General features: G+C 41.9%; 1 protein-coding gene across 1 annotated transcript; it reads right to left on the bottom strand.

Moving 5' to 3' along the window:
* Nucleotides 1-14,297: 14,297 nt before the first annotated feature.
* On the bottom strand, nucleotides 14,298-71,840 carry Gfpt1 (glutamine--fructose-6-phosphate transaminase 1). The gene is made up of 19 exons (XM_041632266.1): nucleotides 71,675-71,840; nucleotides 61,936-62,043; nucleotides 58,783-58,890; nucleotides 57,924-58,049; nucleotides 56,031-56,089; nucleotides 54,448-54,582; nucleotides 51,908-51,969; nucleotides 50,668-50,747; nucleotides 45,333-45,438; nucleotides 43,728-43,891; nucleotides 42,748-42,843; nucleotides 33,856-33,953; nucleotides 30,688-30,808; nucleotides 29,993-30,150; nucleotides 23,686-23,800; nucleotides 20,894-21,021; nucleotides 19,587-19,754; nucleotides 18,766-18,927; nucleotides 14,298-18,117 (listed from the first exon to the last, which is right to left on the bottom strand). Exons 1-19 carry the CDS (start codon nucleotides 71,679-71,681, stop codon nucleotides 18,073-18,075), a joined length of 2,046 nt encoding a protein of 681 aa, XP_041488200.1. The 5' UTR covers nucleotides 71,682-71,840; the 3' UTR covers nucleotides 14,298-18,072.
* Nucleotides 71,841-72,089: the final 249 nt, after the last annotated feature.

Below are 72,089 nucleotides of genomic sequence, written 5' to 3'. Positions count from 1 at the left end.
TGGGCTGATGCGGGTTCTCCCTGATGCCGGAGGTGGAGGAGGGGGTGTATCCCTGTGCACGTGGTGTGCTATGGCCTCCTGAGTTCCCTACCCTCTCTTGGTGCTTCCTCGGTCCCCAGGTCTCTCCCTTCACTGTTACTGCGAACCTGCTACTATTTCCATGTCCTAGATGTTTACATAAATTTAAATGTAGGTTCCTCGCATGAAAGCAAGCACGGGGCATTTGTCTTTCTGCAGCCTGGCTTATTTGTTTAGCTTCACATAATGGGCTCCAGTTGCACCCATCTTCCTGCCGAGTGTAATTTCATTTTTAAAAAGTTTTTCAGTTTTTATTCTATAAATAGTATTGTAAAAATATTTTATTTAATTAACAATTCTGTTAGAGAAAACTTTCTCCTACTTACATACAATAACACTGGTCATTCTTATTAATTGTTTTTATTAATAACTGCAGTATTTTACAGTTTCTTTATTTCTTTTTATTGAGAATAGATTATTTTCTCATACAGTAATTTCATATTTTACAGCTATCACCATGACCTCCCTGAGCCCCCAGCACTCTTCCAGGCTCGGGCGCCGCCTTGCGGCCAAGTGCTCCCTGCAGCTATCGGTCCCTGCCGAAATCAGCGACCTAAAGGGTGCCAGGCTGCGATCGCCCCTAATCCTCTTAAAAAATCACCTGAGACCCGGGTGCAGGTAAAGAGGCAACGGACGAGCCATCTGGATCTGCGGGGACAACTTTTGTCCTCCCGGGAGGAATGAGCTCTGGGGGAGGGCAGCGGGAGCAGGCTGTGTTCTTAGCCGGGTTTGCTGACCCAGGTACTGGCAGGGTTCCTTGGAGGTGGGTCTGCTACCCTGGGTGGTCCAGAAGCCCCACTTTTCGAGGACAGGCGCCCCAGCTGCTTCAGCAGAAGTACTCCCCACCGAGGTCAAGGAGTGCCGTCCCCCTTCGCGGTTTCCGGGACTGGTGGAGTGCTGTCCCCTGCCGGCCACGCTATGAAAGCCGCTCCAAGCTGTTCTTCCTGGGACCCTCTCCAGGGCTGTACTCCCCTGGCGGTGGATGCAAGAGGGCCCCCAGGAACACCAGGAAATATCATTTGCTGGGTCAGCCCCTCCTGGAGAACTGCGATTGCTTCTCAGTGTTGGGGTAGCCCCCTCTCTTCCCCGATCTCCCTCTTTCTTGAGCTCATGTCTGAGCAACACTGTCCCAGCAGCCTGGCCTCCGTCACCAGGGCCAGGCCAGATGCGCTTTCCTCATACCAGTGACAGAGACTAGATAAAGGGGTGCCAGTTACCCCCTTCCTATAAGTAGCTCCTTCGCTGGAGGCTCCTCAGACCCTCCGGCAATTGCTCCTGCACGTTTCTCAGATTGGCCTCTCAGACTGACCCACCTCTAAGATTTATAGTGATCTGTTTTGACATTTTAAAGCAACAGTCCTTCCAGTTATTACTGATGGAGAAAGTGTTGATTGAACATGTAAGAGGCAGTGAGTGACGATGACATGGTCTTCCGGGAAGGACTGCGACCCTAGAAGTGGACTCTGTGGAGAAGTCTGTGCCTGAGCTTGGAAACGGGCCATCACCACTCCCCACCAATCTAGAGGCCACAGAAGGCAGAGACAGGGACCCCGGGAGGGTAACGGGCTGTCGCCAGATTTTTCTGCTGAGAGATAAGGGCTATTCTGGATGAAATGCAAAGGAGTTTGCTCCAGCTGCTGAGGTGTTTGGCCGCTCTGGAAAGCCCCAGGCCAAGGATGCCCAACAGTTCCCTCAGAACTCAGATTTCCAAAGCTTGTAAGCTGAGTGTATAGCTTCCTGGCAAGGCATTCACTTACCCAGATATGAGGCCCGGATCCTCAGAATTGAAACAAGAAAACTGCCCTTCTGGACTGGAGCTGGGAGATGCTGGGCTCTCTGGGTTTATGGACGCTGCTTCCTGGACCTTCCTCTGCCGCTCCAGCAATGTGGTTCAAAAACAAGCCCTCTTCAGTTACAAGGGCCCTCTGCCCCAGCCCAGTAGCAGGGCATTGCCACAAGAAAGTCCTCTCGCCACTGGCATTAAAGATTTCACAGATAACTTGACAGGGCTCAAAACAGGGAGGGGGTGTACCTCTAGACAACCCGTCATGAAGGCTGCAGAGCCCTGGAGGGAAAGAGGGACGGTTTTGAACAGTACCTGAGTAGAACCAAAGGAGAAATCTCTGTTTCTGCATGTTCAGTTGGGGGCCAGCCCCCACCGACTCCAGCTCCGGGAAAAGCCTGCTTTGTGTTTTCATGTTACTTGACCAATGCCCACGGCCGCCTCCCCCCCCCCCCCCCCCAGCATCTCTTGCTCTGCCCTTCTAGGTATCGGTACTTAATCTCTATTTCCAAGTGTCTGGGGTGTCGGGAAGCAACTCAATAATAAAATTCTTCCCCAGTTAAAATGGCATGAAGAGGCCCCTGTGGACTGAGGTTTATTAAATATGAAGTATGCTTGTCAGGGAAAAAAACTTTGTTTTTATAAACAGTAGAAGCTTTGCCATGGTAACTCTGCTTGGTTTGTTCTGCAGCCCATAGAAGCCTCAAAGCCAAATTATGGCCGCCTTGCTCTCTGCTTGCCTACATTTCTAGAAACATCTAAGCCAAAATTCCATAATTTGCCTGCCTGCTTTCCAAGCCCAGAAAATATCATTTTAAAAGTCTTAGGGACACAGTGGGAAGCACTGCCAAAGTTTCTAAATGAAAGTCATTTCTCACATATACACAAAGGCACATTCTGTCTGCCAAACTACAGTATGCCCCCCCCCCTTTAATTTTTATTTTATGTAACCCAAGTTTCCTTGGGCCTTACAAGCTCTCAGGACTAACGAAATAGCATTAGCATGTGACCCATAGTGACTCCTATTCCCCTCTCTGAGTTTTTCTCCCATCTGCTCATGAAGGCTATGAGCCTCCCTCCTACACATATGCCCCTGAGAACTTGGTGTGTGTTGGGGAGAAGAGGTATTAGATGTAGCACAGGCAAAAATCTACTTCCAGGAGCAGTGTGGCCTGCCAGCTGTGCCCAGCTTCTCCCATCAACGCTGAGATCTACCCAGACGAGACGCTAAGCACTTGATTTTGTGTGAAACAGCCCTGAAAAGCATCTCCCAGCTCCGTGGGTCACTCTGCCTGCTGTCTGGCTGGCTTGTTCAGTGGTAGGCTTAGACTGTATTCATACAGCCCGGCTAGGCAGAGAATCCAGCACCCATCCAGTGGCCAGGGAATGTAGCCACACTGGAAGCATGTCTGTACCCTTAGCCCCAAGCAGGGATTCCCTTGTCCATGTGATAAGGACCCACTAAAGGCTGCGAGAGTGACAGCCACCCTGCGGCCATCTGATGGAGTGGAGCAGAGCTGGCACCCAGCAGTGGAGGAAAGGGTTGCTCCACTCCAGGAGAAAAGCAAATTGACAGCAGATTATTTTCCTACGGTGCGTCCCACTTCAGTATTTGCCACATTGCGCTCCACGGTCCAACTCTACGACCGGGAGCATTAGTAACAAAATCAACAGGACGGAGAACTTTATTGCCTTCGAGCACATAAACTGTAAGATTTATGGCCTAGCATGGGAGATGGCTTCGACCTGAAATAGTCTCAGAGATACCAGGAGATGTCCTGGTATGGGGCTAGGCTTGCAGGCTCTGATGCTGCAATAAATCAAGTTACAGTTGTTTATCAAGTTCGAGCAGATTTTGGATTTCTCTCTGTTTCTTATTTGGGTCACAATAGTTTTGCTTTCTTTCTTTTTTTTTTTTATGTCTCTAAAGTTCTTAATAGAGAGGCAGGCGTCCCTCTCAAGTACCCACTCCCTATCCACATTTAGAATGAGTGTCACCTCCTATGTGTTACAGACAGTATGCACTGAAAGGCTCCCCCACCCCAGACATTCAAAAGCTTCATTGTCTGTTTTCAGTATCTGCTCAGGCTTCAAATCACACATCTCTAATTCCAGCAAGGGTAGCTTGGAATCAAGATGGCACAGGGGAGAGTACATTCTAGAGGTTCAGTCCAGCAGAGAAGGAAAGGGCAGCTCTGCTCTGGCACCACCCGAAGAGGAGAGAGACTAGACCTTTTGGAATCCGTTAGGATTTTCTCGTCGCCATTTTCCTCAAAGTATTGTAAACATTTGAGCATTAAGGCAAGGAACTTATGAGCTCATTTCCTTGAGGTTGAGGTCTGCAGGAGCGTGTGCAGGCTCCCTCCACACAGAGGTTTAGAGTCAGGGAGATGTAGATAGATTACCCATGTATGTGAGGAGGTGACCAGCACCGACTGGGACCCCTGCAGTAAGACCCGGAGCTGTGACTCCCGTACACTCTGGAGGCAGGTTGATGGTGGACTCAGTCAAGTTTGAGAGCGAAAGATGATGTTTCTGAAAGTGTGTGCCTCTGTCCTCTGCATCTGCTCGTCACTGGAGATTGCTAAAAATGTACTTGGGAGGCAGAGGCAGGTGGATCTCTTGAGTTCGAGGCCAGCCTGCTCTACAGCGTGAGTTCCAGGACAGCCAGGGCTGTTACACAGAAAAACGGTTTTGAAAAAAACAAATCAAAGAATGCAAATTCCTACAATCGCCAGCAAAGCTCATCTGCTGGCCGGGAGTCTGCTCCTTTTCACTAGTCCCTCAGACATAACACCACGCAAGAGTTAGCTCTCTTCATGAGGCTAGTTCTGCTGGGAATCGGGAGTGACCAGGACACTAACAGTCTTTGTGGAACCAGAACTGTGCAATCTGAGACACAAATTCACATCAACAAATTTACAGCCAAAAGCCATGAGTGCAAAAAGCAGACTTGGGCTTGAGAGTCTGGCACATCACAGAACCAAAGCAAATGCTCTCAAAGAATTCCCAGAAGTGCTTTCCCAAGAATAACAAAGCACACAAGAAATCAAACACTAGGACCCCATATCAGACAGTCCAAATATCAGAAATACCTGTTACCAACCTAAAACAACATACACATCATACTTAAAGAAGTAAAAATGGACAATGAGGACTACTGAGAACTCAAGAACAATGGCAATGGGTTTCTGATCCTTCTGCACGTACTGGCTTTGTGAGAGCCTAGGCAGTTTGGATGCTCAACTTACTAGACATGGATGGAGGTGGGGGGTTCCTTGGACTTCCCACAGGACAGGGAACCCTGATTGCTTTTCGGGCTGAGGGGGGGGACTTAATTGGGGGAGGGGGAGGGAAATGGGAGGCAGTGGCTGGGAAGAGACAGAAATCTTTAATAAATAAATAAATTTAAAAAAAAAGAAGTAAAAATGATGACGCTTAGAAATAGCCTCAAGGGACAAAATGATAATAGTAATAATAATAATAATAATAATAAACTACTACAACAACAACTGATATGCACTTAACCAAAGTGAACCTGGCTAAGAGTACAAGAAAGTAAGTTGTAAGAGGCTATGACAGAAAAATTGTAAGTTTGAGACTAGCCTAGACCCTATCTCAACAGATGCAAATATATTTCCGTGATAACTGACACTTGAAAGCCCGTGCATGGATTGTAGTGCAGCACCACGAAACACTCAAAGTTCACAGTTCACGAAGACTTTCTTCGTAGACCTGTTTTAAGGCTGGAGAGAAGGTTCAGTGGGTAAGCACACCGTATTGCTTTTTCTGAGGACCTGAGTTCATATCCCAGCACCCACACCAGACAATTCAGAACCAGATGTAACTCCAGCTCCAGGGGATACAACACCTCTGACCTCTGGGAGCACCGGCGCCAAGGACATCCCACACAGGAAGCATAAGAGTCGGGGGAGACGAAAGGCAGTGTGGGGAAATCTAAATGAACCCTGACAATACGGTAACTTTGTGAAGTAGAAGTATAATTCATACTTTAACAATGACACTTGGATAAGGAAGAGATAAAGAGGACACTTTCCAAAGCCATCCTCTCTGGGATGCATCACCAAAACGGTGAAGGTCAGATTCGGATGCGTTGAACTCGGGTATTGTCATTTCTACTAACCCTAAGAACACAGAAACAGGGTGAGAGAAAGAGATGATGGAAAGAAAAAGGACTCGGGCCTGGGGCCAAACAGAAAACACAAATAAGATCACAGGTGTAAACTATTTTTCGTGTAAAGATGTAAAGATGTTACATGTGAAAGGCAATTTCAAGCTCATTTCTGTCCAGTAACATATTGTTTATAAGAATTCATATCTAAGATAAAGATTCAAAAGGCTGAAAATAAAGATTAAAAGTAAGTAAGAATTCCCCTCAGGCCTGGAAAGCCCCCTTACATCATGGGGCAGCCAATCCTAAGCCTGGAAGTCTGGAATTCCCGTCACCCCACTAAGGGGCAGCCAACCACACGTCCCTATATAAACTCTCTCTATCCACCACTCAGGGTCTCTCCTGCACTGTTCCTGTTGCTGCCGCTGCCACTTCGGACAGATGGAGGGACCTAGTTAACTCACAAAAAAAGACTCTTCATTTTTGCATCAAAGTTGGTCTTGTGGTGGTGATTTGGGTTCTGGAATTTGGGCATAACAAAGGGCTGTAAACTCCAGGCCGGGCAGAGCCATATAATGTGAGCCCGTCTCAAAAATACAAATAACAAATAATAAAAATATATATCTGTGTACAAATACCAACCAGAAAGAAGTTGATGAATTACATTCCTAGCCAACGAGCTGCTTTTTAAATTGAAAATTATAACTAATGGATCAAATTAATCTTTTTCAAAGGAAAATAATTCATAACAACTTTAAATGTACATTCACAGAAAAACAGTATCAAAATTAAGCAAAAGGAAGACATAAAACAGTAATGAAAAGAAATGAGACAAGCCCTTATGGAAGTGTTGAAGCAACTGCCTCAGCATCTGACAGAACAAACAAAATAAAGGAATCCAATGAGAACATGACTTGAAGAGCACACCAAGGACAGGTGACAGAGAGGACAAGAGTAGAATTCCCATATGAAATCTGGACACAAAGAAATACTTGAAAATACTACCCATCCACCACACTGACAGCGAGTTCCAAGAGTAGAAAGATAACAACACCCTAGAGCATGTGCCCTGGCTATGCCAGAGTTCAGGGACAAAGAGATAAACAAAACCACATGTCTGGAAATTAAGACACACTTCCAAGTAAGTATGACTCAAACAAAACTTTATAATGCCAATTTGAACATATCTTGGACTGAATGGTTCAAATATCATACATTACAACATACAGCAACTCATAAAGGGAAATTTGCAGTCCCAAAACAACATCCCAGAAGACAGTTTCATTCAACTCACAGATAAGAGCTAGGCTAGGCCAATGTGGTAGTTTGAATTTAACTGGGCCCCATAGTCTAATAAGGAGTGGAACTAGTAAGAAGGGTGGCTTTGTTGGAGTAGGCTAACCTTGTAACATGGAGGAAATGTGTCACTGTGGGGGTGGGCTTTGAGATTTCCTATGCTCAGCATACCATCCAGGGTCTCTGTGGAGTTCCTGCTGCCTGCAAGATGTAGGACTCTCAGCTACTATTCCAGCACCATGACTGCCATGCTTCTCATTATAATGATAATGAACTGAACCTCTGAAATTGCAAGCCACCACCTCAATTAAATATTTTCCTTTATAAGAGTTGCCGTGATCATGGTGTCTCTTCACAGCAATAAAACCCTGAGACAACCAAACACCTCTAATCCCACATTGTTTAACAGTTACCTCTGAGACTGAAACATTCCCTCCTGAGGAGATGCTCTTTCTTTCTTTCTTTCTTTTTTTTTTTCTTCTTTTTTTTTTTTTTTTTGAATTTTTCGAGACAGGGTTTCTCCGTAGCTTTTGGTTCCTGTCCTGGAACTAGCTCTTGTAGACCAGGCTGGCCTCGAACTCACAGAGATCCGCCTGCCTCTGTCTCCCGAGTGCTGGGATTAAAGGCGTGCACCACCACCGCCCGGCTGAGGAGATGCTCTTTCAAAAGAAAAGTAAACAACTCAAAATAGCTTCAGGAAGTCCCTGAAACTGAGCAGATTCACTACACCCATCCCTGCAGATTAAGTGAAACTGATCTGAACAGAATACCTTTAATCCAGTTGAGCTGCCAAGAAGACTCCAGAAATTTAGCTGCAAAGCCAAGTCAAGCTGCAAAGATGACTCTCAGAGCAGAGCAGGTACCTGGAAGAGGTTTAGCCCAGAGTCACTAGGAAAGGAGACTCTCCAACTGTTGAGCTGCCTGCAGGCTGTGCAGTGTTCTGCAGGTTTCCCAGCTTTGGTGAGGTTTGGTGCCCAGGCTGGGGTGGGCCTTGGGGATGTAGCTCTTGAATCATCTCACCCACAGTCCTACAAGCAACTCCATAAAACTTGCTGGCTCACCAAGTTGGACTTTGGTATCCATATTTTGGTCTGCCATAGGATTCCTATCTGGGGTAAGTAGGTGTGGGTTGTGTCTCTCTGAGGAAAGTTTTGTCACACAACAACCCAGCACTGGGGTTGGGGCAGAGACAGGATCCACAAACGTTGCCAAAACAAAGCAAACCACAGAGCTCCAGGTTCAGTGAAAGAACCTGTCTCAGAAGAGTAAGGTGGAGAAGACGCCCAACACCTAGTCTAGCTCTGCATTCGCAGGCCGGGCTATGAGGGCTCACACACACATACATGATGGCAGAAGGGCTAGGGATGCCCCTTCATTAGTAGAATGCTTACCTAGCCTTCATAGAGCACTGCATGAACTGGACGTAGCTGTGAACCCCTGTAATCCCAGCATAAAGCAGGAAGATTAGAAATTCAAGTCATCCTCAACCACATAGAGAGTTCAAGGCCAACCTGGAACTCAGAAATCCTATCTTTCAAACAAACAAAGAAAAGGAAGCAGAGGAGGAGAGAGAAGGAGAAACAACAGAAAGAAAAGAAATCAAAACATAGAAACAAAAATCTTACAAAAATCAAGACTAGTGCCGGGCGATGGCGGCGCACGCCTTTAATCCCAGCACTCGGGAGGCAGAGGCAGGCGGATCTCTGTGAGTTCGAGACCAGCCTGATCTACAGAGCTAGTTCCAGGACAGGCTCCAAAACCACAGAGAAACCCTGTCTCGAAAAACAAAAAACAAAAAACAAAAAAAAACAAAAAAAAAACAAAAAAAAAAAGAAAGAAAGAAAGAAAGAAAGAAAGAAAATTAAGACTAGTAAAGAATTAAACAGAAAACAAGTCCCTGGAACTGAAAGTGTGGCTCGGTGACCCGTGCTGGGGGCTTGGGCAGGAGGGGGCTTCTGGAACCTGAAAGAGTATCATGTTAAATATATGAACCCTGTGCTACGTGTGACATCAGCGGTCTTCAGCACAGACTCTCTTCCGCTGGTCCCTTATGCATTCTTATTGCAGTCCTGAACCTCCTATCAGTGTCTCTCAAGTCTCCTTTTTTACTCCTCTGCCATGTTTAAAGGAGACCCCCAAACAGTGGGGGCTTCCTTCCAGTTCCCAGATTAGGCACAAACTACACCCAAACACCTGTTTTCCTTTATTAAGCAGGAAAGGAAAGTTAACATGGCTGCTTTCTGACTCAGACAACAGCAGCAAATGGCGTTGCAGGAATCATTTTGAAGAGAAGGGGAGGTCTGTTAGAATGGGCTAGGATGTGGTGGTAGAGGAGCTAGGGGACAGGGGAGAAGGGGAGGGGGACAAAGTAAAGTGGGAAGGGGTATCTGTCCCAGAAGGACAAAGAACTGCCTATGGATATAGGGGAGACAGACATGGCACATAGCAAATGGTGGTTTATAAAGGTAAAGGGGCAACCCCTGTGTAAGGATGAGGTGTTTAATTTTGATTGGGGATGTTATAATTAGGTGAACCAATGGGGGCTTTTGATGGTTGCACTTCGGTAGTCAGCCCCAGGAGGAGGAAAAGACCAAACAAGAAGCTAGTCCTTGGTGACTAGCTTTAGGGATGTAGTCTAGCCGACTGTGAGCCATAGCGGGAGTGGAAAAGCAGGGCCAGAGTCACGCTGGCCGCACTCAGGCTGTCCAGAGTCCCTTCAGCGTTAGCCTCCTTCTGGCACATTTTGGAGGCTCTGCAAATTTGATTCTATCACTTGCCAATTTATTTTCTGGATTCTGAGCTTGTGGGAACTGCTGTGAAGCTTGTGTTTCAAATACGTTATTCTAGAAAGGGGTTTGGGTTTGCTTTTGGTCAGGGCTCAGGGCACCACTGAGAGTAAATAAGCCCAGAGGGAGGCTTCTCAGGACGCAGCTTGGGAAGGGGACATCTGAGGCAGGAGGTGATGGGAAGAGTTCTCCCACCCTAGCGCCGAGGCCTGCATTCTCCGTCATGCCTGCATCTCTGGCGAGCTTCGTTTGTAGCATGGCCTTATTAGGATGCTATGTTCTACTCTGCTCGGACTTCCTGTCTTTAACCAGCTTTCATGTGTCTCCTGACTGGGTGTACAGCCACTAAAATAGACACCCAACAGATGCCCCTCCTGGTACAGCCAGTGGCTTCTGTACTTGTTACTCCCTGTTCCTTTCGCTTTTTAGGATCCTTTTATTTCTTGACAGATTACCTATTTAATTTAAACTTGGGGGTTCAAAGTTGGTTTTGTTTTTATTTTTATCCAGCCTAAGTTTTCTGAGAAAATTTGTTGGGCTACCTGCCCATCAGACAGTCCTTAGACTCTCTCTCTCTCTCTGACACACACACACACACACACACACACACACACACACACACACTCAGTACCACATTGCTAGGAGGAGGAAATTCACATCCTGTCCTGATGAGTCACAACGTGATGTAAGACACAAAGATAACAGAAGATACACATATAATACTCTCGGACACTTGTCTATGCTAACACTTGAAAAATTAGGACCTTACTGGAAATACATAGCTTATATAGCTTTCTTCTCTTACTTGAGGCTAGCCCTCAAAAGTGCTAGAGGGTGCTATAGACTGCTGGGGAGAGCTGTCATCAATATTACTTAGCAAGCAACACTGAGCAGTCTGGCCTGATTGTACTTGCTGCAAGTGGCAAGTCTGTTGGTTGAGGGTAATAAAAATACTTTTTATTGGATCTGAGGCCATGCAACCGGATTCATGTCAACTTATGATGGAGGAAGGGCATTGGTTAAATAAAAAGAAACTGCTTGGCTCTCATTGGTTAGAGATAGGTGGGAGGAGTAAACAGAACAGAACGCTGGGAGGAAGAGGAAGTGAGCTCAGACGCCTGAGAGAGATGCCATGCCCCGCTCCCGGGCAGACACACGCCATGACAGACACACGCCATGAAGCTCCGACCCAGGATGAACTAGGCTAGAATCTTCCCGGTAAGACCGGTTCTCACAAATTATTAGAGATGGGTTGGTCAGGATATCAGAATTAGCCAGTAAGGGCTAGAGCTAAAGGGCCAAGCAGTATTTAAATGAATACAGTTTGTGTGTTGTTATTTCGGGCATAAGCTAGCCAGGCAGCCGGGGTGCTGGGGACGCAGCTCCGCCGCCCCTAATTATTACAAACTTATTCAGAAGCCTGGGGCTGGGGAAGCCATAGGCCCTCGTGCTACAGTTTTCTAAGAAAGTATGCCTGTCTGTAGATTAGAGCTGCTGTCAGCTTTACTCAGAGAAACTTCTTGCAGTGGCCATAATAAATGCGGAAAGTCACACCTGGTTAGCGATAAGAATGATGGCTCACCTACAGCACCCCCTTGAAGGCTCAGGCAGCATGGAAGGGCAAAGAACCTGAAAGCTGAGGGGAGGGGGAGAGGGAGTGGTTGGCGCAGACATCTGGACCCCATCGCTCTTACACTGTTTATCTCACAGCCCTTGCCATTGCTGGCGCAAGACTGGGCCTGCCAGCATCCTGTCATAGAGAGAGAAGTACTCTGGTATGTAGTGTATGGTTGCTGCAAGAGAGAGACATTTTCTTGAATGGTGTAGTAGCCATTGTTAAGCTGCCCATGTTTGTGTGAACAAACCCTTGCTCATGTCCCTGTAAACGACCCTAATAAAACTGAGTCACAAAAAAAGAAATGAAAGTAGAAGCTAAGAGGCTGGTAAACAGGAAGAGCAAGAGATAGGAGTGTGTGTGTGGGGGGGGGCATTATGATCAAAATACATAACATACACAACGAAAATGTCACAATGGGACCCACTATTATGTATAATTTATAATACAGACCACCTTAAAAATATCGTGGGGACTGGAGAGATGGCTCACCAGTTAAGAGAATTTGCTGTTCTTCTAAAGGACCTGTGTTCAATTATTAGCACTGCTGTCCAGCCACTCACAACGACTAATTCCAGTTTGAGGGAATCCAAGCGCCTCTCCTCTGGTCTCTGCTGGTGCCTGCACACACGGCATACAATCACCAGACACACATCCACACAAAACCAAAGTATTTCTAAGTTCCATAATGTAACTTACTTGTGATTTTGTTTTTTAAGTGCTAGATACTTTTTCTTTTTGATTTATTTTTAACTATATAAACATATGTGTGTGTGTGTGCACTGAGTGCAGTGTATGGAGGGCAAAAGAGGGTAGAGGACCCCACAAAGCTAGAGTCACAAGTTGTTGTGAGCTGCCCAACCTGAGTGCTGAGAACCACACTCAGGTCTTCTGGAAGAGCAGGAAAGATCTTAAGCACGGAGTCATCTTGCAGCCATTAGATGTGTCTAAAGCACTCAGCACACCACTGAAATCCACACAAATACACGTCCTACTTGTCTTCACTCTAATGGCATGATCTAAATTCACTCAAAACAGAGAGAGGTAGACTGGTAAATGAATGGGACTAATAACTTTATCCACAAAGTTTTCCAATTATTTAAAGGCTTTTTAAACCATATTTTCAATTACACATCCATACTTCATATTCAAAATCTCCTGAATAAGGAATGTGGTTCTAAGCACTCTCGTGTTGGAGAATATTATTTGAAGGTGTGTGACTTTTCTTTATGTTGCATTTGTTTAACTCTGTAAAGCTGTGGTTCTTTGCCTACCTAAAACACCTGATGATCCTAATAAAGAGATGAAGGGCCAATAGCAAAGTAGGAGCAAGGACAGGCAGGGCTAGCAGGCAGAGTATTGATGGAAGGCCAAATCTGAGAGGAGAAGAAAACAAGGAGAGGAGGTCATCAGGGGCCAGCCACCCAGCCAGTCGCGGAGTAAGAAGGAAAGTAAGACATACTTTCTCACATAAGAAGTGAGAAAGATAAAAGCCCAGAGGTAAAAGGTTGTTGGGACAATTTAAGATAAAAAAAGCTGGCAAGAAACCAGCCAAGGCTGGGCATTCACAGCTAATAAGCCTCCATATGTGTGATTTACTTGGAGCTGGGTGGCGCCCCCCCCCCCCAAAAAAAGCCAAAAGAATAAAACATCACACAACACTCTGACAGGGTGAGCCTTTGCATCCGAGTCAAAGGGTTAACATACCCAGTTCACAAGTGCGCCCTTCAGTCTTGGAAATAACGTGCTCAGTCACTGGAGAGGCCGTTCAGAGTCTGGTAACAGCCCTTCACTTGATGCGTGTATCATTAGTCACTGGAGAGACCTCTGCTGTGTCCCCTCATCAGGGCAGCTGAAGAACCATTCTGCTCTCAGCCCCATCCCCGGGGGAGAGCAGATTTTTAATTTTTAGGACTTCCTTGCTCTTGTTAACTGTTCAGTCAAATCAACATGCAACCGAGGCAAATTTAAAGAAACTTTTTATACCAAAACCATGGTGGGGAGGTGAGGAGGTCATGATCCTGTCACAGAAAGCAGAGGGAACAGAGGAAGATGAGGGGAAGAACAAGGGCAGAGGCTGAGCTGTATGAGAGGCCCAGCCCGGGCAGGCCAGCATGGACCTGCTGTTTCCAGTTCTATACTGGACACTTTACCTATGAAGTGCCCAGTGCAGGCCAGGCGTGACCGCCACTCACCCTCACTCTTCCTGCTCCTGTGGCTATCAATGCATCTTCAGCTTTTTCATCACTGCTGTCTAATAACCTGTTCATGAATTATTTTTCAAATGTGAAGTACTATGCATCAGAGTGTGATATCAGAGTGCTGTCTAATGATAAAACAGCTGGGAGCTGGCCTAGAGACATGTGGGTCTGGATAATTGTATGATCATTTCTTTTTTTAAAGTAACAGAAATAAAACATGAGACATGTTTACTAACAATGAAAGAAAACACTGGCTATATTAAGACAGTACCTTTTTTAAAATGCTATATGCCTATGAGTTTCAAACACTGGTAAACCCTTCAAAATGAAATACTATGGGTTGTGGCCTAGAGTGTGAGGCCCAGGTGCCATCCCAAGCCCTATCAAAAAGGAGCAAACACACAGCAAGGTTTTAGGTAATTTATTCACAGTTCCGGTGTAGTCATGGGATTGATTTAACAGGACATGAGGATGAAATAACCATCTGGCTCAGAAAACTAAACATTCATTGAAAAGAAAACAAAATCAAAACAGAGCAATGATTATTGTAACCCCCAGTCCACAGAAGTATAATTTCAACAGATATCAAAACTTTATTCATGGAAAAACACATTCACCCAGAGAATATTGAAAAGTTAACAAGACCATTACTACACTCACTCTGGAAACTGGTACAGAAAACAAGATAATGCGAGAATTTCCACGCCGTCCTCATCAGCCTTCTGTCCTGGTGTCTTTTACAGCACTCCACTCAAGCTAGTTACACAACACAGCTCCAGTTGCTTAACCACGGACATCACTATTCAAAGCCAATGCCAGCTTCATTATTTGTCACCATCCTGGGTCTGAGGACGTGTTTCGATTCATCAAGCTACAGAGACACTGAAACGCTTAACAATCTTTAAATACAGTGAGAAAGACCAACTTATATGTTAAAACTTCCGAACTTGAGACTAAACAGAATCATGTGAAATCCATCTCCAAGTTTAAAACACTGCTAGTATTCTTGAAGACACAACTCATTAAACATGTGGATGTCATGAACCAAAATGTCTTTACCATTCCCTTCCATTTCTTTGGCCTTCCTAAATTCAATGTGAATTATGAATTCTTTTTCAATAAACACTTTCCAATGAGATTGTGCTTTTTAATTTTTTTTTTAGAAAAATCATACCAGTTATAGTATTTAATAAACAGGTAACCTTAGTTTCTTTTATTGCTATAGAATCCTCATTGTAAAAAAAAGACAAAAGACTGCCCCCCCCCAAAAAAAAAAAAACCTGAAAGTGTGTTTGTTAAAGTTCAGCTGGTTTCCTTCTCTAAAGAGTGACAAAAATGACTTTCAGAGGAATACTACAAGGGACCAAGAACAGGCTCCTTTCCTCCCTCCTCAGAACTACTCAGGTAAGGGCCCTGGATTCAAAGGGAGACAACCGTGTTACCTCAGAAACCACCCAGGACACAGAATAACAGCCTCCTGCACAGTACCTGAAGCATCCCTCTGAGGAGCGGGGACACACAGTGGCTTATCTCAGCATATTATTAACTGCGGCTCTTTATCGTACCATAGACCCATGTATCGTGGACAGACCGGGACAGCTGCTTACGAAGATGCTCCAGAACGCGGAGCACTGTTTAAGTAAACAAACCCTTTCACAGCATTTAACACCTCAGTTCAGCTCCATCTCTCCACTCTTCCACCTGTGTCTTCACAAGAAACAGACCCACCAGGGACGTCAGAACCGCTCTGAAGGTATAGCTCTGCTGCCCAGCACACAGCTGCTCACAGCTGGGGTTCAGACACAGCTGCAGACAGCCACAAACTACGAGTGAGTACTGCACTTTCTGTAGCCTTTTCACTCCTATGGCATAGGTGATTATTTTTTTTAAAGTTGACTTCAAAGTAACCATTAACTGAGTCCTCCACAGTCCTCCCTGCCTAGCAAGGGCTCCCAGGAAAGGCTGTATGTGTGAACTTAAACTTTAAACACACTACAAGAAAGAACTTTTATAGAAAGCCTCCCTTTTGCAGGATATTCTGTTTTGAAAAATTAGATTTCCATGTCCTATATTATACTAATTTTAACTGGGCCAACTCATTCACTCACTCAGAGGCTTGCCTCACTAAAATATCAGGGTGTTAAGAACTAACTTAATAAAAGAATTTAAAATCACTACATTAACCAGGGTAGAAAGCAAAATGGGATAGGGAAGAGAATAATATTTGTTTAGAAAATACTTCATTTGGGCTTTTGACTGGTTTTTAGGATTTATCCTGGTTTGGAGTGTGTATGGAAGGGAGACTGGTGAATGGGTTCAGAGCCAGAGCCAGACAGAAGAATTAAGTTCCGATATTCCATTACGTAGAGGGTGATTAGTAAAACTGAGCTGTATAATTCAAAACAGCTCCAAGAGGACTCTGGATCAGTAACTGAGGTGATAGATGACCTAAGACTACTGTGGTGATCATTTCACAATGTCTTAGTGTACCAACATCACCCAGTACTCCAGAGCAACACATGAAAAAAGACAACGAAACACATACAACTATGAGTAGCCATGCTATTATGTCAAACACAAGAAATGACATGATACACATGCTAGACAAACATGAAATCTTGGAAATAATTAGAACAGATAAACATAACTAAAGCAGCTACATGGGGTAGAAACTGTGACCCTGTCTTACGTTTTTAAAAAATCAGGTTTCCAGTCTCTATCAATGGAAGTGAAACCTTCCAAAGTTACATAAACTCTGTCTTCAACCCACCTTCACAAGAAGCCTACACTTCTGGCATAGCATGAACTGCTTAACATCAAGTTCAAACACAAAGAGTGAGCTACCAACTCCACCACTGCACTTCCACAATAACGGTGAAAGCTTTTGAAAGAAATGGACCTAACTGAATATAACCACCTTCCTACAGCCACATGATCTGACCCAAATAATTCTATGAAGAAATTATTCCACACATTTATAGGGTGTCAAACTAATGTTCTACTTTAAATACTTTATCCCAATTGTCGACCTCCATTTCTGACACTATCAGCATGAAGGCATGTCAATATCACTTCTTCATACTGCATTCATTCCTAAACAGGACTCAAGACAATACAAAGGAAAAAACATCTAGAAAGCAACCCTAAATCATGTCACTCCACAGTGGAAAGTATGTGAAGTTCTAAGCCTCATCTACCACATACACTGAAGATCAAATGACCAGTGCAAATCTCACAAGTTATCAAGAAGAACCTCCAAACTGCCACAAGGGGATGCTTTCTGCAGCAAGGCAGGGAAGGGACTTGGGACAAAGCTGAAGAGAGAACTGAACATGCCAATACCAATCTGAGATGCTCGACACCAACTCTGCTGTGATGTCAAAGGAGACAGGGTGTCATTCAACAATATTATTTTTTTAAATTAAGCTCTACAGTTTCAAGGCAATGCAAACAACTCTGAGGAGGTAAAGAAACAAGGAGTAGGATGCCCAGGTCCTATATTCAAACATCTAGCCACATTGTTGGGGTCTAAAGTAGTTCAGATCAGAGAGCTACACAACTCCACATGGTGTTTTATTCGAGCATGGAGGACACAATGTACCGCACACTGCCCACATGCTCCCTCTACCTAGAGATGACAGCCATGTTTAGACCAATTTAACTGAACTTAGGTTTTTTTAGGTGAACAGTTTGATTTACAAACAAAATATAGACAAGCTTCAAAATAAACCACAGCATCTTCAACTTATAAATCATGTAGCAAAGCCTTCAGCAGGTACTAGCACACACTGGCTTTTGACTTTGAGTATTCCAATGAAATGCATTGGTCTTTTATCAATCTGACTGAATCAAGGCATGGGAAAACAACAATCATCTCAAAAACTCAACAAACCTCATGATTGAAGTGGAGGACCCAGAAATTCATTATCCAGTTCTTTATACAACACTACAGCTAAAATCTCTCTGACTTCAGGTTCAATTTAAATTCTATTAATCAAACGCCCCCATGTATTATTGAAAATGAGGCAATTGCACAAAATCATTAATTGAGAGGGATAATTATAACTGATATATAAATAAGAATTTACTAAAAAGGCTTTCAGGAGGCAACAGTTTAAATCAAAAATTTAAATACAAAAGGTGTCTCATGTTGCTTAACTTTCGTAAGTTTCAGATGCCTTTTATTCTACAGTTACAGATTTGGCAAGATTCCGTGGGAAATCAACCTGCAAAAAAGAGAATTATATTAAGAAATATAATCATATAATTAATTTATCTTATAAAATAACTGAAAAACAATAGAGGAAGGTGCTAATATATAGTGGGAGAGCTACCTCAGTCCCTCTACGGAGGCAGACCTCACAGGGAGCCCTGGAAACACGACAGAATATTTTGGTTCCCACAATAGCAAGAGGACTAAGAATGCTGCAAGTCCTGCAGCCCTCACTGTGGGAGAGATCCAAACAACACAGACTTGTCCCACCCCAAAATGCCAATCACAGCCTGGAGTAAACACCAAGGCTTCTTCAAATCCTATAGGGAAGAAGAAAGCAATGTAAACTACGGACTGGGCTGTGCGAAGACACAGGTGCAGCATCTTCAAGAGCTACTGTGAAAGCTGGGAAGGCTGGTGAAACACAACAAGCAAAGGTCTTGCTGCCAAACCTGAATTCACTCCTTAGGACCCACAGAGTGGAAGGAGAGAACCAGTTCTTACCAGTTGTCCCCTGACCCTCACCCATGAACTGTGACATGTATATACACTAAATAAATAAATATCTAAAAACAAAACAAAAAAAGTTGGGACTAACTATATCAAGATGTACCCTAGAGTTCAAAAGCCACCCCGGAGTTCTACAGAGGCGGTCACTCACATCGTAGCCTCTCAGCACAGCCAGATGGAAAGCCAGCAGCTGCAAGGGGATCACACTGAGAATGCCCTGCAAGCAGTCTACTGAGTGGGGCACCTTGATTGTCCTTTTTGTGTTCTTAATGGTCTCGGTATCCTCCTTATCACAGATCACGACTGGGCGCCCCTGGGAAGAAAACCACATGCAGACACAATCATGAGAAGTACATGCTAGGCAACAAGTGAGCATGTGCTCCATACTGCAAGATACACAGACTCGCTCTGACTGCTCATGTAGATGGGCACGAACAGCTTTTGTGGAACTCAGTAGATTTTTGTCAAAAATTTACACAAGAAAGAAACGCCAAGCTTAGTACTTTGAATATAGGTTCGCCTTCCTTTGAAGTTCAATTCCAGTACACTGTGTTGAGGGAGAAATATCTCTGGAATAAGCCAACTGATGGTGGGAGAATGTGAGGCACAGCATTCATGATGTTAATGTAAACTCTACACATTATAGTTTCTTTTGAAGGAAATACTTCATCATGTTAAAGTAAAATGAAAACATTGTGTTAACTGACAGAAGAAAGAATCCGGAGACTAGGGCCTAGTTCTGGTTTAGATCTTATATTATGAGAGCTGATAATGAGCGAGAGGATGGTCAGGAACCATCAAAAGCTAAGCCTCTGGCTCCCTATACATAAACAGCACAGCAAAGAAGTTGGCAAGCAAGCATGGTTTGCGGTCATCTCCCAGGCCTGGTCTGGTACAGTTAGCATAAATTCACCTATGCTTTGGTAACCCTGCTCACAGAGCTCCAGGCTATTATCACAGCGCTTGACCTACCTGCCGTGCAACCACTTGCTGTAGCGCATTCTGACACTTGGCATAAGTGTGGTCTCGCATGATGATCATGATGACAGGCATCAACTTGTCCACCAAGGCCAGAGGGCCATGCTTTAGCTCACCAGCAAGGATGCCTTCAGAGTGCATGTAAGTAATCTCCTTGATTTTCTAGAATTAAAGAACCAGGTAAGTCTTTAGTTCATTTTTCAAAATTCTACTTTTAAGGAAATATTACACAAAGCATCTGAGATGGTTAGGTCTACTAGAAAATATTAAAGACTACTACTGATCTGTCCCTAGAGCTAACAACAGATCATCACTTCCAAAACACCAACAACCACAGTGCTGAAGTTCTACAAAGAGTATTCTTAAGGATTCAGACTATCAACATCAGTCATGCTGTGCCTTATAACTCATTTCAACTTCTTATCTAATGAACCTTAAGTCAATTGTTCATATTTCAATTGCATGTATACCCAACTTAAGATGCTAACCCCTAGTACCCATGTAAACACTTCTCTTGGCTTTCACTTTTGAATTAAGTTTTACAGCATCTTCTTAAGGCAAACAAACCACAATATATAAACAGAGGCATTTTAAACATTTTGCCCATTTCAATTCATTTGTTTTACAAGTATGTGGGGAGTCAGCAAGATAAGGATGCTTGCCACCAAGCCTGACAACCTGAGTTTGATGTCCAGGATTCAAATGGTTGGAAGAAAACTGACTCCAGCTTGAGCTGTCCCGATTCCCACACATGTACTGAAGCATACCACCTCCCACCCATGCATGTGCTCACACACACGAGCGCACACACACACACACGAGCGCGCACACACACACACACGAGCGCGCACACACACACACGAGTGCGCACACACACGAGTGCGCACACACACACGAGTGCACACACACACACGAGCGCACACACACACACACGAGCGCGCACACACACACACAAGTGCACACACACACACGAGTGCACACACACACACAAAACTAAATGAATGACAAGGCACAGTGATATTTTGAATGCCTGGCTCTCTGTTTGTTAAATCCCTAGTACTGCAGAATAAATAAAAGTACACGTTCCCACCGGGTGGTGGTGGCACACACCTTTAATCCCAGCACTTGGGAGGCAGAGGCAGGTGGATCTCTGTGAGTTTAAGACCAGCCTGGTCTACAAAACGAGTTCCAGGACAGCTAGGACTGTTAGACAGAGAAACCTTGTTCCGAAAAACCAAAAAGTGTATGTGCCCTGTCCCTAAGTCTTTAGGAGTAAAATCAATTTAAGTGAGAAAACGCACCAGGGCTCCTTCGAGACACGTAGCGTAATGATAGCCTCGTCCCATTATCAGGACTGACTTCTGGTGGTATAGTTCTGTTGCCAGCTTCTGAATTTCATCATCCATGCTCAGCACTTCCTTAATCAAGTCTGTTAAGATAAAGATTAGCCCAGCCTATGAAAAAGGAGCAATACATAGATAAAGTAACAATGCAATACTGGAAGCAAACAGCAAAGACCAGTACTTCCTCTCTGTGGCATCAGCATGGAATTCTCTTAACATGGAGGCAAAAACAGAAAGACCTTCTAACTATGCAACTACAAACCACAGCACCAGGAGTAAGATGAGAACTTCATTCATTGTTCAGTCCCTTCCACATCAAACATATAGAAAATAAAATAAAGAGCCTTAGTTTAGACTTCCAGATAGGGTGGTGGGCCAAAAGCTGCCTCCTGTGATAGTCAGGGAGAAAAGTTAGAATTAAAAAAAAAAAAAAAAAAAAAGACTCAAAGGGTCAAAGATGTAGTTCAACTGGTAGAGTTAGAGTGTGCTTGCCTACAATGGACACAGGGTCAAGCCCCATAACTGCATACAACTGGGCATAGTGGATAATACCTGTAGAAGCAGGAGAATCAAGAGTTCAAGGTCATTCTCCCCTACATACTAAGTTAAACTCCACCTGGGATACAAGAGACCTGGTCTCAAAAAAAGATCAGAAAAGCCACCAGGCAAAAAGTAACCAAATGGAGCATAGCTCTAGACCTATGGCTCCCTTACTGGGAGAAGGGAAACAGAAGTTTCATCCAAAAGGTAAGCCACACAGCCTGAAAAAGAGATGAGAAGTCCCACCCACAGGACAAACTACAGCCCTCAAAGCCTCAAGTTAGGTACTGGTCTGCAGACAGTGCATCCTCCAGCAATGGGGTTCCTTCTGTCATTTTATGACTCTGTGGTCAGACACAAGCTTAGAAAGAAACCTACTTCTTAAAACTAAGCTAATCAGAGCTGGATAAATAGCTTATTGGCTAAGAACACCGACTGCTCTTCTAGAGGACCCAGGTTCAAATCCAAGCACCCACACTGCGGCTCACAACTATCTATAACTCCAGTTCCAGGGGATCCGATGTTCTCTTCTGGCCTCTACAGGAACCTGCATGCATGTGGTGCACAGATATACACTGCAGGCAAAATACCTATACACATAATAAAATAATTAAATTTAAAAACTGCACTACTCTAGGCCCAAGACAGTCTCAAGTCAGAAGCTAAAGCTCAACCTGCACACACCAGTGGGAGACAGCTGGAGAGGGAAGGAAGAGACAGACTCTGACATGCCAAAAAAGTCCAGGCAGCAGGAGGCTCAGTCCAGGCAGTGAAGTATGTGGGAAGGTAGCACTGCTCTAGGTACCTAGAAATAACTCTGGAGCAGACAGGCCTGAGCCAGCTCTCTGCTGGTCACTGCTGTGAGGGCAGGAACGCTGAAGCTCTACAACAGTGGTTCTCAACCTGGGGGTCAAAGGACCCTTTCACAGCAGAAAACACAGATATTTGTTTTGTGATTCGTAACAGCAGAAAAATTACAGTTAAGAAATAGAAACAAAAATAATCTTAGGGTTGGGGTCACCACAACACGAGGAACTGTATTACGGGGTCACAGTATTAGGAGGGTTGAGAACTACTGCTCAAGCAGAACATAAAAAGTACCAAAGAGCCGGGCGGTGGTGGCGCACGCCTTTAATCCCAGCACTCGGGAGGCAGAGGCAGGCGGATCTCTGTGAGTTCGAGGCCAGCCTGGGCTACAAGAGCCAGGACAGGAACCAAAAACTACAGAGAAACCCGGTCTCAAAAATTCAAAAAAAAAAAAAGTACCAAAGATTCCAACTATTCAGAGCCATCCTAAGCAGAAAGGGTAATGCAGGAGGCTTCCCAACACCCAACTGTACTCTGCTTAGTCCTAGGACACTGCGTAGATGAAGACTATAAGTGACCGACATAAACTCAATATGCAGACCAACAGAAGAGAGGACCAGGGACAGACCACAAGGGAGCAGCCACCGTTTCTGACAAAAATGTTGAGAAAAGTCACCTCTGAAGAAAAATTATGTCTTCAATATACAAACATGGGTACTGACATATAAAAAAAGTTAGATTCATTATTTTTCACCCTGAAGAAAAACCAAAACTTAAAATTCCTGGAGAAAAACATATTGTGAAAATACTTCAAGACACTAGCACAGGCAAAGACAAGGACTTCCACAACGGGACTCCCACCAAGACAGGAAATGATCACAAGAATTGTCAAGTAGGACTTCATGGAATTCAAGTTTCCGCAGTTTTGCGCAGTGCAGTATGGCAGCCAACCAAGTGTAACCTGAGTGCGATTATTGCTAACTAAGAAGCTTCTGCACAGCAAAGGGAATGATTAACAAGGTGAAGAGCCAGTCTCTAAGATGGAATCTTTGCCAATTGTGCTTCAACAGATTAATATTTATAGTCTATAAAGCAATCCAGGGCTGGGGATGTGGTTCTGGTGGTAGAGATGCTTGCCTAACATGTACCAAGCCCTGGGCTCATCCCCAGCATCACATGAACCAGGCAGGACACCACACCTGTCATTTCATCACTTGGAGAAGAAGTGGGAGGATTAGAAGCTCAAGGTCATCCTCAGCTAAATGGTTACTGTTTGAGGCCAATCTCAGCTATGTGAGACCCTGCCTCAAAAACAAAACACCAAAAAAGAAAGAAACCTATTATTTTCGATGCTAAGAAAAATTATATTTTAAAACACCTCTAAAATATGAGTGTCTTCATACCTGGCAGCCGCTTTAATCCAAGCATGATCTCTTTACGCCTCTCTTGCATGGAGATCCTGTCATCACACATCATGAGGGCAAACATCACAAGGGACACAAACTGGCTGGTGTAAGCCTAAAACACCAAAGAAAACAAAAATTAATTCCAGGTGCATTTTAAGAACCTGGAAATTTTAACAAAAAGATTTAAATTAAATCCCAATTCTTCATAGTATACACTGTTCATCTTTTTTTTTTTTTTAAAGCTGGACACGCCCGGGTTCCACGCTTTCTTCCTGCACCAACTTCGTCAGGCTAGTGCCTATGTCCTTCTTTTTCTTTTTTTAAGATTTATTTATTTATTATGTATACAGTATTCTTGGTATTCTGTCTGCAGGCCAGAAGAGGGCACCAGATCTCATTACAGATGGTTGTGAGCCACCATGTGGTTGCTGGGAATTGAACTCAGGACCTCTGCTTAACCACTGAGCCATCTCTCCAGTCCCCACACTGTTCATCTTTTAAAAGCAACACTGTTGCTGCTGGCCTGGCTTAGCATCTACCTCTATTTTTAATCACAAAGCACTTAGGTATCTCAGACCTACATAAAATACTAGTGCTTATGAACCTCCTCACACCCCTCAGAAGGAAGGGAAAAAGAGACTGATAATCTGAATGTGCCTAACCACAGTGAGGAGAAAGGACAGAGCTCCTGGCACTAAGAGATCTGTGGATAGCTATAAAATGCCCCACCCCCGCTCCTTAATTTTTGCCTACTGGCATTTCCTCGTTTTCACTTTTTTTTTTTCTTTTCCTTTTAAAGATAGGGTCATACTCCATACCCTGGGTTAGTTTCAAAGTAATTCTCCTGCCCCAGTCTCCCAAGTGCACAAAGTACAGGTGTGAGCTACCACACTTAGCTCATTCTCACTTTGCGCTTGAGTTACAGGAAGAGGGCACCCTGGGGTGAGATTTACCTACGTGTGTGCATGTGGAGGCCTAAGGCCAACCATAGGGATTCCTCAGGAGCTGCCCCCTGTGCATTTTTCACTGAGACAGTCTCTCACTGGGACCTAGGGCTCACTGATTATGCTGCACTGGTAATCAAGCCCTAGCAATCCACCCGTCTCCATTTCCCCTTGATAAACGCAAACTAGCAGGCACAGCTGCTTACTAGGTGCCGGAAACTTAACACTGTCCAGACAGAGGTATCCCACACAGGTCCTCATTCTTACTTTTTTAACAAACAAAAAACAACCAAAAGTTAAAGGAAAATCTAAATAAGTGAGTAAAAATTAAGCATCTGCAAACCTATGATAACATATTGGTATTTATAACTTACATTTACTTGTGAGTGTGTGTGTATAGGTCAGAGGACAACCTCTAGAAGTCAGTTCTCTCCTTCTATGGGGTCCACAGGGTAAAACTGAAGTTGTCAGGCTTGGCAGCAAGCAACTTCATTCACTTAGCTACCTTGCTGGCCCTAGTTTTTCTTTATTATGTATAAAAAATATATTTTCAATAAAAGAAAGTTATTAAGCACACATAGTGGCACACACCCATAATCCCAAAACTTGGAAGGCAGAACCCAAGGAATAAAAAAAAACCAAGACCCTCCTTAGCGACAGAACAAGCTTGAGGCCAGCCTGAGATACATGAACTCCTATCTCAAAAAACATTCAATTAAAAAATAAGCATAGGCCGGGCGGTGGTGGCGCACACCTTTATTCCCAGCACTCGGGAGGCAGAGGCAGGCGGATCTTTGTGAGTTCGAGGCCAACCTGGTCTACAAGAGCTAGTTCCAGGACAGGCTCCAAAGCCACAGAGAAACCCTGTCTCGAAAAACCAAAAAAAAAAAAAAAAAAAATTGTCAGAGAGTCAAAACTATCTTTTAGACAAATGACTACCATCTTAACCTTTTCCAAACGTTTATTTATTTGGAGCTGGTGGTTCATGTGCTTGTCCTGACAGGCATGTGAAAGCCAGAGGACAATCTATGGGAGTCAGTTCTTTCCTTTCACCACGTGGGAGTTTTCTCCCTTTGTTGCCAAGCTGATCTCAAACCTAAGGGCTCGAGTAATCCCCAACAGGTGCACACCACCACAAGAACCTGTCAGTCATAGCTTCAGTCCAAAGAAACTAAGATTACTTTTCATGTGTGTTAGCTAATAATATTCACTCTTTTGACAAATTTATTGTTCTTTGTCTGTTTTTCTTTTTCTCTTACTTTTGTGGTTGTTTTGAGACAGGATTCCTTTGTGTGGCCCCAGATGTCCCAGCACTCTGTGTAGACCAGGTAAGCCTTAAATTCAGAGATCCACCTGCCTCCACCTCCATGCTGATTAAAGGCATGTGCCATATGCCTGGAGGACTCAATATTATTTCAAAGAAAGCTTTTGTGCTTTAGGCCTTGGAAACTTTTTCTTAATTTTCATTGCTAAATTGTTAGGTATATTGTGCTGTGCACAGGTCTTTATTCAGGAAGTTATTACGGTTTTACACACCCAGTTTCTAGCATTCTTCCCTGAGTCAATTCCTAAGTGCTTATGCTCCTGTCATGCTGAGGAGACACCTCAGCCAAACTATTATGTGAGACCCTGCCACTTCTGCTGGACACCTTTGGCCTCCACAGCCACCTGTCCCCATTTCATCCTCCCAGCAGATTGGAACCACATACACGCTGAAGTATGAATGGAGCCTATGTTCTGAATTCTAAGTGTCAGCTTTCCCTTGTCACTATGGATATGTCTTTCAATGAAGAGAAAATCACTAACAGGATCTTGGTCCCCTAAGATATGAAGCTGCTCCAAATCCAACTTGATCTAGCAACAAGCACTCAGTCTAGCCGCTCCAGTCCACCACTAATGTCACGCTACCAATGAGTGTGTCCCAGCCACCATAGTTTTCATTTCATCTGTGCATACCAAGAAACTCAATATGATAAAAATAAGCTACACCTCACATTTTCAACCTACTAAGGTCTGAAAAAAAAATTACCCAGAAAATGTTGGCTGAACTTTCCAACTTGACTTTCTTCTTATTAAGTTCAAAACAAAATTACTTAGGCACATTAAAACAAAACAAAACAAAAAAAACCCAAAAAACAAAAAAACCCTAAGTTAGCAGTGTGGTAAAATTTTAAACACCTGCAATAACAAGAACTACAAATTCTGCACACTGGCACCATCAATTCCGAAAGAAACACCAAATTATCATTGGTCTGATACTATGTGAAAGTCAGTAACAGTCTTTTAAACCAACTATCTTCTCAGGTAGAGTTGGAAACTTGTACACAGGCTCATCACTGAGCAGTGATGGGGAGCAACTTCTGTGATTACTTAAAACATACAAACTCACTTCCCATTCAGAAACTGCTGTAATGAAATAACCCAGAACCTACCTTATAGAACACCAAGCCAAGAATATCTAAGACAGCTGAAAACAAAATTACTTTAGAATCCAGGAAGAATGAAGCTGTATTACATTAATAAATAATTAATAAATAAATAAGCTGCCATAATTATTAAAAGATTTTAATGAAGATATTTTTATTTATTAAAATATTTATTCAGAGGGGGAAAGGGGTGCATACCACAGGACACGTGTGGAGGTCAGAAAACAACTTAGAGGGAGTCAGTTCTCTCCCTCCCCTATACAGGTTCTAGGGATCAAACTCAAATCGTCAGGCTTGGCTCATGTTGGTGGTGGACACCTTTACCTGCTAAGCCATCTTGTCAATACTCACTATTACTAAAGCTGACACTTTTAAAAGACATTGCATACTTTAAAAGACACTTGCTTTCTTATCCAAGATGTAAGCACTAGGGAACGGAGTGAAGGGTACATGGGGCATCTCTACTGGGGCTACTACTAGGGTACCAGTACATGTGCTAAAGGCTTGGTCCTCAGGGTGGTCCTCCTGAAAGATTACAGACCTCCTCCTTTTGGTAGGAGCTGATGTCTAGTAATGGATCCTTTGGTTATCTAAGAAAAAGTCCTTGAAGAAGTTTGTGGGCCCTCTGACTCTCAGATTATCTCTGCTTCCTGGCTCACTCCCTACTCCATGACTGACTGCCTAACCAGAGCTACAAAACAACGATGCTGCCTAATTTCAGACTGGGACCTCCAGAGCTATGAACAAAAGAAACCTTTTTCTTTTCATGTTAGTTGCCTCAGCTATTGTTATGATAATGTGAGGCTGACTGATAACACAACTTTGTAACTCCTATAAATCTGAATATTTCAAATTTTAAGAAATTAAAAGGATTTGCTCTTAGAGAAAAACTGTTGATACTAACAACAACGTGAACAAGCTTCAAAGGCTTCATGCTAAGTGAAAGCCAATTATAGAAGACATGTTCTCATAAAATTCCTATTGATGAGAACTATCTGGAAAATGACACAATATTTAGTAAGAGAAAGCAGTAGATTTGAGCATGAAGCCAGAGGTTAGGAGTGGGCACGGACTGGCAAGAGCACAAAGGAATAACTGCTGTTCTGTGAACACAGTCTCCTAAAACTGTGTGGGGACAGCCGCACAACCAAGTAAGTTTACCACATGGCAGTGCAAGCTGCACCTTCCTAAAACTGCAGAAAAGACTCATGGTGGAATCCAGGCGGTGGGTAAATGGGTGTTAAGTCATTATAACTGCTACATGCATGAAAACCTTCATAATAAAACGATGGAGAAATTCAAGCTCTCATGAATAAAGGATCAAGAATACTTTGTAAAGTACATCCCCTACAACTCAATCATCTGTCTCTCCACACATGCTGAAGTGCGGTGGTTCACGTGCTGTGGACAGGACTGTGTGCCCATCCCTGATCAGAGCTGTCTGGACTCTGCTACAAACAGCTCGTTATTCACTCCCCCACAGGATGGCCCTAAGCACAAGCAACTCACATGTTTTAATCACCATATGGAGAAAATTCACATTTCAACTATGTGTAAATTATAGTAATGTCAAGACTCTCAAAACAAAAACAAAATATCCAGAGTTTTTAACTAAGAATCACAAATTTTCCACAAAAGTTTTCCATGAGATTTAAGGATTAAAGCCTAAACCACTGAAACATATCAATCAACAAAAAATATTAAACTTAAGCAGAAAAACAGGTAAGCTGAAATTTCAAAAATCCTAAGTAACATTTTGTATTTTATATACTTATACAACTTACAAAAAGTTGTATATCTCAACTACAGATAGTAGTTTTACACACCTTTAAAACCAAGGTATTTTGAAACTCCTACAGATGCAATATTTAAAAAGAAATGAATACTATCCTGTCATTTCTGCTTTTGAAGCTTTATGTATATATCTTATTGCTCTGTGTGGGGAAGGGAGATATTGCACTGTGAGTGTGCATCCATGTATCCATGCGCGAACATTGGGGAGCAGGCCGCAGGTACCCTGTTCTACCACTCTGACTTAATCAAACACAGCTGGTCACTGAACCTGGAGCTAAGCTGGCAGCTAACAACCTCCAGGATCCTCCTGTCTCCACACACCCAAAGGTCATAGGCAGACATAATCAGGCTTTTTACATGGGTGCTGAGGATTTGAACTCAGGCCTTAAGCTTGTACAAGACAGGATTTCTCTATATAGCTTTGGAACCTGTCCTGGCACTTACTCTGTAGACCAGGCTGTCCTTGAACCCACAGAGATCCGTCTGCCTGCGCCTCCAGAGTGATGGTTTTTGGGTTTTTTTTTTTGGTTTTTCGAGACAGGGTTTCTCTGTGGTTTTGGAGCCTGTCCTGGGACTAGCTCTTATAGACCAGGCTGGTCTCGAACTCACAAAGATCCGCCTGCCTCTGCCTCCCGAGTGCTGGGATTAAAGGCGTGCACCACCACCGCCCGGCTCACACCAACCATTCTTAAACGACGAACATCTACCCAGCACCCAATTAGCTTTACTTTTAATTGTCAGTTTTACAAAGTATATTCCTTGTTACGGTTTTTCAAAAGTAGTGTCATATTCTGACATACTTAAGGAAACCAGGAATACATAAATAAAACATAAAATAAAAACATCAATAATTGTTTGGATTAAACTGTCCATTTCTAATGTACTGCTTTTCTAATCCCAACTACACCAGTAACAGGGTGGTGTATGACTGCTTGGAGTTATTGTACTTGGAGAATAGAGACTGTGCATGACGAACAGGAAAAGCTGGCAGAGATCTTTTCAAAGCAGACCTGGTAAACTCTGTCCTCTGTAAACTCTAAGACTACACCAGGGAAAAGAACACATCAACTGGCCCACAGACCAGCACCCCTCAACAACAGGATGCTTAAGTAACTGCCGTAGAAGAAACCAAGGATTTACCTTTGTACTGGCCACGCCAACCTCAGGACCAGCATTGATATGAACCCCACAATCTGTCTCCCTTGATATAGAACTGCCGACTGTATTTGTGATTCCCACAGTTAGGGCTCCTCTCTCCTTACAGTACCGAAGAGCCATCAGGGTATCAGCTGTCTCACCTGTGTAAAATGGACAAAAGCAACACAGCAGTTTCAGAGTATGCCGCTTCTTACATGAAAAGCTGGCCACACTTTCAACTTATTTGTTTTAAATAAAGCATGAGGCAAGCTCTTATTAAACTTAGAAGATATAGCCAGGCACGGTGCCATGCACCTTTACTCCCAGCACTTGGCTTGAAGAGGCAGTCAAATCACTGAGTGGAGGCCATCCTGGCCTACCTAGTGAGTTCAGGTCAACAAAGGCTACATAGTGAGACCCTGTCTCAAATAACAACAAAAACCATACATTTACAAGACATAGGCTTTCTAGGATCTCTTTTGTTTCTCATCTGAAAATTAAGCTCTTTAAGCTGTATGTATAAATGGTGTTCGTTTTTACTGAATCATAAAGAATATTAGTATGACTGAAGTCAATCTGTACTTACCAGGTCATTGAAATACCAGTTTAAACATTAGTTCTTAAAAGATTTGATAGAATTATTAGGAAAATTGACTTATAGTGACTTTTTTTCCCCTTAAAGTCTAAAATGAACATACCTGATTGACTAATGAAAAAGCAAACATCATCTCGAAAGACTGGAGTGTTTCTATCCAAGAAGTCACTAGCAAGCTCCACCATCACCGGCAACTCTGTCAGCTCCTCTAGAACCTGACGGGTCTAGAGAGAAAAGAGAACACAATCTACCTTCAGACATCCTTATTCATTGAACTTCTTTGGTCTTAATGTACAGTTTCTACTTTTGTGTTTATAAAAATAGCATACAGACTAGAGGTATAGTTCAGTGATGAGAACTTGCCTAGCATGCATAAGGCCAACCAACCCCATCACTGCTTCCAACCCCAGCGCTGCCAAAAGAAGAACAAGGCATAAATCTGGAAAACATTAAGTAATACAAATTAAAGGTATTCAACATCCCACTATACAAGAGATAAGCACTGCTAACACTTTAATACAAGTGTTTTAAAACAATCCTATTTTTCAAGACTAGACTCGTCTGGAACTCACTATACAGTTGAAGCTGGCCTCAAATTTGCAGTAAGGTTCCTATCTCAGCCTTCTGAGTGCTGGGATTACAAGGTGTGAGTCATAATTCTAAGCTCCATGCAAACATTCTTATAAGCGGATATATCCACACAAAGGAACATTTTGAGGAAAAAAAGCACTGTTTTGAATGAACTTGTGTGTTATCTCTAACTCTCCAATTCCTGATATTTAAAATTAAAATGTCAATGATACACATATTCCTTCTACTCCAAATGTTAGAAAGTTAGAAACAACAGAACACAAACTTCTAAGCACCAAAATCTCTTAAGTCTTGTAGATGCACAGACACATGGCGGTGCTTTAACGCTGATAACAGACATTCTCGCCCACTAGCCCGTCACCTGTTTCTTCAGGCCAGCCCCGCTCTGCCTGTCTCTAGTCTCATCTCCATGTGTTCCTCCTTTATAGCAATAAAAGCCACAAAGGCTGGTGCAGGAGAGCTGCTTGCAGAGGACCTGAGTTTCTTCGCCAGCACCCAGGACTAGTGGCTCACAACCATTTACGCCTCCAGTTCCAAAGAGGCCTACACCCTCTTCTGGCATCAGCCAGACCTATAAATGTGTCACATATGCATGCTCGGAGGGAGGGAGGGAGGGAGGGAGGGAGGGAGGGAGGGGGAGGGGGAGGGAGAGAGAGAGAGAGAGAGAGAGAGAGAGAGAGAGAGAGAGAGAAACTAAAAGACCCCTGCAAAGTTGTCCATACTCCACAGTTCTGGAACTTTTGCTTGCCCACAAACTGAAAGAGAATTGTTTTGTTGTGCTTGGTTCCACAGTTAATTTAGTTTGGGAGTTTTTTACAACATTGCAGCAACATGATAATAAAAATATTAGAGAAATATGAATGCCAAATATGTGAAAATTAAGTGTTCCTACTTTTAATTACTTTTATGCTGGTGTGCTTTATAATTATTCATAAATCAGATACTGACACTAATAAGCTAAATGTTTTCCTTCAAATAAATGTAAATAAAAAAATTTCCCCTTAGATTACAAATGTATTAGATTGGAATTTTATCTTCAAACAAACAAACCTAACAATCTACCAGATATTAAAAATAAACATAACTCATCAGGCAGTGGTGGCCCACACCTTTATTCCCAGCACTCAGGAGGCAGAGTTTGAGGCCAGCCTGGTCTAAAGACCAGGACAGTCAAGCCTATATAAAGAAACCCTGTCTCAAGAAAAACAAAAATTAGCTCCCACAGAGTAAGAGGTAAATATTTATGTTGCAGCAAATAAAAAATTATTATCATGACCTTTGGAAACCAATCTTAAAGCAAAAACTGAGTGCAAGAGACTTGTGTATGCCAGTGTGTAATCTACACTTATGAAGAAACTACAGTTGAATCTAACTTAAGTGGCCATCATGTCCCAGTTTCTTTACTGACAACCAATGTAAGTCCCCAACACAGGACTTTCCATTTCTAAACACTAATTTAGCAAAGTCTGGGCTGGTGAGATAGGTTAGTAGTTAAGAACATCAGCTGCTCTTGCAGAGGATTCTGGTCCAGTTCCCAGCAGCCACACAGTGATTCACAGACATCAGTAATTCCAGGAGATTCAATGCCCTCTTCTGATCTGCAAGGGCACCAGGCACATCAGTGGTGCACAGACATTCTTGCAAGCAAAACACTCACACACATAAAATAAAACAAATAAATCTAAAATAAACTAAGTCTGGCCGGGCGGTGGTGGCGCACACCTTTAATCCCAGCACTTGGGAGGCAGAGGCAGGCACATCTCTGAGTTTGAGGCCAGCCTGGTCTAGAAGAGCTAGTTCCAGGACAGGAACCAAAAGCTGCGGAGAAACCCTGTCTAGAAAATAAAAAATAAATAAATAAACTAATTCTGTTAAAACGCAGAATTCCTTTCTTTGCAGAAAAGTACCTGTGAAGTAAAGCCTGCTGAGGCTCACAAAAGTCACTGGCCATCTGTCTGAGTCTAGTGGGCAATTCTAAGCAAAATAAACAAACCCCAAAAGCTATATTAAGAGGCTGAGGAAGAAGGATCTTAGATCTGGTGTAGTAGGAGGCTGCTACTCCCAAAGTATATTATTTAAATCACTGCTTGGCCAATTACTTAAGTGTATTGTTAGCTAGTTTTTACATTTAGAATTAACCCATTTTTATTAGTTTATATTCTCAAAAAACAAAAAACAACACCTAATGACTACAAGAAGGCATGTTCTCTGGGCTACTTAGGTCAGTGCAAAGCCCCTTCCCACTCTAGTCATGATGTCAATCAAAGGCAGCCTATATGTATATGTAGCTTTCTTTCTATAGCACATCTTCCATTAACAAAGCAACTAGAACATCCTCTATCCCTTTCCTGAAATGTCATGTAAAAAAATGACACAATAACATGTTTTAATAAGATAGTTTTACAAGGCTAAAGCAAGATAGCTCAATAGGTAAAGGACTTGTCACACAAGTCTGGAGAGCGAACTGAACCCTCAAAATTCTCACAAAGGTGGAAGGAGAGAACCTACTCCAGTTGTCCCCTGCCCTTCACATGCATGCCTCCCTATACATATCATGTACACATACAATAACTTTTAAAGTTTTAAATACAGTTTTACATGGTATGTTACTAGAAATACTACTGAGCAGCAGATACCCTGATTCCAATACACTGTAACTAAAATGTAAAGAGGCACTTACTGCCACACCAGCATGGTAACTTGTGCCACAAGCAATTAGAATCAACCGCCGACACCGCTGGATCTCTTTAATGTGATCTTTCAAACCTCCCAAATTCACTGAAATAGAAATTTGTGTATATAATTACTTAGGAGAAAACCATATAAACAGAAAATTCTTTTCATAAATATCCACTGTCAATTTGAAAAACCAATTACTGTTTTAAGCAATTCATATTTCCCAGAAGACTATTTTGTTGTAGCTACGTAAATTAACAGTTCACAGCTTAGCTGGTCCCTCCCCTCGCTCAGCAGGCACTGACTCACTTTAAGTCACTTTTCATTCCTCTCTGTACATTAAGTTACCACAAAGGAAAAGCTACAGGGACAGGACCAGCAGATCAGCTGACACTGGATTTGGACAACAGGGCATAAGGAAGTTTCCAGAATGTTAGAACTCTTCTATGTCTTGAGCCTGTTGAGGCCATGATTATGACTGTTATAAAGTTCTGTCAAAACTCAGAATCTTATTAGAAAGCTGAGGCAATAGAGCCATATGACACTAGTAATTCAAGACCAACCTGGGGAACATAACAAGATCCTGTCTCAGAAAAAAAAAAATGAAGCAGAATGTTCCATTTAGAATGACGAATTTGGTGCTAGAGAGATGGCTCCGTGGTCAAGAGGACTTCCTGTTCTTTCAGAGGACACAGGTTTAGTTCCCAGCACCCACATGGCAGCTACAACTGTCTATAACTCCAGGTCCAGGAGATCTAACATCTTCTAGCACCAGGTACACATATGCACATGATGCACATACATACAATAGGCAAAACATGCATACATATAAAATAAAAAATCTTTTAAAAATAGTTATTTTTAAAAATTTTGTGTTTTATGTATATGAGTGTTCTGTACGCATACCTTCATGCCAGAAGAGGGCATCAGATCCTATTATAGAGGGTTAGGGTTAGGGCTGGGGTTAGGGTTATCACCATCTATAACCACCATGCGGTTGCTGGGAACTGAACTCGGAACCTCTGGAAGAAAGCAGTCAGTGCTCTTAACCTCTGAGTCATCTGTCCAACCCATAAAAAAAAAAGTTACTTTTTAAAAATGATGAATTTGGGTAGGTGAGATGATTTAGCAGGTAAAGGCATTTGCTGCTGAGCCTGATGAGCTGAATTCTACTCCCAGGACCCACATGACAGGAGAGAGCCAACTCCTACAAGTTGTCCTCTGACCTCTACCTGCATGCCATGACACATGAGACTACACACATATAAAACAAATCAAAGGAAGAAAATACATGGTAAGATATACTAATCCATAAAAGAAGAAAATACATGGTAAGATATACTAATCCATAAAGGAAGAAAATACATGGTAAGATATACTAATCCATAAAGGAAGAAAATACATGATAAGATATACCAATCCATAAAGGAAGAAAATACATGGTAAGATATACTAATCCATAAAGGAAGAAAATACATGGTAAGATATACTAATCCATAAAGTGCTTGCCACACAAGCATGAGTTTGATCCCCAGAACCCATGTAAAAATCTAGGCATGATGGGATGTGTTTACATTCTCAGCTCTGGAGAGAGACAGAATGATCCCTGGGGCTCAACGCCAAGTCTAATCCTAATGCCAAATCTCAGTGAGAGACCCTATCTCAATAAACAAACAAACAAAATAAAACAGCAACAACAAAACAAAACAAAGTGGAGTAAGTCTAAGAAACATCTCCCAAGGGTGGCCTCTGGTATCCATAAAAGCACATGCATGTACACTTGTACACACATACACAAACCACACACACCTAAAACTATCAACATGGGCTGTATGTACAATCACCATACAGAATGATTGTGTTCATTACATCTAACTATACTTCAATAAAGCTACCTAGAAAATTACCTTCATTATGTTTATTTCTATGAACTCCAAACTATGGTGATATATTTTTCTAAAAATACTTAATGTCTTCATGAGACTGAAGTACTCCCAGGTCCTACAGCCAAATTAATAATATGCATTGAGACCATTAAGACTATGTACTAAACCTGTTATCCTATTGTATGATGGGCCTGCTCAACCTGCCTTTAAGAGAACAATGTAACCAACATTAATTACTGTGCCTTGGATTTTCCATGCAATCAGCTTTTACAACTTCAGCTAAATGCATAGTTTTAATCTTAAATTATGTACTTTCCATGCCTCTGACCCAGAATAATGCTTGTGTGTTGTGGTAATCATTTGCCAAAAGCAGCCAACAGATTGAAAGCAATCTTAAAAAAAACAAGTAACACATGAACTGTTGAAAGCAGCATGTGCATATAGGTCTGTTTGTGGTTCTGAGTGCTATTCTTGGTCAGGAAAGTAACTTCTTCCCTAGTAGAACTCAAAGATTTTGTATAATGAATTCCTCATTTCTTTCCCAGACCATGTTGTTCAATATAAGGCAAAACTCTGTGTTAGGGATAGCACAACACACACACACACACACACACACACACACACAGAGAGACAGAGACAGAGAGAGACAGAGAGAGACAGAGAGAGACAGAGAGACAGAGACAGACAGAGACAGAGACAGAGAGAGAGAGAGAGACAGAGACAGAGAGAGAGACAGAGAGAGAGAGAGAGGGAGAGAGATCAGGCACAACAGAGAAGCAACAGGGACAAATGGATCAGTCATAGAATAGACATGCTACCAACATGCCAGTAACCACAGATGAAAGGCAATGAGAGGGAAGCAGAAAATTCAATTTGTTCAAATTTAAGCTCTTTCTTGGTCAAACTACTCCAAGAGAAAGTTTCTGTTCTCATCCTTAATGCAACACTGATGTATTTTGAACCTCCCTCAGGTTTTTTTAACATGCTATCAATGTTGTAGGGATAAGTCCCACCCCTTAGGGGGCGTGTTCGCCTCAGGCTAATGTTTACCTATAAATCTGGTGAGCATGCTCGCAGTGCTTGCTTCTGCTTTCCTGGTCTCCAAAGGAACGGTGGTTCTGTAAGTCTATTTCACCATTAAAGCTGTATATATTTTTACAATCTGTCTGCATTCGTTTACGCCATTACACAATGTACCAACACTGTAGTATTGCTTGTATACAAGCCCATTCTTTCTCAATCTTTGTTATTACCACCTGCCTAACTGCTCCAGTTCCAATGTTGGCATTACCTGGACTGCTTAGACACTCCTCCTTCAGCCCACCTACCACATCCTCCTACGAAATCCCTTTGGATCATCATCTCTCTAAAGATGATGACACCAACATTCTCTCAACTTTCTCTTTTTTAATTACCAAAACTGGCCGGAGAAGGCTTGATGGGTAGTGTTTGCTGTGCAAGTATGAGAACCTGATTATGAGTCAGGTGATGGTGGCACATGCCTTTAATCCCAGCACTCGGGAGGCGGAGGCAGGCGGATCTCTGTGAGTTCGAGGCCAGCCTGGTCTAGAAGAGCTAGTTCCAGAACAGGAACCAAAAAGCTACGGAGAAACCCTGTCTCGTAAATCAAAAAAAAAAAAAAGAAAGAGAGAGAGAGAGAGAGAACCTGATTATGGATCTCTGGCACGCACATAAAAAGCTGGGCATAGTGCCAGGTGGTGGTGGCACACACCTTTAATCTCAGTACTTGGGAGGCAGAGGCAGGTGGATCTCTGTGAGTTCAAGGCCAGCCTAGTCTACAAGAGCTAGCTCCAGGACAGATGCCAAAGCAACAGAAAAACCGTGTCTCAAAAAACCAAATAAATAAATAAAAAAGAAAGAAAAAAAAACTGAGCATAAAAATGGGTGCCTGTAATCCCGGCATTAAGAAGGTGGAGGCAGGCAATGTGGTTTTGAGTGCTATTGGGAATGGAGAGCTCAATGACCAGCTGATCTAGTCAATCAGTGAGCTCCAGATTCAGTATAGAGACCTTATGTCAAAAATAAGGTGGAAGACAACTGAGAAAGACACTTGACTTGAGCTCTGACCTCCACATGTGTTGTGGAATATTAGTTTAGGATGTGTTACATTTGTTTATCTGTGGAACACTTGTTTAATGACGCAAAGATGTCCTGTATTCTTTTACGTTGCATTTGTTTAACTCTGTGAAGCTGTGTTACTTAGCCTGTCTAAAACACCTGATTGGTCTAATAAAGAGCTGAACTGACAATAGCTAGGCAGGAGAGGGATAGGCTTCCAGGCAGAGAGAATAAATAGGAGAAGAAATCTAGGCTTGAAAAAAGAGTGAGCAAGGAGAGAAAAAAGGAGGAGGTTACCAGGGACCAGCTACCTAGCCACACTGCCAATCACAGAGAAAGAACAAAAGAAAGGTATATAGAATAAAGAAAGGTAAAGAGCCCAGAAGCAAAACATAGTTAAAGAAAAACAGGATAATTTAGGTTAGAAAAGCTGGCTAGAAACAAGCCAAGCTAAGGCCGGGCACTCATAAGTAAGAATAAGTGTATTTATTTGGAAGCTGAGTAGCAGCCTCCCAAGAGTAAAAAAAAAAAAAAAAAAAAAAATGCACACATACATACATGCTCACACATACTGCTCCTAACCCCACACGTGACCAAACATACATGCTCACACATACTGCTCCCTAACCCCACACGTGAGCAAACATACATGCTCACACATACTGCTCCCTAACCCCACACGTGAGCAAACATACATACTCACACATACTGCTCCCTAACCCCACACGTGAGCAAACATACATACTCATACATACTGCTCCTAACCCCACACGTGACCAAACATACATGCTCACACATACTGCTCCCTAACCCCACACGTGAGCAAACATACATGCTCACACATACTGCTCCCTAACCCCACACGTGAGCAAACATACATGCTCACACATACTGCTCCCTAACCCCACGTGAGCAAACATACATGCTCACACATACTGCTCCCTAACCCCACGTGAGCAAACATACATGCTCACACATACTGCTCCTAACCCCACACGTGAGCAAACATACATGCTCACACATACTGCTCCCTAACCCCACACGTGAGCAAACATACATGCTCACACATACTGCTCCCTAACCCCCACACGTGAGCAAACATACATGCTCACACATACTGCTCCCTAACCCCACACGTGAGCAAACATACATGCTCACACATACTGCTCCCTAACCCCACACGTGAGCAAACATACATGCTCACACATACTGCTCCCTAACCCCCACACGTGAGCAAACATACATGCTCACACATACTGCTCCCTAACCCCACACGTGAGCAAACATACATACTCACACATACTGCTCCCTAACCCCACACGTGAGCAAACATACATGCTCACACATACTGCTCCCTAACCCCCACACGTGACCAAACATACATGCTCACACATACTGCTCCCTAACCCCACACGTGAGCAAACATACATGCTCACACATACTGCTCCCTAACCCCACACGTGAGCAAACATACATACTCACACATACTGCTCCCTAACCCCACGTGAGCAAACATACATGCTCACACATACTGCTCCTAACCCCACACGTGAGCAAACATACATACTCACACATACTGCTCCTAACCCCACACGTGAGCAAAGTAGAAACAAAACAACAAAACAAATCAACAAAAAAGTACTACTGATTTCCCAAATGACTTAGACCATATATATATAAATCACAGTACTTAAGGCTTTCAAGTCTCCTGTGACTATATTACCTGGTTAGCTCCTGTGCCGCTCTAAATTAAGCCACAGTATAGGAGCACATTGTTTCCACAGGCCTTGGCATGTGCTATGAAGGTTTAGTAAGTGAAATGTATGTTATATTGGTAAATTGTTGTGTGCTGTTTGAACTCACAGAGAAACTGCCTCTGGAAGAGGGGTTACCACACACACACCCAAGCATGTTTGTTCTCTAATATCTGAAGATCTCCCACCCCAAGTTTCTGCTAGATGTTCTGAGTGCCCAATTTGTTCTACCAACTATGTATCCATCATTTTCTACTTATTCTTTTACTTTGGCTTGCCACATACTTAATAAATTCATCATTCAAAACCAAATGTATGGCTATAAAATAGAAAAAAATTGCTGGAGGCTGGGGTGGGGTTATACAAAAGCAAGTTAGGAAACTCAATATAAAAACAGACAAACTAGCATGGTGGGGGCACACCTTTAATTCCAGCACTCCAGAGGCAGAGGTAGGTAGATCTCTGTGTGTCTGAGAATAGCCTGATCTTCAAAGCAAGTAGCAAGGCATTCAGGGCTACATACCACCAGTCCAGCCCACCTCCCAAAAGAGCAGAATCTACCAAAGAGGCTAATATTGCAGGTGGAGATCAAGAACGACAGACAGGTTAAGATGTAGTTAGCTAAATACCATCTTTCCTAAACTTGGTCCTAGCAAATTCCCTGATGGCTGTTGGGGACTGCAGACCACCAGACCCTGAATTTCTTGTAAACAACTTGTTTTCCTCTGCTCTGAGCAGCCTGCAGCTGCTCTGAGCACAAGACCCTGATGGCGGAGGAGTGATTTCTGGTGAGCCTACAGCTGAAAGATCCCAAGGGCTGGCTGGGGCATGGCCAGAGTACTATATAAGCTGCCCCTGAGCACAATAAAGTGGACATTCTTGGCACTCTTGTCTCAAGGATGACCTGTGTCCTCGTGTCTCTGTCTGTCTGTGTGTGATTGCGTTTTTAAGTCTCCAGCTTAGTTCCCGGCTCACATACCATCCCAGAGTGTAGGCACTACAGATGGCTTTTTGGATAATTCTAGGAGTCCTCCAAGGTCTGAAATGTCTTATATACAGTCTGTGAGAACAAAAAGATTCTCACTACGTAAGGCCAGGCAAGCCTCAAACTCAATGCTCCTGCCTTCCTCACAAGCATTACTACACTGGATAATGCTTTAGTCTAATTCTGATAACATAAGCCATAACTAGTGGAAATAGCAAGAAAACCTGGGAGATGGGGAGGAGGGTACTCAGGAAGACCACTGAGCACACATGAAGACATGGCTCCATGAATGTGACCTTTGCCTTTGATAAGACATCCAAACTGACAGAGCCCTGATGGCCTCACCTTAAAAACCAAGAAGATAACTGTTATCCCATTTGGATAGACAACTTGTATGCAAACAACACACATAAGAGTTTCTAAAACAGTAAACGTCTCAGAGCTGAAGGTATAGCTCAGTAGTACACTATACACTTAGCACATGCAAGACCCTAGTTTTAATCCTCAGGGGAGGGCGGTCGCATAGGAACACACAACAGGAACAGGGATAAAGACTTACCATGAAGGTCTCAGGCTGTCTCCGTCTCTCCCCTTAACAAACAACTCTTCTTCCTGACTTTAGTTCCATAAATCCTTTGAGCACTGTTTTCTGGCCCTCCCTGAGTCTTGGCACTCACAAACAGATATGGGTCTTTGTTGTCTTGCTCCTGTCTCTCCCCTGGGTCCCCCCCTCTTTCTATTTTCATTGTGTCCCAGACAGATCAACATTCTGACATAGGTATATAACTCAGGCTCTCACTCCTTCTGTATCCTGGAGACTGTCACCTGGTCTTTTAAGCTCTTCAGCTTCTTTAGCAGAGGTACCCCACTGAGCTTCCCCTTCTACTTCCTCAGAACAGTTCCTTCCCCTTCTTTCCTACACTTACTTTCTTTTACAACTCTTCAAATACTAGATCTGGAACATACCCTAGACTACAGAGTACTCCATAAGCAGCCTCCTGATGGTTTTCCCATCAATGCCCTTAGCTAATGCTTTTCTAGCCAGATGAGTGTTCCCATCTGACATCCACTTATTTACATCTTCAAACCCATACCTTCTTATTTCATGAGGCCTTCCCTTACCTCAAAACCCTTTCCACAAACAGACTCATTCTTCATATTTCATAAATTCAATATTAAGCTTTAAGCATTTTCTAGTGCTAGGACCACATTTTACTTTTCTTGAAATTGTAAATTATATACTGATCTCCTTTACACATGATTAAAATATTGAAGGCATGACTACATCAGAAACTTTAATATAGTCTACTCCTATGACATGCGTTGAAGACTAAGAGTCTATGATCAGAAGATATCTGTGTAAGCTCCTGTGATGTCTGTTCTGGAGAGTAGTGTTGCACTTTGACTTCTAGCTTAAACATGGAGTAAGGTGCAAACATTAAGAAAGAACTCTGCAGAAGTTCATGCTTTAGCTTACTTATGAAAAAAACCCAGGGGCTAGAGAGATGACTCAGTGGTTAAGAGCACTTGCTGTTCTTGCAGAAGACTTGGGTTCTGTTCCCAGGACCCACATGATAGTTCACAACTACATAAGCCCAGTCCAAGAGGATCTGATGTCTTCTTCTAACCTCCAAAAACACCAGGCACAAATGTGGTGCACATACATACATACAGGCAGCCAAAGCTCTCATACACATAAAACAAATAAACCTGAAAGAAAAAATTTAGAAAGAAATCTAGCCTGAACAATTAATGTAACCTGAGTGAGAAGACAGGCTCTTTTCAGAATCTACAGTGCCCAACACATGCAAAGAACTGTCCCTGACAGCCACAGCAGGAACACAGTATGTGACAGTCACCCCCTTTACCATTTTTTAATATACCATTCAGTGGGATTACATACATTCACACTGTTGGGCCCCCATCACTACTAACGAACTCTAGAACTTTTCATCATCCCCAAGAGAAACTACCTAAGAAGTCATGACTCTCCACCATTACCCCAACACCTGGTAGCCATCAGACCACTTCCTGTCTCTGAGTCTGATTACTGTGACTTCACCATAAAGTGCAATCAGACTTGGATGTCTGGCAATCTCAGCTGTTCTACCCATCTATATAAAGGACAATAAACCTTCAGGTTGCTAATGGCAATCCTAAAGAGACTGAAATGAAAAAGTAAATGTTATTACCAGTGTAGTCATCAAAATTGACTCTTCCTCTCATTGTGTTCACAACAGACTCTGGCTGCTCAAAAATTTCTTTCTGCATAAATGAACTAAAGTTGCCTACAAAAATAGAAATTACATGATTAAAACAACAGTAAATGAGCTAAAGAGTAAGAAATCTGTACACAATCAAGTCTATCTCTTTTCAACATAATCTTGACAGATGAAACAAAAGGCCATGCAATAAAGAAATCAGGTTAACTTCCTAGAAGCCTCTGTGAGTGCTTTACTCACTATGAAAAATGAACAAGGAAGAAAGTCACTTTTATATACTTAGTAGCTAAAATGCATAGTTACACAAAAACAGGGGCACAAGATAATTTTTGAATCAAATTTAAGTTCAAACTCATCAAGTTATCTTTAGCATGTCAATGTGAAAATACCAAAAAAAAAAAAAAAAAAGAAAATTCCTTATTATAAGTAAGATCAGTTTATACTTCCTAGTATGGACTAAAGTATAGCTCATGGAACTTTGCCGACAGTGGTTCTACAATATAATTCCTATTACAGCCCAATCAGAGAGGAGAATAAAAATCCTAACACTTGATGGCAGGACACATTATGTAGGGCACACTCATATCAGGTACTGTTCTAAGAGCTTTATACAGAACAGCATTCTTGATCTTCAATACAACTTTAATGAGATGAATTCTATTTTCCCCTCTTAATACATGAGAAGGATGAAGCAGAGGGAATACAAGAATACTGAACAGAGCATGAGCCATATTTACCCTTTAAACATGTGGCACTATCTCCTTACAAAGTTCAAATCAAACCATGCTTTAATTTCAAGAACTATTCTAAGACTAGCAGATAATTTCTCCAGTCATCCCTTTTCCTGGGTTGCCCACCCACTCATCATATGGAAGTTTCCTAAGCAGGATGGGAAGTAGCATGCTTCCTTTCCTTAAGCATCCCAAGTCCTAACACTGCAAAATACTCACCCTTCATGATCTGCTGGAGTTCCATCTGGAGGGTTTGCACAGCTCGACCAGGATGGTCTCCTGCAGTTCGCTTAATTCGATGGATAGAAAGTCGACCATCCACCACTGCTGCAACATCATCATCTTCCAGAAAGATGACACGGTTGGTGTGCTCTATCACAGCACTACAAAATGGTCATGGAGATGTTACTATCAATAACCAAGGATCATTGTCACCTAGAAAGCTATCATTAGAACACAGAGACCAAGCTCAAACACCAACTCTCATCTTACACCACATGTTAATTGCCAATGTACTCACTTCCTATAAGGCCATATAGAAGATGTGGTTATTGTGAAAATAATAACAACAATAATAAAGTGGACTTCTGCACACCTGACCAATTAAACAAAATCAGAAGCCTTGGCTATTTCTACTTCATTCTAGCTTTTACCAAAGCCTGTAATTTTAACCCCTATTTCTGGACAGTTCCATGTCATTGCCACCGATGAACACAAGCCACCAGCAGCTCTTTGGCCGGCTTCTGCAGCACCCTCCTAACTACCCACTACTCTCTGACCGCTCTTCCAAGTCTCCTTCTCTGCTCAAGTCAACATCAAAAGGTAATGCTAATCAAAACTTTTCCTTCACCCAACAAATCACTTTTCAGCTCCCTCTGGCTCTCAGGAAAACTTCAAATTGGCTCGCATGTCCCACCAAGCAGCCTAATTATACTATGCCCTTCCCAACTCTCACAGTTGAGCCAACTGCACAAAATGAATGTTCTTCCCTCAAACCCTTCACCTAATTAGCTCCTAACTGTCCCTTAGCTCAGTTTGAGCTTCATTCCCTTAAAGAAGGATATACTCATGAGGGCCTAAATGATCTTGTTATAGGTAAGTGTTATCTCCTCCGTTATGACAGATCAAATAATATTTTTTATCTTACCATTCTCCTAAGGGTAGCATATGGCATTGTTCATTAAGATTACGAATGAATCAAAAGTTTTTCTAGTTTAGGTGATGACTACCAACTCTCTGTAGCAAACCCACTTAATGACAGCAAAGACAAGTTTGCAAAATCTAGAAAACAGTAACGTTTGTTTCTCACTCAGATAATACATTCTTGGTACTAAGTGGTACCATTTTCTCATTCTTATTTCCTCTTATTTCCAGTCACAGTGAATGAATCAAGTATCTGAGTGATTCTATCTTAACCCCAGTCCTAGAGTTTTCAAATTACCAGTGCCTCTAAATATTTCACTACGTAACTACATAATTCCATAACTGCTAGAAAAGCAATCCCTCCTCCCTATAACGCTTGAGTACATCCTGGAAATAAAACAAATACTCCAAGTAAATGTATTAGAATAGGTCTCTAAGAATGCATGTGTTTTGGTAAAGTGACCAACATGCTTTGAAGTGGTAGAAAAAGCATTTTTATTGTCCCAAGTCTAATGAAGTCAGCTCTGATTTCTCAGTTCAGAGAGTTCTAGAGCTAAGGCATCATTAATAGTAGGACTGCTTGCCTGGCAGACAGGAGTCAGAGGTTCTTAGCAACTAGAGTTTTACAAATACCTTCATGGTTTGGGGACGTTTTCCTAAATATTGAATGAGGAAGCTCACCTTGCATCAGAAGCAAAGTAATATTCAACTGCCTTTTCTTCAACAGGGAAAAGACACGTTGTGCTGTCCACACGGGAAAGATTGCAGCTTCCTTTCTTGTCTTTGCCTAGAGCACAGAGATAACATAAAGTCAGCAAGCACAGAAAATCATGCTACAATTTGGAAATAGGCATAAATGTTCATAAAATCAACAACAAAAAGAAAAAAGGCAGCACAGACAAATTCAGCAGTTCTCACTGGATTTCCATGCAAGTAAGCCGGGAAGAAGGAAGAAGTGCAGTGAGATGCAAAGACCAAGACTGCATGGTGAACAATAGTGCTGCACTGCAAACTCTGTAATGTCATTTCTCCTCGGGGAGAAAAGAATTTGCTGATAATAGTTTATTAATAATAACTTTTAAAAATCTAGAAGCAGCAGGGCTAGAAATATGGTTCAGAGACTGTGGAGGTGTGAATAGGTATGGCACCCACAGACTCGTGTGTTTGAATGGTTGGTCCATAGGAGGTGGCATTATTAGGAAGTGTGGCCTTGTTGCTAGGTGTGGCTTAGTTGGTGGAAGTGAGTCACTAGGTTGGTGAACTTTGATGACTCAGAAGCTCAAGCAAATTCTCTACCTGCAATCCAAATGTAGAACTCTCAGTTCCTTCTCCAGCACCTTGTCTGCCTACATGCTGCCATGCTCCCCTCCATGATAATAATGGACTAAACCTCTGAAACTGTAAGTCAGCTCCAATTATATGTTTTCTTTTATAAGAGTTGCTGTGGTCATGGTGTCTCTCCACAGCAATAAAATCCTAACTAAGACAAAGATAAAGACACTTATTGCTACTGCAAAAGGACCTAAGTTTGGTTCATAACACTCATATGGTGGCTCACGTCCTCCTCAACTCTAATTCCAAGGGTTCAGACTCCCTCTTCTGCCTCCCTGGTTACCAGGTACACTTGTGATACACAAAAATACATGCAAGTAAAACATTCATACACATAAAATAAAACATTTAAATTAAAAAAAAACTAAAAAGCAATCAATATGGTACAATGAAAAGTAAAAGCAGACTATAGCCAAGTTAATTTTTAAATAAAATCTCTTGCTATTTTAACAGCAAATCAGGCCTAGAATACTCAATTAAAATCAAAACAAAGGGGGCTGATGAAATGGCTCACAGGTAAAGGCACTAGCTACTAAGCCTGAAGACTTGAGCTCAATCCCCAGGTCCTACATGATGGAAGGAGAACACTAATTCCCACAATCTATCCTCTGACTGCCAGACATATGCTGTGGTATGTGCACAGTGTATATGTGTGTGTATGTATATATATTTATATACATACATATGTACATATATACAAATAAATAAATGTAATTAAAAAGCAAAGCGCATGCCACTTTAACCATGGCGTGCCAATGGCACCTACTTGTAGTCACAGGCAAAGCTGTGAGCCAAGACCTTCTCCTATCTCAGAAGTGTGTGTGTCTTTCAGTGTCTTTTTAATTCTGGCACTTATTTCTTCATCAGTAATAATTGTTTTGGTTTCTGTTTTTCCTTTTGGTTAATTCTCAACTAACAGAAATGAGGAAGTACGCTGGTATGACAAATTCTCTAAGTTAAAGCCAAGCTTGTAGTCCTGGGAGGTCAGAGGCAGGAAGATTAGTTCAAGGTCAGTTTCAGCTACATAGTTTGAGGCCAGACTGAGCTACCAGGAACAGTATATCCTTTCTCCAAATTCAGAGCATACAAGAGCTTTATAAACCAAGGGCAGAATAGCCATAGAATACCACAAGTTACTTGTAAAAATTCACATCTTATCCTCTAAAATGTATATACAATGACTAGATAATTATTCTTAGAAATATGCATTCTAAGTTCTACCTGTGGGTATCTGGAATGATTTAAGCATGAAAAAAAAAAAACAATACTTTCCAGCCAAAATCAAAAGCAGAGAAGATAGCAAACTTTAAAACGTAAGTATGCATTGACATACTATAAAAAGGTAGCAAGTGCTTACAAAGGCGTAGCTTCAAGGGTTCCATTGCATTGATAATTTAACAGCTACTTGCCTTTGGCAGGAATCTTAAAATTGTCCACCAAAAAGTGAATTTTAAACCAAGGAGCTTAATGGCACACAATTTTTATTCAGCACTCAGGAAGGCAGAAGCTAGCAGATTTCTGCTGAATTCAAGGCCAATCTGTCCATATAGCAAGTTCTAGGCCAGTCAGAGCTACAGAGTGAGATGCTGGAGAGATGACTCATTGGTTAACATCACTGGCTACTCTTTCAGAGGACCTGGGTTGGATTCCCAACATCCACGTGATAGCTCACAACCATCTGTGTAACTCTAGAGGACTCAATATCTTCTTCTGGCCTCTGCAGGTAACTAACTGCATGTATGTGGAATATAAACATACATGCAGGCAAACACACATACATCAAAAAAAACTCAAAAAATTGTTTAATAATTCTTAAATAATACTGAATTGTTTGTTTCTAAAAAGATTAATGTCACATGTGTATGCCTCTAATCCTAGTACTCTGGAAGTTGACGCAGGAGAACCAACAGTTTGAGGCCAACCTCAGCTATAAGTAAGACTCTGTCTCAATACACACAATCTAAATTTAAAAAAAAAAAAGTAGAAGCCCAGAAACAACATTTTAAAAGGACAACTAGCTAGCCAGGCGGTGGTGGTGCATGCCTTTAATCCTAGCACTCGGGAGGCAGAGGCATGCGGATCTCTGTGAGTTCGAGGCCAGCCTAGTCTACAAGAGCTAGTTTCTAGGATAGGCTCCAAAGCTACAGAGAAACCTTGTCTCAAACAAAAAAAAAAAAACCACAACTAGCTTTGTTTATAAAATGTTCTAGAGTTGAGTATAACCCCAAATATTTGTAACTTCATTGTTAAGGTAACAGAAGTATATCTGATTGAAATATTTAAAAGAAGCTGAAGCATCACTGCCTATAAATATCTATAATTTTTTCCATTTGGGGATTCTCTTGTTCAACTGAAATGAAATACAGTATCACTCTGTTGGGAGCAGTAAGACCCCAGATCCTGAATTTCTTGTAATCCCATGATCTGAGTGCCTTACAGCTGCTCTGAGCAGGAGACCTTCAGGAGTTCCTGATGGCAAGGAGAGTGTGGTTTCTGGTGAGTTTGGCTGGGGCGTGGCTATCTCTATATAATCTGCCCCTGAACACAATAAAGGGGGCATTCTTGGGGAATTCAAGGATAACCCGTGTCACTGTCTGTCTGTCTGTGTGTGTTTGTGTATTTTAACCTCCAGCCCCCTTGCCCGAAGCTCGCGAACTGGGTGCCAGCACACAGAGCGCAGACACGGGGGCACGGTGCGCGGCAATTGGAGGTCTCCATCAAGATTTCGGCAATTGGAGGTCTCAAATGAGATTTCGGCAATTTTCCACCGAGATATCGGCATCACTCGTTTTTCAGTGGGAAGAAGTGGCTTTAAGTTGGAGACAATAGCAAAAGCCTGAAAAACTAGCCAAAGCTCTCTCTATAGCCCTCCCACCAATACTGTTCTCACGACAGCATGGCACTGAGCTCCACACCAACTACCTACTAGAGTTAGAGAAACACAGGTACCAAGAGTCATCTCCCAGGATCAATGTTTCTGCCAACTTTTGGAGATCTCACTCAATTATTTATTATTATTATTATTATTATTATTATTATTATTTCTAAAAGCCACCTAAAATAGCCTATAAGGTAGTGTTTATGATACACAAGAAGCAGTACTGTTATAGGAATCCACAACTGTAGAACCAGATTGTGTTATCACTGGTGGAAATCTTCTGGCATGGACTGGGAAAGACGTACTACTTCAGGGAAAAAAAAATAAAGAGTATCACCAAGTATTAAAGGCTGTTTAAGGAAATAATTTTCTTCACAGGTAAAACATGAAAGCAGTCATCCAAAGATGAACAGGCTCAGCATTCTTTGGTAACTGTTGTTCAAGAAGCCAAGAATTATATATTACTAATTAAGGTTTCAATTTTTTGAACCCAGCAGTCCCCTACCTTACACATGGAAAGTTCTCAGTAGTAAGAAAACAAAAGGTACACTGTTGTTTTCTATTTCTGTGTAAGTCAATAAAATGATTCAGAGTTTGCATAAAGACAGACTAAAAAACTGACCAAGGTGGAACACACTGCAGCACTCAGGAGACAGGGGCAGGATTGTTAAAAGGTCAGCCTTGCAAGTTTGAGGTTAGTGTGGGCTATGCAAGATCCTGTTCCAACCTCCTCTCAAAGAAAAAGGAAGGAAGGAAGGAAGGAAGGAAGGAGAGGGAGGGAGGGAGGGAGGGAGGGAGGGAGGGAGGGAATTGGTGCTGGAGAGATGACTCACCAGTTACTAGTATTTCCTGCTCTTTCAGAGGACCCAGGTTTGGCCTCCTGAACCCATATCAGGCAGATCACAACCATATCCAGAGGATCTGATACCTCTGACCTTCCAAGATAACTTTACTCTCATGCACACCCACACCCACATGCAGACATACATGCGTACATATAATAAATAAATAAATAATCTTTAAAAAAAAGTGGGGGAGCTGAGGATACAAGCCAACAGTAGAACACTTGCCTAGTGTGTATAAGGCTCTGAGTTTGAACATCACCCCAAGACCAATAAATAAAAATAAACCCCCAAACATAAAGACTAAAATAAGACTCCAAATTAAAATGAAACCAATCAAAATCTAAAAGTAAAATGTCATGCACTAAACAAAGAGCATTTAATCTAGTTTAGTTAAAAGTGATGTTAAATCACTCAGTAAGTGGCTGCTTAGTTCCATGTTCCTTCCCTAATTAAAGCATTAATCTATATGATTTTGAAACAGGAATGGAAAAAGGGCCTTAGATTTGAAATACTCCTCAAACCTCTCATTTTAACAAAATAGTTATTAAATAATGCAACTTTCAAAATGGCAAAAGCAAACAGACAAAATTATTTTGCAAATTTGGAAAATGTCAAAACATTTCCCCATAAAATAAGCATTTTTAGAGCCTCAGTTCACTTCAAAAACCAATTAGTAAATGAAGGGAAGCAGGTAAAATCCCTCCATCCATGCAGAGTGCATTCCCACCTCTTTCTGCCTGTGATCCCCACCATGTGAATTTTGATCCAATCTGAGTCCTAGCTAAGGATGCACAACAGAGAAAAATTCTTCTTATCAGAGTGTTCACAAGTTTTTTCATGTCTAGATAGAACTACGTAACTGTATGCACATGTACACACAGATCTGACCGAATAGCATTTACCATAGCATTCTATGGTTCTCAGAGCCGCCCTGTCTTACAACAGAATGCAGCTGGCTTACCTGTTCTGTAGAGAATCGGAATGTGATCTGTAGAAAGCTTATGTTCACTCCGCACACCAATCAAGAGGGGACTACCTCGCCTGAAATGCAAGATGAGTTACAATAAAACTTTCTCATAAATAATGCGCTAACAATATTAAAAAGTATTAACTCAAAATTCATTTTAATTTGAAATATAATGCTCTCCAAATGATTTAATTTAGAAATGATCATGAAGTTCTTTTAGCAGAAAGAACATTTAAGATTGGCTAACAGAAGGATTCTTATTCTGAAGGCAGGATGCCTAAGGATATATTGCAATGTGTATACAATTGAATGAAAAGTTCCAGTTCTTATTAAAAGAAGAACAACTTAAAATACAATGCTATAGAATATGACTTACATATGTATTTTGTATGTATATTATACATAATATATGGAAATATATCATGCATAAATATGTATTTATAACATATGCATTATAAAAAAAATGAACTGAACTTCAGGTGTAACAAAATAACCACATTAGAAACCTGAGTCCCTAGGCCACACCTGTGTACTTCTAATGAAGTTTTCAACTGGCAAATTACAGTTGATTAAAGTTTTACTGAGACAGTGAGGTCCTTTTTCTGCAGCTGCTTCATGCTTGACAGCAACTCTGAGTGCTGGCAGGGAGGCCATGTGTCCCAACAAGCTTAAGTATTTCCTATCTGACCTATTCTGGAAAAATTTGCCAACTCATAATTTATAACACTTTAAATTGTTGTTCTTTTAATGTGTGGTGCAACTTTTCATTCAATTGCAAACACACCCCAATATAACCTTAAGCATCATGCCTTCAGAGAAAGATCCTTCTGTTATTGGATCTTAAGTGTTCTTACTGCTCTAAGAACTTTATGATCATTCTAAAGATAGTTAGCAAAAATCTAGCAAAATCAGTGGTGTTACAATTACTTAGGAATCTGATACATATTTGCAAAAAATATGGAGAAAGTTAGTGCTTTGGAGCTGAAACTAAAGAATATTCCATATCCAAATTCATAAATAGCCACAGTGTTCACTAAAGACAAATCACAATACCAAAATGTTTTTGTTTTACCATGAAATTCTGTTAAAGAATGGTACAAGAAAGGAGTGTATAAAAACAAACACAGTCAGACCTCTAAGGAAACAGTAAAGGGCACTTACAGGCTACTGAGAATTATCCTGTTACCCGAGTGCTACAAAAGGCATGTCATCATTAGTCTTAAACCTATTGTACCTTGTGCCAACTGCTTGCCCAGGAAAATGAACACTTTTAAACACAAGTGCAAAAGCACCTTCCTATGGAAGAAAAAGAAACATCAGCAATATTTCTTGGTAATAATTATCAAACAAAAACATTTAAAACATACTAGCTTCTGCATGGACACTTCTTGTTCATAGCAATGCTCTTTTTAACTATTTAAAACAAACAAACAAAAACAAGTCTCCATTTTAGAACACAGCAAGATCTCCCTAACATCCAAGCCCATATTTCAGGTAGACACTGACCCCTAAGCTCCAATGAGAATAAACTTAACTTTATCACCAAGCTTACCTTCAAATACTGCTTTTAAAAAGACACGTCACCTGGAGAGCCACCTGTGTGCATAGCACATTTCTCAACAGACACATCTCTCTCAGACTAATTTGTTCAGGGAGGACAGAATTAGCAAAGATCCCAAGCTCCACAACCAAAACCCATCCTTGGCCCTCCTCATCATATTCCACTACAAACCTCCACTCTTGATGCCCTCCGTCTTGGACTTAACAAATATACACGATCATAATTATTAAATGGGATGGAAAAGTCAGGCAGTGGTAACTCATGTCTTTAGTCCCAGTACTCAGGAACACTTAGGAGGCAGAGACAGATAGATCTTTGTGAGTTTGAGGCCAGCCTGTTCTACGAAGAGAGTTCTGGGACAGACAGGGCTGTTTCACAGAGTAACCCAGTCTCAAAAAATAAAATGAGCGAACAATGAATGAATGAATGAATAGATAAATAAATAAAGGGAAGCTGACTCCCTGCTCTTGTAGAGGACTTGATTTTGGTTCCCAGAACCCACATTGAGCAGCTCACAATCATTTGTACCTCTAGCTTCAGAGGGTGCAACACTTTCTTCTGGTCTCCATAGACATTAACAGTGATACCTTACTCTCCACACGTGTGCACACAGGTACCATCACCACCATAAAAAAAAAAAATCTTAAAAAAAGATAAGACATTAGAGAGCACCTTTTCTGAAGCTGGTTCTCTCTACGGTGTCAGGCTTGCACAGCAAATGCTTTTGCCTACTGAACCAGTGCTAGGCCAAACTTACCTTTCAACCTCTATAGTGAAATAACTAGAATACAGCTATAGTGAAGTAAATGGAATGGTAAATGCAGGAAAAGCAAGTTAGTAAGTAAAACAACCATCGAAATTCTCTGCATTTTGTGTGTGTAACAGAAGCCTAAAAATCCCTCAAGAAACTAGCACAGGGACTAGGGTGATGGCTCAGTTGCTAAAATGCTTGTCACACAAGCATGAGTTCAGTTCCCTAGCACCCACATAAAAAGCTGGGCACAACAGTTTTTTTTTCTTTTCTTTTTTCTTTTTAAATTTATTTATTTATTATGTGTACAACATTCTGCTTCACACACACCAGAAGAGGGCACCAGATCTCATTACAGATAGTTGTGAGCCATCATGTGGTTGCTGGGAATTGAACTCATGACCTCTGGAAGAGCAGTCAGTGCTCTTAACCTCTGAGCCATCTCTCCAGCCCCCACAACAAAGTTTTAAGAAGATACCCGGCAGGGCGGTGGTGGCGCACGCCTTTAATCCCATTACTCAGGAGGCAGAGGCAGGCGGATCTCTGTGAGTTAGAGACCAGCCTGGTCTACAAGAGCTAGTTCCAGGACAGGCTCCAAAACCACAGAGAAACCCTGTCTCGAAAAACCAAAAAAAAAAAAAAGAAGATACCCAACACCACAACACCAGTCTCTGGCCTTCACTTACACCACACACACACACACACACACACACACACACACACACAAACACACGGAGATGCTGACAATAAAATACCTTAAAAATAAAGTTGTTGCCGGGCGGTGGTGGCGCACGCCTTTAATCCCAGCACTCGGGAGGCAGAGGCAGGCGGATCTCTGTGAGTTCGTGACCAGCCTGGTCTACAAGAGCTAGTTCCAGGACAGGCTCCAAAGCCACAGAGAAACCCTGTCTCGAAAGACCAAATAAATAAATAAATAAATAAATAAAGTTGTCTATTGTTAGAGTCCTTTGAATTAAAAATAATGAATCAGCATAGTTCCTGCACATCAAACCTCATTTTAAAAAAGTTACTTGAAATTAACATTAGCATAATTACTTTATTTTGCATGTGTGTACTGGATATGCACAATGATATGTATGTTAGTACACATGGTTGTGGTTACAGATGTGGGTGTGCAGTCGCATGGGTGAGTATAAGAAGAGGCCAAAGGTCTGATGCTAGCTGTCTTATTCGATTGTTCTGTGTCTTATATAATAAGGTAGGGATCCCTCACTTGAACCAAGAATTTGCTGATTCAGCTAGTATAGTCAACCAGACAGCTTGTTCCAAAATCCAGTTCTACCTCCTGGGAGATAGAACCACAACAAGGCTTCCCTATCTACCCAGCATTTATGTGGGTGCTGGGGATCTGAACTCTGGTCCTCAAACTTGCATTGCAAGTGCTTTACTGCTGAGTCATTATCTCAATCTGACATAATAATCATTAAGAATGATTTAATACCAGTTGTTGGATAACTCTCTCCACCAAGGTAGTAAAACTGATGTCTTGACTTTCCCAGTTATCATACATGTATTTGACAAGCTTGGCAATGGTTTCTGTGTCTGTTTCAGATTCAAAGTCATAGCCTTTGCTTTCCTGAAAGTAAAATAAAGAAAAAAGACACATTTAAATAAATACAATGTTCGAATATTTTTTAACTTAATGGTTCTTTTATGTTAACCTTTTAAAAATTTTTATTAGATTTATGTTATTTTATGTGTGGATGTTTTGCCTATATATATGTCTGTGCATATATGTGGTTGATGCCTCTGGAGATCAGAAGAGGGCATCAGATCCCCTGAAACTGAATAGTTGTTAAACACCCTGTGGGTGACAGGAATCAAACCCAGGCCCTCTGCAAGAGCAACAAGTGTTCTCAACTACTGGTCCATCTCTTTAGCCCCCATGCAAATATTTTCTAGAATATTTCTTTCAAAAACCAAATGAATTTCTAATTGTATGTGTGCACATATATATGTGTGTGTGTGTGCACGTAGGAATGCGAGTATAGGCAGAAGTGTGTCACAGTGCATGTTTGGAGGCCAGAGGACAACTCTGAGGAATCAGTTTTCCCTTTCCACCATGTGGATTTCAGGTAATGAACTCAATGTTGTCAGCTTTCAGTGGCAAACATCTTACCCAAAGAGCCATCTCACCCCTCTAAAATCTTACTCATTATTAACTTTTTTTGGATGTCATACAGATTTTCCAAAAAATTTAAATTAATTGAATTAGTTAAAATTAATTTATAATAATAAATTTAATAAATTATTCAGTTAATATAATTCAATTAATGTTAATCAAAATTAAAGTCTGATTATAGAGAAACAGTAACATTATTGAGTACAACTCAATACATTTAACAATTATTCCTCATATAAATTAAATTATAAGTAATTAAAATAGGGGTTGGAGAGATGGCTCAGTGGTTAAGAGCACTGGCTGCTCTTCCAAAGGACCTGAGTTCAATTCCCAGCAACTACATGGCAGCTCACAGCCGTCTGTAGCTCCAGTTCCAGAGGATCCAACATGCTCACACAGACATACACGCAGGTCAAACACTAATGCATAAAATAAAAAATTCAATAAAGCATTTGAATAAATATATAAATAAATAAGGTGGGATATATGATATTAAAAATGCTAGTTCATAATGAGTAACAATTCTTTGGTGATCCTCAACTGTCCAATAAAAAGCCACTGGTTATACAGGGCTATTTTAAAGTTAAATTTAAAATCTAGCTTCTCTGTCACAGGCGCTCAGCAGTCCCATATGAACAGACCCTGCTATGCTAGATACAGACAGTTCCCATCACTGCGGAAACTCAACAGGCGCTGGGTGGCACTATCTCAGTACAGCACACAGCTGGCCCTCAGAATGCCCTGAAGCAATCAGAACAGCTCCAGTGTCAACAGAGAGAAATAAAACAAGCTGCGCACCCTGTGGTTAACCTGGGAATTACGTAAGCAGTCTAAATAATGTTGCATGTCCCTGACTCAAAAGTAGTCTCAAAGATGGTATCTTCTGGGCTCACTTTACTTACCAAAAACTTTTTCAAGTCTTTGTAGTTGGTGATGATTCCATTATGAATAACAATAAATTCTAAAAGAAATAAAGTATTGACAAACTATAAGAAGTCTGATAAATGCTATGAATAGCTATGATTGTGGATAGATTTTCCTTTGGGTTTTGGCAGTGGTGCTTGGGGTTTGAATCCAGGACCTCCTCCTGCATGTTAGGTAAATACTCTACCACTAAACTACCTCCTACCCTGCTGTTCCATATTTTTGAGACAAGGTATCACATACAATGAAGCCGAGGCTTGCTTTAAACTAGTGGAAATTCTCCAGTGTCTGTAATCCAAATGCTAGGATTACAGACATGCACTACCACACCTGGTCTATGAATAGTCTTCTCAAGTCAAAAAGTTAATATACTAGTGGGTGTCCTCCAGTGTTGTATGCTTCTTACTGTGGCTTGCTATCGAGCAACTCAAAAGCACTGCTTATGTGCTGATGTACAGTGTGAGTGTCCATGAACATGAGGAAATACACCAGCTCTGAATTTTGCTACACTTAACTACTATCCCAACACGGGGAATGAAAGGGGCAGAGCAAGTCTCCTGCACCTGTTTCTTCCCTTGCAGAGTGCTACTCTACTTGACCACACTCTCTCTGCTCATTTATGCTTTGCTTAAGTATAAAAGTCTTTTCAGTTAAAACAATCTCAGTGACGCTAACTAAAGTTTAAGAACTAACAACTACATAATTACCAAGTTCTAGAAATTGATTTATGTAAGGTCCAGATGACTCCTGGAATGTCACATTAAAATGTCAAAGTAGCATTCCAAGAGCAAATAAATATAATTCTGAGAGATCAATTTCATCTATTTTTATTAAACGATGACTGAAAAATGTTAAAAACAGCTACCTAAGAGTTAACAGTGTTATGTGCAGCCATGGCAGTACCCATACAGTGTAGGTTTAAACTCACAAATCAAAAGAATAATTGTGTTTGAGTATGGCGACTCATGCACTCAGAAGGGACAGGAGGATTTCTGAGTTCAAGGCCAGCCTGGACGATATAGTAAGTTCCAGGCCAGCCAGGGCCTCATAGTGAAACCCTGTCAAAACAACAACAAAAAAGAGTAATTATTACTAAATACAATGGTTTTGTTTCCCCGTCTGGCCTGAACTCCTAGACTTAGGCACTCCTCCTGTCTCAGCCTTCTGTGTAACTAGGCATGTATTACCACATCTAATGTAAATCTAATTTCATATTATAGCATTCAAAATGTTCTCAGTATACCTAAGGATCTCATATTTGTCTCAAAAAAAGAAAAGTAATCAAGACTATTGAGCCTACTGGGATCATTTCAAAAAGAAACAGGAGCCAACTTGAGTAAGCTCCCAGTGGGGCAAAACAGAATAAGTGCTGCAGCGATACAAAGGGGTAACAGGTCTGTTTAGCAGGGCATGATGGCACACAGCTATAAGGGAGGTAAGGAAAGGAGGATTAATGCTAGTTCAAAGCTGGCCAGATCTACAAAGTGAGACCATTTTAAAAAACAACAAAGACCAAAAAAAAAAAAATTTGAAGACATGGGGAAACCTTAAATAACATAATAGGAGTAGATATAATTAGCAATACTTAGACTACAGGAAACTCACAGATAAACAATACACTAAATTACAAGTGAAAGAGAGAAAACAACTATCATATTGAAGAGTTACCAATACTTATTATTGGAATCCCAAAAAAACCAATACATGGAGGACTGTTGAAATTTGGTGATGGGATCAAGTTTTGTGCATTCACTGAATGTTTTGAAATTTCTAGATGAGAATCTAATTAAAATAATAACATAAGCACCTTGATTCTCTTCCCATTACTGACCCACTAAAATCATTTCAAAGCACACACAACCCATTCATACCATTATTTTTATCAGAGCGTTGGGGGTGACTATTGACAGGACTAGGTTCTCCATGTGTTGCCCAACGGGTATGAGCTATTCCAAGATGTACATCAAATTCTATATCCAAGTCCATATCTTGTTGTTCTGTAGAAGATAAAATTTAAAACTCTAGTATTTGATAATGCTATAGATACATTATATTAAATATATATACACCAGCCCCCCTATCCACAAGGTTGTGTCAAGATACTCAGGGACACCTGAAACTGCAGATGGTACAGAGCTCTACATATATAGCATGTGTTTTCCTGCACAATGTCACCATGTTTTCCACCTTAGGGAACTACTCACTGTGGCCTGTGGCTTCTGGCCAAACCGTTTTCTGCTTGAGATGTGACAGCAGAATTAGCACTAATTTGTTTCCTTCTGAAACAGAAGGTTCATTCTTACCACACCTCTTGGCAGACTCAGCATTTGTCTTCTTTCCTTGTTAAGTAAGAACTTTCACCCTCTCCCATCACAAGAAGCACCTTCTGGCTTCTCTGGCAGATCAGCAAACCAGCATCTTGCGTTTGGGGTGATTATCAAGCAAAGTAAAAACTATGCCAAGTGGAGACATATAAGCAGGCCACCTATGCGAGTCCCATCCTCAGGATGATGCTTCTGAAGCTTCTTCACTTAGAGCTCTGAGCTCCCCCCTATGCCCACTGCACCTAATTTCCTTCCTAGTTGCTATGATTATTTTTGAAGCGCAGGGACAATTTAAACCCAAGCAGTCAACAAAATTACTTTTCTTCCTTCTCTTCAACCTTTAAATCTACCTTAAAATGGGTCCCAAAAAAGGGTAGAATGGGAAAAATCAAACTAAGTACATTACTGTGAACTTCTTCATCCAGTGCCTTAACTTTTCCTTTCTTCTTAATGAGCTGAATTTTGCAGGCATTCGCTTCCCAGTCTTTGTCATTACCTCCATCAAGTCCCACTCCTAAATTAGCAAGAGGTAGATAAGAAAGCAAGACTTAGAAACTGGTTGTTAAGAATATCAATATGAGGCTGGACGGTAGTGATGCATGCCTTTAATCCCAGCACTCGGGAGGCAGAGGCAGGTGGATCTCTGTGAGTTCGAGGCCAGCCTGGTCTACAAGAGCTAGTTCTGGGACAGAAACCAAAAAGCTACGGAAAAACCCCGTCTTGAAAAATCAAAAAAAAAAAAAAAAAAAGAATATCAATATGAGGCAAAAAAATAGTAATAATAAAGGGAGATTATATATTCATCTAATTAATTCATTTACCAAGTAGAATTTTCTGAAAATCTACTATGTGTTGAGATAGTGAGAGATGCTTAAAACAAAAACTGAAAATAAGGCTTATTTAGCATGAATGGGGCCTTGTGTTCTAATCCAGCATCAGAATTCTAAGAGGGTAAGAGAAGGGAGGTCAGGAAAGGGATTATAATAGAGAGCTCAATTCTTGTCTGTTCAGAAAACAGGCAGAGAAAGAACAACGATAATCATCATTATTACTTGTACACACAATTGCTGCCAGGCAGTGGTGGAGCACGCCTTTAATCCCAGCACTTGGGAGAAAGAGACAGGTGGATCTCTGTGAGTTCAAGGCCATAATGGTGTACAAAGTGAGTTCCAGAACAGCCAGGGCTACACAGAGAAAACCTGTCTTGGAAAAACAAGCAAACAAACAAAAAAGCCCAAGCAATTGCTATAGAAACTATAAACTGGGAACAAGTGCCACAGGCACTCACTTCTGAAGGTAAAAACCAGTCATAGTCAGGAAAGCAGCTCTTGAAATTTTAGATTACTAAGGAACTTGAAAAACTTCCTTAGACCCTGAAGGTCATTTCAAGCAAAAATAATATGTCAAGAAAAATTAGCAAATGCTCTGAAAATGGTACAGAGAGGAGGATGGGTTGGTGAGGGAGAAAGAGGACATTACAGCTGCAATACAACAAAAATGGAGAAGGCCTGACTTAAATTTAAGCAGGTGATGGTGATGAATGAGAGAAACACAAAGCCTGGATGAGAAGGCATTAGATAGACAAGGTTCTCTTCTGAGTTCAAAGGATCTGTAGAAAGATTATTAGTAGAAGGGACATAGAACAGAATGAGGTATGAGTGAGGACCACAGTGTTCAGTTCAATTATGAACCTGAAAAGTGATCTGTCCAGGAAGATACTTCTAGAAGGTAGCTGGAAACACGAGCCTGCCTGCAACTTAGGAAGCACACTTGGACTAGAAATCCATAAGCCAAATGTGGTACCACGTGCCTGTATCCCTAGCACTCCACAGACTGAAGCAAGAGGCCAGTGTGGTCTATGAAGAAAGACTGTCTTAAAACTGAAACCAAACATGTGGACTATAAATCACAATGTATAGGGCAATGAAATCATCTCATGAAAATACAAAGACAAGTGGAATAAGGAAAGAGTCTCTGTGGCTGGGAGGAGTGGTCATGCCTACAACCTCAGCACTTGGGAAAAAAGGTCTGCCTGGGCTATAGAGCAGATCTAACCTCAAATAAATAAATAAAATCTTAAAGAGCATTATTATTTAAGCAACAGCCATAAGAAAAGGCATCTCCAAAGCCGACAGAAAACATAATCAGCATCCATATGGGAAGATATGTTGCTAGAAAAGCTACAAACAGAGAATCTGAACAATAAAGGCACAGGACTGGGCATTAACTCAGCACTGCCCTAGCATCTGTGACCTTGGCCTCTATTCCCTGTACTACTAAAATAGGAAGAGAAACCAACACTACGATCCTTAGAAAGACTTTCACGGTTGGCCCTTGATTGGCATCTGGCATCTTAGATTTCAGGAGCATGTATGTCTACCCCTGAGAGGGGTGAGTGTGCTTCCTGTGCCTATACTGTTCATGAAAACAGTGTGTCCCTCTGGGATGGACTGCTGCTAGGGAAATCAAGGATACCCTGTTAAAAGAGGCCTCCTGGAAGCTGGAGCCTGCTTTCCTGCAGAGTTCATCCTACACCCGCTGCTGTTCTGATTTTGTTCTGGATTCTTCCGCTGTAGTGAATCATAGAGCTATGTGTTCAGCTCTTTGCTGAGGCTCATAAGTCACTCTAGGAACCATGGAATGGGAGCTTCTGCTGAACCCCAACTAGGAGCTAGAGTCAAACGGACCCTGCCAGAAAGTAAGTTTTACTTAGCTTGTCATTTACATAAAACAGAAGGATCTTGGTTTGGGATATCACTCAGTAGTAGAGTGGTTACCTAGCATGGACAAGACCCTAAAGTTCAATCTCCAACACAAAAAGAAAAAAAAATTCATGTTTAAATGACATAGCATGGGTTCATGGAGAAAAAAAGAAATGGAAAAACATGGATTTTTTAGGGGCTGGAGAGCTGGCTCAGAGGTTAAAAACTGTTGTTGCAGGAAATCTGAGTTCAGTTCTGAGCACCCACGCCAAGCAGCTCACGACTACATGTAACTCTAGCACCTGTGCTCATGCACACACACAATTTAAAAAATAGTAAGAAACCTTTCTAAAAAGAACAAAGAATTTATAAGGTAAGGTGCTCTACAACTTGTTCCCATAAAAATGTGCTATGATTTATGTTTTTATAGTCAACTTTTATTTTTTTTGTTCCTGCAGCCCAGGCTGGCCTCAGACTTATTATATATCTAAGGATGAATCTGAACATACCTTCCTGCCTCCACCTGCTCGGTGCTGGGATTATAGGTATGAACATCAAACCCAGTTTGTGTGGTGCTAGGGATGAACCCAAGGCTTCAAGTATGCTAACAACTAAGCCACATCCCCAGTCCTACAGCAGCATCTTTTATAAAGGAAATTACCATAAGAACAATATCCACACAAACAATAGTACTCTTGAAATGGCATAAGGAAACCCTTTAGATATGATGGAAGACAGAAATTCTTCAGACTTGAACTTATAACACAACAAAGAAAACAGGTCTCCTAAAAATAATAAAAATGCTATTTAGATTCAAGAATCAATGCAAACCCATAGTATATTTTTAAAGAAAATACCAGCAGAATCATATCCTCTGTATTCCAGTCTCTGAAGGCCTTTGATTAGGGTCTCCAAGATTTCTCGTCTTGTTCGGGGAACATGATAATTTAAATAGGCGAATATTCCTGCAAAATAAATAAATAAATAAATATTTAACTGACAACTCTAATGAATCAAATCTGATATAATTACATTTAGGCTATGCAGAAATATAAAGCTAGATTTCACCTTCAGAAAAGAAACTGTTGGGGAATATTATTTTCAGGTGTGTGACTTGTTTACACTGCATTTGTTTAACTCTGTGGAGCTGTGCTATTGTGCCTGCCTAAAACACCTGATGGTCCTAACAAAGAGCTGAACAGCCAATAGCAAGGCAGGAGCTAGGACAGGCGGGGCTGGCAGGAAGAGAGGATAAAAGGAGAAATGAGGCGCCCCAGGAGCAAGAGAATAGAAGAGGATATCCCAGCACTCAGCCACCCAGCCAGTTACGGAGTAAGAAGGAAAGTAAAATATACAGAAATAACAAAGATGAAAGCCCAGAGGCAAAAGGTAATGGGGACAGTTTAAGAAAAGCTGGTAAGAAACATGCCAGGCTAAGCCTTCGTGTGTAATTTATTTGGGAGTTGAGTGATGAGTCCCCCAAAAGCAAAGAGTAAAAAATTCATATAATAATAAACCTTCATCTTAAATTATTTAGAACCCATGGAACTTTTTCAAACAGGATCTTCTTATAAACATAAAAGATTAGCCGGGCGGTGGTGGCGCACGCCTTTAATCCCAGCACTTGGGAGGCAGAGGCAGGCGGATCTCTGTGAGTTCGAGGCCAGCCTGGTCTACAAGAGCTAGTTCCAGGACAGGCTCCAAAACCACAGTGAAACCCTGTCTCGAAAAACTAAAAATAAAAAAACATAAAAGATTAACAAAAATATGTCAAAATAAATGTTTAACAAAGTTTAAAAAGTTAAGTCATTTATTTCCTTCACTGCCATTTTTCAACTAAAATTTATTTTTTAAAAATTAAATTTGTGGGCTATATACTATTACCTTAAACACACGCATACCTTCTAGAAAGTTTCCCTCTGCCCCCCAAGACTGGGCTTCTTTGTAGCTTTGGAGCCTTCCTGGAACTCGCTCTGGCCTCAAACTCACAGAGACCTAACTGTCTCTGCCTCCCGAGTGCTGGGATTAAAGGCATGCGTCACCACTGCCCAGCTCTAGCAAGCATTTTAAGTCACAAATAGTTCATATAACAATAGCAAAAATGACTGTTTACTTCCACTATTCAATGTAGTTTAGGGATAAACTGTTTAAAAATTTTATTTTGCTGCTCAGGAGGCAGAGGCAGGAGGAACTCTGTGAGTTGGAAGCTAGCCTGCTCTAGAGAGCTAGTTCCAGGACAGGAACCAAAGCTACACAAAGAAACCCTGTCTCAAAAATCAAAAAGAAAAAACAACAAATGGATTTGCTTTGTTTTTTGGTTTTTTTTGAGACAAAGAAAAAAAACAACAAATGGATTTGCTGTCCTGGAACTTGCTCTGTAGAGCAGGCTGGCCTTAAACTCAGATGCACCTGTTCTGCCTCCTTAGTGTTGGAATTAAAGGTGTGCACCACCACTGCCAGGCGATAATTTAGTTTTTTTTCCCAGAGCTGGAGAACACATTTTTTTTAAATATTTATTTATTTATTATGTATACAATATTCTTTCTGTGTGTATGCCTGAAGGCCAGAAGAGGGCACCAGACCTCATTACAGATGGTTGTGAGCCACCATGTGGTTGCTGGGAATTGAACTCGGGACCTTTGGAAAAGCAGGCGATGGATGCTCTTAACCGCTGAGCCATCTCTCCAGCCCCTGAGACCACATTTGAGTCAAATGTTCTATCATGCTGGGCGGTGGTGGCGCACGCCTTTAATCCCAGCACTCGGGAGGCAGAGGCAGGCGGATCTCTGTGAGTTCGAGACCAGCCTGGTCTACAAGAGCTAGTTCCAGGACAGGCTCCAAAACCACAGAGAAACCCTGTCTCGAAAAACCAAAAAAAAAAAAAAAAGTTCTATCATTCAACTACAACCCAACACAATAATTTAATCATAAAAAAAAAAAACTCACCTAAATATATAACTCAAGCCTCAAAATGGCTTAAATGAGGTTCAGGTGCCATGACGGAAGAGGAGAGACTATGGAGCCATAGACAGAGGAGGACCAGAGCACAAGTTCTCCAGGACACGGCAGGCCTCTGCACCCGTGAACTCACACTAACCGCGGTTGCCTGCTCTAACGTGGAGTGGGACAGGGTTCATGAGCCTCACCCTAACTAAAGAGCTATGGATAGTTGAGCTATGGCTTCTGAGGGAGAGCCAGTTGTCTTATGGCTCCTAGTAGGTCTTAGCACCCTTCCGCATCCCTAAAGTCCGTCTTACCCCGCCCTCTTCTAATCCGTACTTCTTCAAGGGCGACTGAATAGAACATCTATTTGCTGCTGTATGTCTGCTTGGTTTCACTCAACACAATGTCCTGCAGTTTTTCACCATATTCCTGCAAATGGCAGGGTTTCACTGTTTTGTGACTGAGTAGTATTCTATTGTCACACTCATGTTCCTTATCCATCCACCAATTAAAAGCATGATTTGTATTTTGTAAAGTGTTGCAATAAACATGGGGTCGAAATTCTCTTTGGCTAAAGTATTTCATCTCAAATGCTCACTAGTGGAATTACTGGATAAACAGTTTTATTTTTAGTTTCTGAGACATGAGTGCAGGTGTGTACATGCAACAGTGCAATATGTGGAGGTCAAAGGGCAACTCTTGGGAATGGGTTCTTCTACTGTGAAAGTTCAGGGAATCTAACTCAGGTTGTCAGGTTTGCAGAGTCAGTACTTCTCCTGTCTGAGCCATGTCACTGGCCTCCCTTTGAGACAGTCTCACTATGCAGCCCAGACTGGCACAAATTTACAATCTTTCTGCCTCCGCCTCCTGAGTGCAAGGACTACAAGTGTGAAGCATCATGCCTGATTCCCTAATATTAATTTATTAAAAAATTAAATGCTAACTACATAAACAGATTTGTTTTTGTTTGCTGGCTCAAATACCTAGATTCAAGTAATCCCCAACTCAGTTTCACTAGAACCTAGGACCTTGGCATGTGCCATTATGCCCAGCCCAAAGTAAACTGTATCTAAGGTATTAACACTGTTTTAAAAATCTACTTAAAAACTATTTTTAAATGTTTTATTTATTTGTATATATATTCTGCACATGCACTTTACGTGGAGGCTAAGGACAACTTGAAAGAGTCAGTCCTTCCTCGTTTGTATAGTAGTGAGAAAAAAAAAAAAGTCAGTCCTCAGCCGGGCAGTGGTGGCACAGGCCTTTAATCCCAGCACTCAGGGAGGCAGAGGCAAGCAAAACTTTGTGAGTTCCAGGACAGCCATGGATACATAGAGAAACCCTGTCTTGAAAAACCAAACAAAGATTCAGTCATCTCCTTTTCTGTGAATTCCAGAGATAAAACTCTGGCCTCCAAATATTCTTAAATTGTATTTATTTTGTGTGTGTGAGTGCACATGTGTGCCATGGTGTATGTACACAGAGGACAGAAAGAAGGAGTCTTCTTGCAGTCCTTTCTCTCCTTACAACACGTGGGGTCTGGAAATTGAACTCAGATTATCAGATTGGCAGTAAGCAGTACCTTTACCCACTAAACCATCTTGTCAGCCCAAAAAACCCACTCTCCTGTGTCTGACAAATCTTAGAATGCCAGAGATAGGACTGTGACAGCACCTGCAGCCACTGATTTGCATTCAATTTTGTTTTCTCTGACCAAAGAACAATCCCTTGAAGGCAACTCCCTTGAGTCATCTCTCCAGAGACAGTGCTATCAATCACTTCATAATATCTTCTAATACTTTCTAGGTAACCTGAAACATACAGTTGAAAATTCGCAAGTCACAAGAAACAACACTAACTTTTGCTCAGTGCTAAAAAGGTGTAAAATAAAGGTTTCCTAATTAAAAGCTTAAAAAAAACTGAGTCAGAGTCGGGTGCAGTAGTGAACACTTTAATCCCAGCACTCTAGAGGCAGGAAGATCTCTGCGAGTCTACACAGCACGTTCCAGGACAGCAAGGGCTGCTAAATAGAGAAACCCTGTCTTGAAAAACCAAGAGTAGTAGTAGTAATAATAATTTGAATCAAAGTTACTAGGCTTAGTTTTAAAAGTTTCTAGAACCTTTTTTATTTTTACTTTATTGTATTAAAAAACCTTTTTTATTCTTGTGAATTTTAGATCTGCAAGAGTAGGCATCAGACAGGTATTACAAACCCTTTCCCTCTTCTATGGCTCATTTCTAATAGCCTTGGTATCTACTAACCTCTCCCTTTCCTAGGAAATGTCTCCTAAGCAATTAGCAAATTCCCCTCACAGTTTCTCTATATCCACTATGATTTCTAAGGCTGTTAAACAGTACTGGTTTTATGAGTCACCCTAGCAACCAGTTTCGGCATCCCTCAATTGCCTTCAAAGCCATTAGACAGTTTAATTACAAAAAAGTTTTTAAAATATTCATTTCAGGATACTTTCAAATTTTAAGCTCTGTTTTTGAGTAGAGACTGTCATTATAAAAAGTCATTTATATATACCATCACATTGAAAAGATGCAACTCCAATTTATTTAATATCCAGCAATAACTATGAAAAGCAGGGGTAGTTTTAATGAACTGAAGATACAACTCAGCAAAACCAAAATAAATATAAACATGACGGACATAGGATTTCAAAGGATCAAGAGGCTGGAGAGATGGCTCAACGGTTAAGAAAGGGCTGGGGTTCTCCCAGAATTAAAGGGCTGGGGAGCTGGGAGTGTAGCAATTTGGTAGAGTGAGTACCAAGTATGAAAGAAGCCCTGAGTTGATCCCCAGGACCCTATATGAGACATGGCAGCACATCTCTAAAATCTCAGCACTTGGGGAGGTAGAGGCAAGAACCAGAAGTTCAAGGTCATTTTGGGTTAGTTAAGTTCCAGCCTGGACTACAACAGAACCTGTCCAAATAAACCAACCAACAAACAGGGGAGGCAGCAACACAGCACTGGTGATATAATTCCTGAGTGGTGGAGTGCTTTGTGAGAAGCCTTGGATTTGTCTCCAGAAACACCAGAAACAAAAACATAAATGGAGCTAGAAGATGAGGAGAAGGCTAGGAGTTTGAGAGAGCACTTGCTGTTCTTGCAGAAGACCAGGGTTTGGTGCCCAGCACCTACATGGCAGCTCAGAACTGGCTGTAACTCTAATTCCCAGGGATTCAATGCCATCTTCTGCCCTCGTCTGGGATACTGCACACACATGGCACACACAAATATATGCAAGAAAAACACTTTTACACATAAATACATAAAAAATTAAATTACTAAGTTAATAAAAAAAGGAACCATGCATGATGGCTCACACCTGAAATGTCAGGTAGGAATAGAATTACTGAGTTTGAGATCAGCAGCCTGGACTACATAGTTTATGATGGTGTGCTAAATTTGATATAAACTGGATCACCTGGGCAGAGACCCTCACTGCCTCCACCAGACTGGCCTATGAATATGCCTGAGAGAAATCTTGACTAATGATCGATGTGGAGGAGCCCAAACCACTGTGGACAGTACTGCCCATGAACGGGTGTTATATAAGAAAGCAAGCTGGACAAGCTTTAGAGAGCAAACCGGTAAGCAGCTCCTATTTCTCCACGGTCCCTGCTTCAGCTCCTGCCTCAAGCTCCTGCCCTTGCTTTCCTCAGTGAGACTCTAACCTGTAAGATATAATAAACCCTGCCCTCTCCAAGCTGACTTTGATCATGACAGTAACAGGAAAGCAAAGTAGCCCAGGTAAGCGCCTCCAAAATAAACAAACAATAAAAAGAGGCAAGAATCAAGAATAAAAGACAAAACAATTAAAAATAGGCACCCTGTTCTCTGGGAAATATATAATAATAAGGTATTACTGGGTTAATATACTGTTTTCCAAATTTGCTTGACTACAAAATCTTTTTTTTAAATATTTATTTTGAGTGCTCTATCTGCATGTACGACTTTATGCCAGAAGAGGGCATCAGATTTTACTAGAGATGGTTGTAAGTCACCACGTGGTTGCTGGGAACTGAACTCAGGACCTCTGGAAGAGCAGTCAGTGCTCTTAACCACTGAGATGTCTCTCCAGCCCCATACAAAATCTTTTGATTGATGGCCCAAACATATAGTAAACACCTTGACAGTTTTATCAGAATACTGAATTGAAAAACACATAACATTTTAGAATTTTAGTTTTTATTCTTTTGCTTTAATGTTTACAATACTGAAAAAAAATGTAATCTTTCAGAAAAATTAGGTAGCAGGAAGTTTGTAAATATTCTCATATTTTCATGAATATCTCTGCCTAAAAATTTTATTTCAACAATTAAAACATTAAAATAATTATTTTCCTAGTTCTAGTTCTGCCATGGCTTTTTCAGTTTTGGTAGTGGATAAATGAATAAAATATACTCAATAGTGAAAGTGTAAAATCTACTCTAGAGCTTCACAGCTTGAGAATAGCTATTGTAATTATACAGAAACTCATGTAGAGACTTTGGGCAGGGTTAATTTTGACATGCGATGTTTATTTGTAGGTTTTTTAAAAATAAATTTTATATAGAATTAAAGTAATTCTAATAAAAATTTTTAAAAAGTAAAGATATGGGAGGTAGACATTGCTATAACCCCAATCCTTGAGGAGCTAGGGTAGAAGAATAGGACTCATGGCTGTTTGAATAGAGCGTGGCACTATGGGGTGAGGCCTTGTTAAAGCAAGTATGGCTTTGTTGGAGGAGGTGTGTCTTTTGAGGTCTCAGAAGCTCAAGCTGGGCCCAGTGGCTCACAGTCTCTTCCTGTTGCCTGTGGATCAAGATGTATTGCTCTCAGCTCCTTCTACAACACCAAGTCTGCCTGCAAGTCACCTTGTTTCCTGCATTAAATAATGAACTATACACCTCTGAACCTGGCGTCTCTTCACAGCAATAAAGCCCTAACTAAGACATAAGTTCTAACCTGGCATACATCAAAGTCTGGGAAAGGAAGGAAACAAAATGAAACGGAAGAAAAAATAACTTCATCTTTAAATCTCAGATTTTTACCTTAAAGGCAATGAGCTGAAAGGCAGGGTCTTAGAAATGCTTCAAATACTGTGTGCTAGCACACTCACTGTTCGTAGTCAGTGAGACTCAGGTTAATGGCTGGCCTGCACTAGTAGCCACTGTAACTAACAATGTCTCCTAAGGCTTCCTTCAGGAACTAGATTTGATTTCTGTTTTCTTTTTGTTTTACACTTTCCTTCCTGGAACAAGATGAGGAAATAACCTGCAACCAGAATGTCAGGTACTTTACTACGTACACAACTCATCACTCAAACACAGTTAATTAGCTGGGAGTGGTGGCAGAGTCCTGTACGCACAGCACTTAGTCTTAAGGAGGTTCAGAAGTTCAAGGCTATTCCCAGCTACGGTGAATGCAAGGTCAAGAGAGGTGAGAAAACAGCTAACTACCAAATGAACACACTAGTAATCACCCAGCTTGGAAGTCCCCCACTTACAACTCCAAACTACCTTACAGATGTTTTGCAAAACCGATCTACTAATTAAACTATAAAAGCTAACTGGTTATGAAGTCAGCCCTACACTGATTTCAATACACTATAGGTGTCTCCGTTTGATGCTTTAGAATCTAGAATCTCTTAAGCCTTAACCTGCTCTTCATTTTCAGAAGGAGAAATGATTAGACCCAGGGAAAATCGCACTAATGGGTACAACCCACCTCCTGCTCAGCTCTTTCAAGAGAAAGACTATGAAGAAGGTTTCTTAACAGCTTCAACCCTACAACACCTCTCCTTAAAACGTCTTCTTTCTTGGGAGCCAGGCATGGTACGGCAGTCCATGCCCAGAATCTCAGCACTCATGAGGCTGAAGGAGAGCTATGATCTGGGCAAGAGAGTATCTCTAAAAGTGTTCTTTCTTCTAGTGGTAACATCAACTGTCAATTTTATTTTTATTTATTTATTTTTTCTTGGTTTTTCGAGACAGGGTTTTTCCGTGGTTTTGGAGCCTGTCCTGGAACTAGCTCTTGTAGACCAGGCTGGTCTCGTACTCACAGAGATCTGCCTCCCTCTGCCTCCCAAGTGCTGGGATTAAAGGCGTGTGCCACCACCGCCCGGCTCAACTGTCAATTTTAAAAGAAAAGGTAAGAACATAACTCTTTTTATGGACTGTTAATGGCTCATTCCCATTTTAGAGTATTATTAGTCATGACACACAATTCTCACAGTAACACATTCAAATAATCTTAAAACATGGAATAAAAGGGCCTAACTTTGTTTTTTTTAATGGTTCTAGTAAAGGCATACGTTAAAGAGCTGCACATGCATGATGTGTGATCTCTGGCCAGGACTCTTGCCCTGTCTCTTTCACAAGATCAGCTCTGAGGCCACTTCATCAAGTTATTGATTTAGTAATGGTTCCTCTTGAGACACTTAAGAATTGCAGGAAGTTAATGTGTTAAATCACTGTCGGAGTTCTAGCTTGAGTTCTACTAGGTCTGCCTAACATACAGTGACTAGAATTAAGTATTTTTTTTAAAGTGCAAGATAAATTCAAGAAATGCTACCAGCCAGGGGTCATTCATATCAAGAAATGCTACCGCCGGGCGGTGGTGGCGCACGCCTTTAATCCCAGCACTTGGGAGGCAGAGGCAGGCGGATCTCTGTGAGTTCGAGACCAACCTGGTCTACAAGAGCTAGTTCCAGGACAGGCTCCAAAACCACAGAGAAACCCTGTCTCAAAAAACCAAAAAAAAAAAAAAAAAAAAAAAAAAAGAAATGCTACCAGCCAGGTGTCATTCATATTTGTAACCACAGCACTTGGGACAGTGAGGCAGGACACTGAATTCCGGACCAACCTAGACTACTGAGCGGGACCCAGTTACAAAAAGAAAAAAAAAAAAAAAAGCCGGGCGGTGGTGGCGCACGCCTTTAATCCCAGCACTCGGGAGGAGGCTGAGGCAGGCGGATCTCTGGGAGTTCGAGGCCAGCCTGGTCTACAGAGCTAGTTCCAGGACAGGAACCAAAGCTACAGAGAAAACCTGTCTCGAAAAACCAAAAAAAAAAAAAAAAAAAAAAAGAAGAGGGGTGGGGGTGAAGGAAGGCTGGGGGTGTGGGGGTGAGGGGGTGTAGCTAGGGGGCAGAGGACTCGCTTAGCAAGCTGACTTTATGAGTTTAACCCCCTGTACCACACAATGTGCCCACCGGTTGCCTCACTCACCGGGTGGACCCTCCTGCGGGCATCCCTCCATACCTTCTCTGTGGGCAGTTTCAGCCCCGCACTTCCTCTAAAGGTAGACATTTATCTTATCTATCCTCGGAGCTCCACGCAAAGGTGCCCCTTGAACGCCCTGATATCCTTCCAGACACCCCCACCGCCCTAACCCCTTTAGTAGCTCTGACTCACGGGGGGCCCCACAATCTCCTTGGCGGCCCCCTGTCTCCAGCATACTAACCGGCCGCCCGCTCAACCCAGGAATCCCCATCTTGGAGTCCCTGCCCCACGCACGCCCTTCTCCCCAGACACCCTTCCCCTCAGGCCATCTCTCTCCTCGGGACCCCCACCCCAAGGCCGCTCGTTGACTCGCACAGTCCACCTCTGCCTTCACTGCGCGGGCCCTGCGGCCGCCACACGCCCCCATCGCGGCCCTTACCGCACATGATGCTGGTCGCGGGGCGAGAGCCGAGCGGTCGGGCGCGCGAGAGCTTCGGAAAAGAGGACGAGCGTGGGCCGGGGTGGCAGCGACGAGACAGACTCGAGGATGCGACAGCACGGACCCGACTGCCGGACTCGCGGCTCGGCCCTTAACCGCCGCCCCGCCCCCCGGCAACGCGCGCCGCCGCGGCTCTCCCATTGGGCCACGCCCGCGCCGCTCACGCGCAGGCCTCGGCCCCCCGCCCAATGCGCGCAGGCGCGGGGCTCCGGGCAGCGGAGACGTGGCAGGGGCTCGTCCAGCATCCGGCTCAGGTTCCTGGAGCAGCCCGCCTAGGGTGAGCCGTGCCGCGGAGGCGGAGTGGGAGAGAGGGAATATTTACAGAACACATTGCAACCCGCGAGGAGCAGAGAGA

Source organism: Microtus oregoni, unplaced genomic scaffold (assembly GCF_018167655.1).
Source record: "Microtus oregoni isolate MIOR12 unplaced genomic scaffold, Mior012 000002F_ref0000024, whole genome shotgun sequence".
Classification (NCBI taxonomy): domain Eukaryota; kingdom Metazoa; phylum Chordata; class Mammalia; order Rodentia; family Cricetidae; genus Microtus; species Microtus oregoni.
Note: the sequence above shows the minus strand (reverse complement) of the source record. Positions and strands in the feature narration are given on the sequence as shown.

Bases quoted from the DNA above. Each gene is read 5' to 3' on its own strand.
- Gfpt1 (XM_041632266.1), bottom strand. The intron at 50,748-51,907 runs GTACAATAGGTT...CTTGCATTTCAG, and splicing joins GGGCAAGCAGTTGGCACAAG to GCGAGGTAGTCCCCTCTTGA. The intron at 19,755-20,893 runs GTGCGTTTTCTC...CTTTAATTCTAG, and splicing joins CGTGTCTCGAAGGAGCCCTG to AAAATCAAGGAGATTACTTA.